This window comes from Capsicum annuum, chromosome 11 (genome assembly GCF_002878395.1).
Source record: "Capsicum annuum cultivar UCD-10X-F1 chromosome 11, UCD10Xv1.1, whole genome shotgun sequence".
Classification (NCBI taxonomy): domain Eukaryota; kingdom Viridiplantae; phylum Streptophyta; class Magnoliopsida; order Solanales; family Solanaceae; genus Capsicum; species Capsicum annuum.
In genome coordinates this window covers 63,098,267-63,170,355 of record NC_061121.1, presented here as the reverse complement: position 1 = coordinate 63,170,355, position 72,089 = coordinate 63,098,267, and the positions used below count along the sequence as shown (strand labels likewise).

Below are 72,089 nucleotides of genomic sequence, written 5' to 3'. Positions count from 1 at the left end.
ATTCAGTCTTACATGCCTGGTGTTCAGCTATCAGTTATTTAGTTAATCAGATAAGGTAGTATTTTATACATTCTTGCTCAACGCCTATGTGAATACTTTCAGTATTCTCAGGTAAAGTGTCGTAATGAGGTAGAGAGTATAGTTGAAAGAGTGTCATAGAAAAGCTCCAGTTGAGAATAAGTTTTCAGTTAGTCCATAAAGCCAGTAATTCAGTGAAGTAGTCAGGCAGACAAGGTGGTATGGTTTGGTTTTCCATCTTTCCATCTAGTCATACTATCCAAAGTCTTATGAATGAAACCATTCAAAGATGGAGCACACAGGTAGTTGCATGTTCAGCTCATTTCATGTATCATGTCTCAGTTTTAGATCTCAGATATTTAGTCATAACTCAGTTTGTACGTGCCTTGTGCATCGCCCCAGTTTGCCTCAGTATCTTAGTCAAGTCAGCATTCTTCAAGGGACATAGTGTCCCAAGGAAGAGATGCACTATAACCCCCAAGCTTTCATGTCCTAAAGCTCCCAGATTATTTCATGTGATGAATCCTGTTTGGAGTAGTGGGTACTCATAAGTTGACCCTCAAGTTCTAATCTCAGTCGTAAGCCACGAACTCAAGGGGCTCAGTTCAGTTCATGTATCACGTTATAGTCTCAGTCCTATTCTCATATTCCCGTTCATGTTTACTCCAAAAATAATCTTGGGTTCACTAGTATTTTTCAGTTTAATTAATAGTTTTTCCTTGAACATACTTTTCCATGTTTAGATTACCTTTATGAATTTGGTATCGGTTATCGTTGCATATTCAGGCATGCATTCATGTGTCGGTTCAGTCATGTATTTATGCATCAGATATGCATGTTCAATTTGGGAAAATTCATCTTATCAAAAATCCAGTCATGCATTTACGAATTAGTTTAGTCATGTACTCATGCATCAGATATGCATGTTCAGTATGAAATTCAGTATGTCAGTAATGTCAGTCAGATAATCATATTTTAGATGTTCATGTTCAGTAAGTAAGTTCAGTCTACCAGTATTCTCAGCTTAATCAGTCTCATTCGAGGACAAATGTTCCCAAGGGGGAGATAATATAAGACCCCAGAAAAATTAATAGCTTAAATCAGTCCTTTAAGCTTGCTAGGGGTCCCAGACTTAGAATATATTAACTAAGTATTCAGACTTAGTGCCGTTTTAGCCTTCGAAAGTTGGCAATCTTATTTTATGACCTTTATGTCATTTAAATGTTGATATTTGAGTTAATTCGTGATCAAAAATGTCAGTAGAGGTTCCCAGACAAGTTTTGGATATTTTGGACCTCGTTTAGACCATGTTTAAGTGCCCAAAATAGTGGGTCGATGTGATCTCGATGCAGCGCGTCGACCATTGCGTCGATAAAATAGTTTTTCCCTAGCTTCAATGCAAATTCCAGTGAACTGATACAGACTCAACGCGGTGTGTTGGCTATCACGTCGATCCCAACGATGTGGCGCATCACCCTATGCGTTAGTACAGATTATAGGCATTAAAAGGCCATATCCTCAGGGTTTATTAGGTCTTTTTCACGCCCTTCAGCCCCCAAAACATGAAATTAAACCCTTTGGAGAGCAATTATATTCATTCTTTCACAAATTTCTCAATAACAAGAACCCTAGGTGTTCAAATTTCAAATCAAGAACTCAAGAACTCACCATTAACTTTCAAAAATTCATCAACTAAGGTATGTGAAGTATTCATCCAAGGGTCCCTTCCACCCTTGGATTTCAAGAAACTATTTTTAAACTTCAAGTTTATGGATTTTATAAATTCCATGTTGGGTTTGATTATGTTCATGTTTATAATAATTAATTGGGATTCTAATCCATCTTTTATACTATGTTCCATGTAAGGTTAATTGAAATGTATGTAATATCATGAGGATCCATGTTAAACCCTTAAAATTGTCAATGGGGATTTGAATTATGATGTCTACTTGTTGTTTAGTGTTATGTGCACATGTATGCTCACAAAGTGTTTGATAAATTGTCCATATAAGTTTAATAATGAAATTATAGCATGCTAACCAGTATTCCCCATTCATGTACAAGTTAATGCATTACAAGTGTTTGAGTAAATGTCTCTATGAACGAACAATAGACTAGTATGCATTGTTATGCTCTACTTTTCATGCTATCAAGTCCTGGGGGTATTTATACCCGATAATTTAGCTTTTAAGCTAGAGCTAGTGTCAGTTACAAAATAATCTAAGTCATGTTATGATGAGTAGTACTCTTCATCAGTTATAAGACTCAGGAAAATTCAGTAGTACTCAGTAATCAGTGTCCGTTCAGTATTTTGTTTAGAACACAGTATTATCTAGTTCAGAACTCAGTAAACTCAGTCAGTTCACAAAATTCAATCAGTAATCAGTTTAGTACTCAAAGAACTCAAAATTAGTGTAGTTCAGTTCAGTTATATTATACGATCAGTAAGAGTTCAGTCCAGCCTAGTACAGTTGAGAATTCAGTCCAGTGTCTATTCAGTTGGGAGTAGAATTCAGCACCTAGTGAATCCGAGGATGGGGGATCACCTATCAGAAGAGGGTATAGTCCTTAGAAGCAATCCTTTCATTCTAGAACTATGTAGCCAGCATAGGTTGAGATATCCCTCTATGAGACTAGGGTTGATATATCTCGTTTGAGTTTTTCTACTAGCGAAGGTTGGCGAAAGAGCTTCCTATCAGAGATGGTTAACTCACAGCTTGTCCTTACCCATGGTACGGTATTAACACCCTTCCAACTAGGGTTGCAGGTTAGACCCTAAATCAGTTAGAGAAGGGGCATGCCGGTTAGATGATTACTTCCCATAGACTCAGTTTCAAATTCAGTCTCAGTATAGAACTCAGTACATTTTTACAGATTCAGGACTATCAGATACAGTCCCTCAGCTCAGTTTAGAACTCAGTACAGTTCCATAGATTTAGGACTGTTAGATACAGTCCTTCAGTTATCAGTAATTCAGTATCAATATACTCAGATATTATTTAATCAGTATTCAAATTTAGTATCCAGTGTTATCATGATTTCAGTTATAGTTATGTATTCATGTATGTACTCTCATTCAGCCATACTCATGATATTCAGTTAGTATTGTTCATGCATATGAACCCATGCATTTCATCCTACCTTACGAAGCATACTAGTATATTCAAAGTACTGACGCATGATTTTCTTTTGCGTTATGATGTCTTATATCATAGGTTCAGACGTATGGGCTTCCGAGCACCCTTAGCAGTTCAGATCTTCAGTAGTCAGAGTTAGTGGTGAGTCCTCATAGTTTGAGGACATGATTATTATTTTAGCATTTCAGTTTATTTCAGCTGTCGGAGTTAGTTGGGGACTTGTCCAATCAACTTCACAGTTCAGACAGTTTAGAGGCATTTCAGACTAGAGTATTTTCAGACAGTTGTTCAGCTTTTAGTATTCATGTTCAGTTTTGGTATTGTGATACCATATTTAGTATTATGTATAGTATTGAACCCTATGGCCAATTTTCTACTTAATTTTTGCATATTTCAGTATTATTGTTATTCAGTTATTACAGCAGGTACCAGTCATGGGTTAGCTTGGGTCCTTTGGGATTATGAGCACCGTGTAGCATTCGGGGTATAGACTTGGGGCATTAGACTATGTAAATTGAGTAGTGAATTCATGACATGTTATCATGTGGTCCCATTCATATACAAGTTTATGCCTCTCAAATGTTTGACAAAATGTCTAAATGAATGAATGGTAGACAAGTAACTAATGTAATGCCTTCAAGAATTTATCATGTTTTACTATTGATGCTATCAATTCTTAGGGATATTCAATGCCCGACAATCTAAATTTTTACTTAGAATTGCAGTAGCTACAGAATAGTCTCAGTATCATCACAAATAATAGTACTCATTCAGTTACAGTACTTAGTGAACTCATTCCAGTCCAGTCAGTCCACACGATCAATAATAATTCAGTAAAATATAGTATAGTCTAGTGATCAGTTCAGTGTCTATTCAGTTGGGAGTAGGATTCAGCACCGATCAAACCCAGGGATGGGGGCATTCTTGCCAGCAGAGAGTTTGACCCTTAGTAGCAGTCCCTATATTATAGAACTATGTAGCCAGAATAGGGTAATTCATCCTCCTACTAGATTAGGGTTGACGCAACTATATATACATTTCATGAGTCTTCCTGCCAGATTCGAGTTGACACAGCATTATTAGTATCCCTTGGCAAGGTGCTAACACCCTTCCAATTGGGATTATTGGTTGGACCCCAACTCAATTTATAATTGGGGTATGTCAATTAGATGTTAACTCTCATAGTTACAGTTTCATTATTAAGTACTCAGTAATCAGTATTCAGTCTTAGTATTCAGTAAAGAACTTAGATAGTTCTACAGAACCATGGCTATCAGTTATCAGTAATTTAGCCATCAAAATTCAGTACTTCAGTATCAGTTTAAACTATTAATTATCAGTATTAAATTATCAGAATTTAAAACTTCAGTTTCAGTCTAATTCAGATAGACACTATATGCAAAAGTATTACATATTTAGTATGTTCAGTAGTTACAGTTTTGCATGTACTCTCATTCAGTTACTTCATGATGTTCAATCAGTCAGTATTATCTCATACATATGAACCCATGTATATCAGCCTGCCTTACTTAGCATACCAGTACATTCCACGTCCTAAAATATACTCTTTCTTTATGTTATGATGTCTCATATCATAGGTTCAGATGCTTAGGGTCCTGATCGTACTTAGCAGCTCAGACTATCAGCAGTAGATACTATGGTGAGTCCTTATATTTTGAGAATAGAGTTTATTTATCTTAGTATTCCAGTCAGCTCAGTAGTCAAAGTTAGTTAGGGACTTATCCCATCAACTTCATATTCAGATAATTAGAGGCTTTGTAGACTAGCACAGATAGATATTCAATTTTTTAGATGTTATTATCAGTACATTTAGTTATTATTTCAGTAATTTGAGAACCTTATGGCATTTTCATTTATACTTTCGCATATGATTTTTAGTATTGTTATTCAATGCTCACAGCAGGTACCAGTCATGGGTTAGCTTGTGATCCTTTGGGGTTGTAAGCACTATGTGACGTCCAGGGTGTAGGCTTGAGGTGTTACATTAAGCAAGTTAATTCCCCATCAGCCATAGACCCCAAATTGGCTACATACATATTTTTTATCCTCATGGATTTGAGAAAAATTCATCCAGATTTTATGCTTGATACGGTACATTCATCAAATGAGAATTTTACTCATTTCCTTTTTCATAGATTTTAGAAACACTTAGAAGACTGTACTTAAGGCCATTTACATAGTACACATCTTTTATTGCATAATGAGGTGATTTTTCTATCCTTCTAACACCTTGGATATACCCCTTTTTACCATTTCCAAATGACATACCTCCCCATTTAAGTGTCTTAAGGGAGAGAAAATAATCACTCCTTCCAGTCATATGCCTTGAGCAACCATTGTCTATAAATAAGTTTTAGTTGCAATCCCCTTTTTCTACCCTCCTTTTGTACTTTATCTTCAGTAGTTTCCATAAGTGAAAAAAGGAATCAGAGGTGATTTTCCTAGCATTTATTTTTAGCTTGAAACCATCCCAATGCTCTTTATCTTTCTCAGTTTTACAGGAGGAGTCTTCCCTTGCAGCCAAAGCCTGCTTCACTATATAGCTAGTTGTATTCTTTCTTCTTGACTTTTCAGGATTCTAATCCTTCTTTTTATACTTTTTTTACCTTCAGTTTTAAGCAATTTTTCATAAACCATTTTGAGCATTGGGCAGTCCCTAATGAAATCTCCAAACTAGCATTTTTGTGACAAACTTTAATTTTGCCATCCCTTTTGCTAAGCTAACCACATTTTTTCATTGCTCTAACAATCCTTGTTTCCGGAAGGGAAATACCAGCGTCTTCCTCACTTGAGTCAGACTCTAAAGTCTTCAATGTTAGGGATCTCTCCTTTTTTGCTTCCTTCTTCTCCACCCCTTGCTCAGTGATAGCATTTGTTTTGCTTTCCCAGTATTTTGGAAAAACTTCCACAATTGTTCTCACTTTTTTGTATAAAGAAACCTTTTCTCCTTTTACCATATAAAGTGAAGCAGCCATGATAACTAAAACACTCTAGGTGTAAACCTTTTAGAGTAAACCCGCTCTGATACCAATTGTTGGAACCTTGAGGGTTTCCCCACACAGTGAGAGACTAGGTCCCTCAAATTCAGTCACAGGCAATAAATTAGTAAAGTACTAAGGAAGGTAAAACTTTATTGAAAATAAAGAAACACACTGATTTAACGTGGAAACCTCCTTACTTCAGGAATGAAAAATCACAGCTTGACCTCACAAGCTCTCCAAAATCCACTATAATCAACTTCTTGATTACAGACTTGATTTAAACCTAACTCTAGTTTCATCCTGCTTGTAATAACTCTACTACAAGCCTAACTTGATAACTCTGTCAAGACTTCGTCAACACTGATTTACTCTAACCAGTATCAAGTTTAGGCAACTCTACCTAAGCACACTCAAAATAAGAAAGTACATTATTCTTATAGAATGAGTAATTCAATTACAAAGCAATATTAAACTCAAGAATATTTTCACTATTAGCAAACAATTACTAAGAACTTGAGCTAAAATTTAGTTTTTTCCTTTTTCTCTTCTTCATTTTTTTTAATTTGCAAACATTGCTTAATACAGAAGAATCCTTTTTCTTTTATATTTGAATGATGATTAGGGTAAAAATTCAATTGGACTAGGTGTCCTAAATAGTAAAAGCTCCACCTGCGTAGTTTGTTACACAAGAGGACAAAATTGCGGAGACGCGTGCTATCTATACCATAGCCTTGAACATCCACGGACCTGGTCCCTTGTAGTCAGCTACTCATCATCAAAACAAGATACAACATATAGTAAATCTCCCCTATGCACACAGTCTAAGGAAGGACTAACCACAAGGGTAGGGTTTATTGAACCCAACCTCATCTTGCATTTTAGCAAAAGAAAGTTTCTACTACTTTAACCCATAACCTGGCACATGGAATGACTTTATAAATTCATTGAAAATGTACAAAATCAAGTTGATTCTCAAACACCAAAACACTACTCCCTTCCCTTCCCCTCCCCCACCAGCACTTCTACTTTTGTTGATTTACTAAAATAAATGTCTCATATTAGTTTATCACTTACTAAATCAGGATAAAATTATTATTTTTTTATTTCATCCCTATAATTAATATTACACATTAAATGTGAATAATTACAATTTCAGTGTACATTCCTACGCCCAATAAATATCATTAATATTGGTAAAGCATAAAATAGTAAACTTCATCATTCAATTTAGGACTTCTTAATCACCCTATAAAATAAAATGTGTCCAACTAAAATGGGATGGAGGAAGTATAAATAATAATTAAAAAAACAAATAATTTTCCCTCACCCTATTAAAGAAATGCAATTTATCTCTTCTAGAACCTTACCACTACCTTGTGGGAGGTAGGAGACTATTTTTGAAAGATCCATGTCTCAAGTGTAGAAATTTCAAGTAAAAAAAGAGGAATACAGAAAATGATAGTCAGTACACTAATACTCCCACTGTGACGAGTTTCAAGAAAGTGTTAGACCACAAAGGTTTATTTTGCACATCCTTACCTTGCATTTCTACAAGAGAGTGATGTTTCTATAGTTTGAACCCAGTGACCTCCAAATTCTTCGAAATATACAAAATTAAGTTGATGTTCAAACACCAAATCACTACTTAATGTCAGTATTCTTTTCAATGTTATCCTTATTATGAAATGACTATAAACATATCAATATTCAAGTATAAGCTTTTAAACTATAATTAATAAGATTATTTTAGTAAAGAAAAATTTTAATAAATATTTTTTAAGATAAAATTTCAAGTCAATGTGATCAAGTAAAACAAAAAAAAAGGAAATATAATTTTAGTCTTGGAGGTCAATTGAATAATTTAAAAATAATAAATTTTTCATATTGCTCTGAAATATTGTAATCATATTTTAGTCTTGGAGAAATACGATTTTAGATTTGAATATTTGTTAAATTTGTTTTTTTTATTTTTCTAAAAAAGAATAAAATAAAACTGTACAACTATTTTCTAATATGTATTGACGTGTAAGGTGTGAGTGGAGTGAGAATTGTGTTGGAGGTGAGTTAATTTCATGGAATGGGTGGAATGGTTTTATTTTTTTTCATTTTCGCTAATTTATTTTTTTTGTCTATTTTTTCTTCTAAATATAAGAATAAAATAAGATTAAATAAATAGTAACTAATTATTTTTAGACTAATAAAAATGATAAAAAAGTTGACCATGTGTAGATAAGAAATAATATTGTGAGTGTGTATAAGTATTGGTGTGTGGCATGTAAGGTGTGAGTAGAGTGAGAAATTTACACGAGGTGAGTCGGGTTCATGTTATGTATGGGTAATTTTGTTTTTGTATTTTTAAAATTCTCTCTTTTGCCTAAGTTTTTTGTTAAATATAAGAACAAAATAAGATTATACAAATATTAACTAATTACTTTTAGACTACAAAAAAGTACATTAAAAATTGGACAAATGAGAAACTGAATTGTGAGTGTGCATAGTGGCGTGTAAGATGTGAATGGAGTGAAAAGCGGTGAATTGGGTTCATGGAATGCATGGGTGTTATTTTTTGTTTAATTTAATTTTTTCTTGTTCTGTCTATTTATTTGTTTAAAATATAAGAATAAAATAGGATTATATAATTATTAACTAATTATTTTTAGACTAATAAAAATATAGAAAATATAATAGTGGAGTGAGAATTGTCTAGGAGGTGAGTTGAGTTCATGGGAAGTGTGAAGTGATTTTGTTTTTAAATTTTTTCTTTGATCTATTTTTAATTTTTGCGTATATATTTTAAAGATAAGATTATAGAAATTTAATTAATTATTTTTAGATTAATAAAAAATATCTGAGTATAGGTAGAAATCGAATTGTCAGTGTGTCTGGTGGAGTGCAAGCTGTGAGTGGATTAAGACTTGCGTGGGAGGTGAGGTGAGTTCATGAGATATGTGGGGTGGTTTTATTTTTATATCCTTGTTTAATTTATTTTTTGTCTACTCTTTTCTTTTGATGATAATACAAATATTAATAAATTATTTTTGGACTAATAAAAGATATTAAAAATGTGTGCATGTGCATATGAGAGATCAAATGGTCCAAGGAAGGACATAACCACAAGGTTAGGATTTATTAAACGCATTCTTACCTTGAATTTATGTAAGTGGGTAATGTTTCTATAACTTGAACCAGTGAGCCTCAAATTCTTCAAAAATATACAAAATTAAGTTGATGTCAAACACCAAAATAGTACATATAATAACTAAAAACAACAAATAATTATGCCTCGCCTTTTTAGAGTGAAGCAATATTTTCCTCTCGAATTTGTTCGCGTGCTTTTTCAAACTTGCTTTCAACTTTTCACCTTTATCGGGTAATCTAGCACCAAAGTAGCTTAATGAACTTTTGATCATATTGATTTTGACCGTTAGTTCTTCAATCGTTAATGATGAAAGTTCATCATTTTGTTCCTCCCTCGTTGTTGCCGCCATGTTGGTGGTTCTTTTGTGTCAACCACCAACTCCACTGGTGGTTCATCATTTACTAGCTTGTTCTAGTCAATAATCAATCATGTCATCATTAATTTATATGGCAGTTGAATATACTAAAGCTCTTGTTATATGTGTAGGTTCAAGGAAGAATCAGACAATAAAAGTTTATTTGTACATTATGCTTTATTGAAAAAATTTCTTTTCAATAAAATAGATGACAAAAACAATGATGATGATGATGATGTAAACGGCACACTTCATTTGATAAGCTATTGCATAACGAAAGTGGAGCAGTAAAGATGGAAAATTGGCAATCAAATAGAAATTTTGGGTGGATTAAAATGTACTGGGATTCTTAAATTTATAAGGAGGAATGTTGTTTTTAGTCTTTCAATTAATGTTATATTACTTTTTTTTTCATTTTGTTACATTTCAGCCTTGTATTGAAGAGATTATTTTAATTTACTTATTTAATTTATGAAATGAAAATAAAAATTATTTGTATTTTTCAATGTTATCCTTATTATAAAATGACTATAAAAGTATTAATAATTAAATTTTAAATTTTAAATTGTAATTAATAAGATTATTTTAGTAAAATAAATATTTAATAAAAATAATTTGGAGAAAGTAACGAGTCAATATGACCAAGTAAAATAAAATAAAGAAAATATAATTTTAGTCTTGGAGGTCAATTGAATAATTTAAAGAGAATGAATTTAGCTCATATTGCTCTTAGAAGTAAGTATAATTGTAATCACATTTTAATCTTGAAGAAATATGATTTTAGTTTGTATTTTTGTTTAACTTGTTTTCTTTATTTTCTAAAATAAAGAAAAAATAAAACTATATGACAATTCTCCAATTAATTCAGACTACTAAAAACATATAAAATATGTGAGTGTGTAGGTGAGAAATCGAACTGTTATTGTATCTATTGACGTGTAAAGTTTGAGCGGTGTGAGAATTCATGTGTTGGAAGTGAGTTGACTTCATGGGATGTGTAGGGTGATTTTATTTTTTGCATTTTTTCTAATTTATTTTGACTAAATAGTAATTAATTATTTTTAGACTAATAAAAATAATAGAAAAGGTGACTGTGTGCAGGTAAAAAATCGAATTGTGAGTGTATAATGAGTGGTGTGTGACATGTAAGGTGTGAGTTGAGTGAGAAATTTACAAAAGGTGAGTTGGGTTCATGGGATGTATGGAGTAATTTTGATTTTTGTATTTCGTTTAATTTTCTTTTTTTTCTTTTGATTTTTTTCTATTTAGGATAAGAATAAAATAATATTATATAAATATTATATAATTACTAGTAGACTACTAAAAAATATATCAAAAGTTGTGTATATGAGATACCAAAGTGGAGTTTGTATAGTGGCGTGTAAGATGTGAGTGAAGTGAGCAGCGGTGAATTGGGTTCATGTAATGCATGGGTGGTTTTTTTTGTTTAATTTATTTTTTCTTGTTTTAGTGTATTTATTTTTTTTTAAATATAAGAATAAAATAATATTATACAAATATTAACTAATTATTTTTAGTCGAATAAAAAATTATAGAAAATGTGTATATGCAGGTGAGAAGTCGAATTGTGAGGGTGCATAGTAGCGTGCAAGCGGTGAGTGGAGTAAGAATTGTGCAGTTCACAAAATGTTTGAGATGGTTTTATTTTTATTATTCTTATTTAATTCATCTTTTTTTTATTTGTCTACTCTTTTCTTTCCAAGATAATAATAAATAAAGACTATATAAATATCAAATAATTACTTTGAGACAAATAAAAATATAAAAAACGTATGCACAGATGAGAGAATGAATTGTCTGTATATGTACCAGCGTGTAAAATGTAAGTAGAGTGAGAATTCTACAAGAGGTTATCACGATCCAAACATTAAGGGTTGTGATGACACTTATCGCGGCTAAGCCTTGACAAGTAAATCATCCAAATTGATATGAAATACGAAATCAACACCAAATCTCAAGGCGAGGCTTCTTGAACGAAGTTGATCCTATATATACAATAGTAGCAGAAGTCTGAATATCAAAATAATATCATAAACCATCCCAAAATCTGATGTCACAGTGTAAGAACAATTTAAATACAGCTCAAAGTCCGAAAAATACAACAGGGAGTACAAGAAACTACAAGTCTATCTTCAAATAAAAAATAAGACATAAACTAGATAGGATGAGGTTGGAGGTAAACTCCAAAAGCATAGAGCGACCACTACTTTGGATGTATCTCAAATCGCCGCATGAACTCCGTTTTCGGATAATGTACTCATACCTAGATCTTCACCAAAAAGACACAGTAAAGGTGTGTGCGATCCACTTATACTCAGTAGATATTATAGGCTGACTGATCAAAGTAGAAAATAAGCTACATAATTACACACTATGAGAATGGCACCTGCAAGCAGAAAATGTCTCAAAAAGTAGCTCAAATGCCTCCACTAATAATTCTAAATATATCACATAAACCAGTCATAAGTATGAAAAGGAAATACAAAATCAATAGACATAAAAGTAAATACAAAAACACAACACTCAATATGCATAATCTATGATATGCAATGACGATGATAATGATGATGATGTGATATGTCTGAGGTTATCGCATAACCTCTGTATACACATACCGAGCATCTGTGCTTCCAATAGGACCCATGGGGGTTTCATAACCCATATATGTAACGCCCTAAATCTGGTACCCAAAATGCTACACAGTGCTCATGACCTCGAAGGACCACAAGCTAACCCATGACTGATATCTGTACCTATATACTATATAATATACTGCATGATTGCGAAAACATGAACTGAAAGGCCATAAGGTTTAATACTGTAACATTACTGATAAAGCTATAACATCTGAATGGGGTATGAAATACCCAAAACAAAACTGAAATAACATGATAGTCTGGAAAGTCTCTAACTGACTGAACTGTCTGAATAAGGAGTTGATGGGACATGTCCCCAACTAGCTCTAACTAATAAATTACTTAATGAGATCATAAATAAATGATCCTATCCTCGAGAGATGAGTATTCACTGCTAACTCTGACTGTTGAGACTAGAATGCTACTGATGCTCTAGAGCTCGTGCTTTTGGACCTATGGTATAAGACACCATTGCATAAATGCGTCAGTACTTTGAATGCACTGGTATACATATGAGGTAGTCTGAATGCATGGGGTTCATATGCATGAACAAAACTGCATAACTGACTAATATGAATGTGAGAATATATACATAAATACGTTGTAACTATATCTGAGATCATGATAACACGAATTTACTGATAACTAACTTGACTGATAACTAAATTCTGATGACTAATATAACTGATGACATGAGTGATTGTATCTGACAGTCCTGAATCTGATGGAACTAGCTGAATTCTGTACTATTCTGAGTTGAATGTATCGGACAGTCCTAAATTTTATAGAACTATCTAAGTTCTAATACTGAGACTGACTGACTGTGTCTGACAGCCCTGATTCTATAACTGAAACTGTGGGAAGTAGTTATCTAACCAACATGCCCCAAATAACGTATTATAGTTGAGTTGGGGTCCAATCTGTAACCCCATACGGAAGGATGTCAATACCGCGCCACCAGTAAGGACAAACTGTAAGTGACCCTCATCTAACAGTGTTCCCAAAAGAGAATGGTGGGGCCCTCATCTAACAGTGCTTATCCACCTCATCAACCCTCATCTGACAGTGTTGATGTCTCAACCTATGCTAGCTACATAGTTCTGAAACCCAAGGATGACTTCTAAGAATCATACCCTCATCTGACAGTATGTGCTCCCATCCTTGGGTTCACTCGGTGCTAATTCCTACTTCTATCTAAATATACACTAATCATGGATTACTGAACTGGACTAGACTGAATTAACTGAGTTCCATCGACTGACGGAATAGTACTGAGATTACTGCATTACTGAGCTTTCCTGAGTCACATAACTGACTGAGTTCTATGGATCATGGCTTGACTGAGGATATCGTGAAAACATGACACGGACTCTAGGCACACAGCTATATTTTTTGGGTACAAGTACCCCCAGGACTCGATGGAAGGAAACTTACAAGGCATGACATTCTTGAATACATAACTAACATCAACAATCCATAATACAATAATTGAAGATATTTCATGGGCATTTGATTATCGTAGCTTGGTACATGAATAAGATAGCATGTATACATAGCATAATTTCATATGGCTAACTCATGAGCAATCCGATAAAAAATTTCAATGCATAAGAATAGCATGGAAGTCATTTTAGATCACAATTAAGCTATAGTGCATAATTTCTATCCTCCTAGGCATTTTATCAAACACCTTGCATGTACTCTTAGGGCAAAGGATAAATCATCAAATTGACACATTATAAATAATTTAATTTATGGATTTCACTCACTTGCTAATGTAGTTTCATGAAAAACACATAAATATTCCAACTTGGGAATCATATAACAAGATAAACATGGTTACAACCAACCACAATATAAATATCATGATTCATAATTTAAAATAGGGTTCTTGAGATTTATGGACGAAAGAAATCCATAAATCAACACAATGCATACCTTAGTTCTTGATTTAGCGAAGATTGATGGAGAGACTTTCCTGAAATTGAATCCCTAATTGAAACCCCAACTTGTTCTTGAGATAAAATTTAGAGAAACTAGTATATTTTGGGTTCCAAATAGCTGAATCTCGTGTTAAAGGGCTTAAATAGTAGTGGAAAATTGACCCTTTTAACCCTGGATGCGTCTTTTAATTTCAGTGAAATTTTTCCTAATTGGACCCCTGGCATGACGTGGCGCTATCGCGTCGTGTCACTAGAATTTGACAACTGAGAAATTGAGGGATGGCATGATGCGGTGCCATCGCGTTGCCACTTCATTTACGACCTAGAAGTTTGGTGCGATGCACCACTATCGTGGACCCCTACTGAAATTTGATAATTGCTATTTTCTCCTGTGGCGTGGCGCGCAACTGACCAATATGGCACTGTTTTATGACAGAAACTTAAAATAGTCATAACTTCTTACCCGGTTATCGTATTTAGGCAAATTTTATATAGATGGAAAGCTTATTGAATTTCCCACATGACAAAGAGTGAAAATCTTGAAAATTCCTTATGAAATAAACATCATTCAATTTAGAAGCTAACACTTGACATTCTTGGGACAAAAAAATTTAGTTAGGAAACTTTGGAGTATTACAATATACAATCTCAATACTTAATTCCAGTCTCAATATCTATATCTCCTCTCCGACTCGTGGGTTAAGGCAAAGAGCTTTGTAAAAGTGTTGCATTTCTGTCAAATTAGCCCTTTTCACAATGATAACAATATCTCACGAAGGTATAAATGATATGAGGATGTAATGCTCACAGCCAAACCACAATGAGGATCTCAAATTCAATCAATATACATGCATGTGAGCTCAAAACTCCACTCAGTATGTCAACCATCCTTGATTCAATATAAGACATGTACCATTAAAGTGAAATATGCAAGTAAGGTATCACAGATATCACATTAACTCCAACTTAAAAAATTTTACCAGGAAGAGAATAGCCAAATGCATACACAAGGCAAACAATATCAGATATGAGCCCCCCTCCCCCCTCCCCCCACACACATATGATGCACATAGTAATTATCATCTCAAATCACCAATAACAACAATATAGGACCCTGCACTAGCACACAACAGTAATACCATTATTTCTATGATTAATATCCATACCCAAAGAATGCTTTTATGTTAATATTAGCCAAGTCTAAAGAAAATTAAGCCATAACCTACCTCGAAGAGACGAAATCCGATCCAAAATCCTTCAACCTGGAGCCTTTCCCACTCGAACGACCTCAGAATTAACTAAAAGATACAAATATATAATTTATGCATCAAAATAAATCCAACGATACCACATTGTCTATTTTTAAATTGGGGAGAAAACAAAACCCCGACACAAGTTTTTGAAAAGAAAGGATAAACTCAAAATTTTTATTCCTAAACACATTAGCCATGATTTAAAGAAGCCATAGAATTAAACCCAAGAGAAAATGGGGTTTAAATTGAAGAAACAAATATTTTAGGCCTTCCGGGCCAATCTTGAAAATAGAAGAATTCATCCAAAAACTCTAAAACCCAAAGCTCAACGTCTCAAAAATGGAAGAAAATTTGAGAAAGGGTATTTTTTATATAGTACCAGTGTTGACCGCTAAAGTGGTCTGACGCATAAGAGGTTGACTGCTAAAGCGGTCCAACAGACAAGAGGTTGACCACTTTTTAGAGGTACCCGCTTGGTATAAAAGGTCCTGCTAAAGTGGTCCCTTATCCGCTAGAGCGGCCAAACCAAATATGTCAGCACCAGCACTTTGCTAAAAATGCAAAGTTATTGATCAAGCTCTTAGGATTCATTTGGAATCCAGTGATGGCAAACAAAATCTGCTACTAGGCAATTCAACGTTTCAAACTCAATGATGACATTAAATTTTTAAAAAAGAGGTTGTTTTCACAAAATTGACATCCCAAAACCCAATTCCATAATTTCTCGAACCAAGGGTCGAAATAGGATCCAAAAATCATAAAATCACACCAACCATGCTACCAATCCAAAATTGGTGTTTCGAATCTACTGGTGTAGTCTGTTTTGCCATATGATACATAGAATAACAAATGTTGACCAATGTCAACTATAAAGGACTTTTAATCCCCCCCCCCCAAACCACAAACTCATATGAATTGCAACGACATGCATTAGGAACCATACCAACTATCCCCACACTTCAAAAATATCACATAGCAACCGTAAGAAGGGGTAAAATAATCAAAACACTTATAAATAAAAAAATTCACAAAATCAAGCCCTTTACAGTATCCACTACTAAGAATCTAGTTCATCCTCAAACTAAAGGCAAGGAAAATACCTGATTAAAAATTGGGGACAGATATTACACTTGTCGGACTCAACCTCCCAAGAAGCCTCATCTATAGGATGGTGTCTCCACTGTACCTTAACCACCGAAATATCTTTGGAACATAATCTTCTAACATCCCTAGCTAGAATAGAGATGGGCTCCTCAGCGAAGGATAACCTTTCATCTAACTGCACTGTATCCCAGCGAATAATATGATGTAACGTCGTAGCATGGAAACATAAAAAAGTGAATGAACAGCAAATAAAATTAGAGGTAATCCTAACTCATAAGATACATCCCCAATAGTACAAATTATCTCAAATGACCCTTATACTTGGGGATGAACTTGCCCATCTTCCCAAACCTCATCACACCCTTCATGGGAAAAACACAAAGGAAGACTCGATCATCATACCAACTTTCAAGGCACGATGTCTATAATCCATATAACACTTCTACCTACTCTGGGGCCCTTGAAGTCTATCCTGAATAACCCAAACCCTATCCAAAGACTCATAAAGCAAGTAGGTACCTCGATGCGTAATCTCAAAAACCTCAAACTAACTAACTGAAGAGCGACAATGCCCACCATATAAGGCCTTAAAGGGCGCCATCTTATTACTAAAATGATAGCTATTATTATACACAAACTCCACCAATGTTGTTGCTCCTACTGACCTTCAAAGTCCATAACATAAGTGCAGAGCATATCCTTCAAAACCTAAATAGTCTGCCCAACTGACCATCAGTCTAGGGGTGAACATTGTGCTTAGATCAACCTGGGTACCTAATTTCTCCTAAAATACCTTCTAGAAGTGAGAAGTCTAGACTAAACCTTTAATTGAGATAATAGACACTAATCTACTATGGAGATGATCTATGTCATGAATAAAGATGTAACATAATCTCTCCAACTGAAGAAAACCTAAATAAGGATAAAATGAGCAGATTTGGTCAATCAATATACGATGACCCAAAGACTATCAAAACCATGAGAAGTATGAGGTAACATAGCCAAGACGTCTATAGTGATCCATTCCCATTTCCACTTGTGAATGGGAAACCCCTGAAGCAAACCTCTAAGCCTCAAATGCTTGGCTTTCACGTGCTAGCAACATAGGCAACGAGCTACAAAGTTTGTTACATCCTTCAACATACCACACCACTAATAATATTGCCTCAAATCATGATATATCTAAGGGAATACGTAGAACAATGAGCCTTTTCCATGATCAATGTCACCCAATCACCCATTCTTAACATACAAACTTGGCTTTTGATCCTCAAAACACCTTATCCCGAATCACTCTCAAACTAACATCATCAAACTGATGAGCCTGAATTAGCTCCATCAACTAAGATCTAGCCTCCACAGATGCCAAAACACACCTAGGTGTTGAAATCTCAAGCCTAACCATCTAGTCAGCCAATGAATGAACCTCCAAGGCTAAAAGCCTCTTCTAGGTCAAAAAATATACCAAACTTACCCTACTAGCTGACTTTTATCTCAAGGCATCCACAACCTCATTAGCCTTGCTCAAATGATAAAGAATAATAAGGTCATATTCCTTAAGAAATTTAAGCCAATGAAAGAATCTCATATTAAGATCTCATTGGGTGAAGAAATACTGAAGGCTATGATGATCCGAGAAGATCTCACAATGGACTCCATACAAATAGTTCCTCCATAACTTTAAAGAAAATACAACTATGAACAACTCTAAATCGTGGGTAGGTTAATTTTTCTCATGAGGCTTTAACTAGCATGAAGCATACGCAATCACATTACTCTTCTACATCAACCTAGCACATAACCCAACACCAAAAGTATCACAGAAGATTGTAAAGCCCACGTCCTCCTTGGGCAAAGTCAAGATAGAAGTATATCAACTAATCTTTAAGCTTTTGAGATCTCTCCTTACAAACATAATACCACTTAGTCAACTTGGTCAATAGGGCCACAATAGATGAAAAACCCTCAATAAAGCGACTATAGTAGCCTACTAAATTAATAAAAATCCAAATCTTAGAAGGAGAATGAAATATCCTGGGACCCTTAAAAAATCTCCTAGAATTTCCATTCTCTAAACCAAATATGACACATAGGTATGAACCATATGTTGGGGTATAAGTGGTATGGTCATGTCGTATGCTAACCAGTGTTAGTTGGTAGGATAGTTTTGGTCACTAGAATGGGTACGATTTAGGTGTATGAGTGTAAGGCTTGGTATGAGTCATACCAGGGACTCGTATGATGTGCAGTGTTTGATCTTCCTGGTATTTCATTCGGCCAGGGATATAGGTTATGGATACGAATCATATGTAGTGGTTACGACCTGGTTGGATTAGTTGTATACTGGATAGTTTTTGATCCAAGGGTTGAGGCTTAGGTACGAGTGGTTGGTACTGATCGTATTGGAAGGGTATGACTTATATGGGTCAGTCGTATCCCCGTGATGGGTTTTTAAGGAATTTAAGTAGGGGTATTCTGGACATTTCTCTACTTACCCTAATTAGGACCCATGACTTTTAATACACTTAAGAGGTTATTTACCCTATTATTCTATTTATTAACACTTAGAAACTATTCCAAAATACTCTATAATTCTCTCAAGAGCTTTTAGGGAAAGAGAGCTTGGGTTTTATCTTGAGGATTACTTTGGTCTTGTCTTGCTGATTTTTTTCCATTAATTCTTTGATATAAGGCATGATTCTCTTCCCTAATTATAATTTCAACTAAAGGAATGGTTTATATGATTAATTTCATGGTTTTACTAATTCATGATTATGGTTTTCAACTATTATTTGGGGATTTTTATATTAAATGTTTGGTTATGGTTTTCTATGGTTTTAATTATGCTTTAATATTCATTAACGGTGGTTTTGGACAATTGGATTGCATGGTAATGGTTTAATGTTCTTTGGACTTTGTTTTGATTATATTATGCCCCCAATGTGTTTGATAAAATGCTTATAAAGGTACATTCATTGTATTGACTTCTTTTAATAGAACTCTTGCTTATTTTTGGCGTATGTAATAAGGTTTTAAATGGTTTAAAAAGGCTAAAGGCTAAATATTTATGCTTGTGGGGAACATAGAAGTTTCCCGAGTAGTTTAATATGGTATATGGAAGAGAATTTGAAAGTCCTCTTAACCTAAATGATTTGGTTATGGATATTACTTGTAATTAAGGGGTGGTATGGCGATACCACTAATATTGGCCTTGGTTAATGAAATGGTAAATAGATTAGTTGGTTATTTGGAAATGGTATTAATTGGGTATTATTGGTGGGGTATGTGGCAAAGCCATGGAAGGTGGCAAACTCGGGGGGACCAAAACTAGAAAATCGTATTTACCGATATAAGGATTGGTCTTAGTGGGTCGTGTGCATAATGTCATACTATTGGAGAATGTACTAGTCATCTCATCGGATACTTCCCTGTTCATGCGGCTAAATGCACTGGGGCCTTTTCAACAGGGAGATATAAACTCATATAGCCTATGGGTGGTTTAGGATGGCCAAGCTATAGAGGCTAGGTAAAGTTATAAATGCATGCTAAACCTAGATCCCCTTTCCTGAAATGGTTATATATACATATATGGTTGTGTACATTGGATGGTTTTACTTAGTTTTATAACTGGCATTATTTTATCCTTATCCTAAGATTCATGCTAGCGGTCACTTGCTAACCCATCTACTGGTGGTTGTATACCCATGCTATGCAGGAACCGACCATTCGACTCTTTCAATATAGTGATTGACTCGGGGACAGTATTTGAACTGAAGTGGTGAGCTTCCATCCTTTTAGAAGGAATCATTTCATGTTATGGATATTATTAGACGTATGGACTTTATTTGGATATTATTTTTAGCCATAGTTAGGGTCATTTCCTAATCAATTTGTTTACTCTTTTGGATAGAGTCTTTGTGGTACTTCTGGGGTTGGTATATAGGCAGGATCGATATTGGTGTTTTCCTTGGCATTGGTATTGGTGTTGGGGATTACACCTTTGGATGATATTGTTGGTTGTTCCATCGTATTATATTTTGGGATTGATTATGATATTATATTTTGGTATTCTCTTTGGTTATGGCCTAGTTTATGACCTTTGGTTTGGCTTGGTATGTTTGGATAATTGATTTGGTACGGGTGGACTCAGTTGGGTTTGTCATGGTTATGACCCTATCCTAGAGTCTTCATGAGGGCATTTATGCTATCTAGTTATATACTTGAAATTCAGCCCATCTAAGCCTGGATATAGGTGGTTAGGTCGGGTAACATAGGGCGGTCCCCAATCTTTGTTGGATGGGATGCCCATTACGACAAGGCCCGGGGGTCGGGTCATGTCAAGGTGGTATCAGAGCCTAGGTTCATGGTAAACTGAGAAGTCTACAAAACCGTATCCAGTAAAGTCTCTTTTAGGGGTATAAAGTGCTCTTCACTCATAAGAGAGAGGCTGCAAGACATTTAGGAATGTTTCACTTTCTAGGTATTCTATCTTCAAGATTGAGTTCTCTATCCTAGAATCTTCTCTACGCCTTGTTTGCTCAACTTTTAGATTATACCTCCTAGATCTGGAACACAAGGAAATTATTTCGCCCTATCTGAGGATAATGCTGAAGTAGTACATCCTAGATCTAGAGTACATCTTTGATCTCATTGTCCTATTCCTAATGGTGCTGAAGTTCCATCTGTTTTGGTTAGTTCTCCTTAGGTCCCTCAGGGTAATATGATAAATGGTGAATTTCATCAGTCTATTCATGTTATTGCCTAACAGGTTGCTGCTCAGGATGAGTGGTGTGCAGCTAGTGATTTGTCTGCTGAGTCTATAAGGGTTGGTTAATTTATGAAGATGGGTCCTTCTAGTTTTACTGGAGTAAAGATAGAGAGGGTCGACAGGGTTTCTTAGATGAGATGGAAAAGATCGTTTGGGTGATGTAGGCTACTAATGTAGAGGGGGTTAACCTTGCATTTTATCATCTCAAGGATGATTCTTATCAGTGGTGACGCTACACTTCTACTAAATTCAAGACTCTCAAGCTAGTACTACAATGACTATACGGAATGCAAGTTTCTACACAAAGCATGTTATTTACACAATTGATAGTTCATGAACACTACTCCAAGACATCCTAACCTCAAGAATTAACTCACCTAAGTGGCAAACTCATGCATATTACTCAATCAAGAACATCATACAAATCACCCATATTCATCAAACATGTGCCCTCACAACAACAAAGTTACCCATAATCACTCACAATAATGCAATTTATAACGTAATGTAATCAAATTACTCTCACTCTCACAAAAAAAATTCACAAGTTACACACAATGAACCATAGTCTTGCCCTTAATATAATGCTTCACTAATAGTTGAATGTAAAGTTTAGGATTAATTAGGACTTTTCCGGGTTGTAAGGTAGGCTAAGGGACGGGTAGGAACTATTTGAGAATAGTGACTAACATCTCTAAACGCTTTAATAAACTAAATTAAACAATTAAAATCATTCTCCAACAATCAAATTACACTATTTTTATCTACCCCATTATTTTATTTTTGTGCCCCATCTCTTTTAAGCATTTTCACAAACACTTGATGGGCATATAGTTTATTACCACAAGAATCAATTTTTCTCTTTTTTCACAATCATGACAATATTTTTAGCATGAATTATACACAACCATCCACCACACATCAATTATACACCAATAACTATTACCTTGGAGCAACAATTTCACCCTTTTTCTTCTTTAATTTTCTCAAACTCCTTACTAATTCAAAATTCTTCTTTTTTTTTCATTTTACGAGTTTTTTGGATCAAATTGTGGTCTATCAAAGAAGGGATTAGTCTACATATGAGGTTATCGAAAAAAATCTAAAGGCTCAATGGGGTGAACTAGGATAATGCACAAGGGTAGGATAACTAGAGGATAAAAACAAGGCAATCAAAGAAATGCCTAAATCATCTCCTAAACTCACACTCTTTATTTTGCTTTGCACACACACCTTGCAAGTTCTAGACATCACAATCAACAAAGGATATGCAAAAAAAAAAACTTACACGCACATGGCACATGCTCAACTAAAATAGGATTATGATAGACTCCCAACCCAACAATAACATGAATTCAAAATTAAGTCAAAAAAATACAAGAGTCACAAATTTGAGCCTAAGAGTATCAAAAATAGCAATTCACTCAATTAACAAGCTTTTACCAACAAACCACTTGCATCATGTAATAAAAAATAGCACCAACAAAAATATCTCATTTATTCCTAACCTAAATTTTTTTGAATTGAGCCAAAAACTGAGAATTTTTCACCCCACACCTAAAAATCTATTTTGCCCCCAAAGCAAATTTAAAGGTAAGAGATAGAAATACTCCCTGAGGCTTCTAGGACTAACTAGTAGCATCTTCACACATAAATGGGATCCATAAGACCCCACACTCAATCTTTGTCATGCTTCAAGCTCAAGATTATGGTACTCAAACTTCCCATTAACCTGTAACTCAACCAAAAATAAAAATTATGTCAAATAAAAACTAAAAATTTAAAAGAAAACATACCTTTAGCGTTTCCTACCAAGAAGAGCCTAATTTAATATCGTGGCACGACCCATATAAACTTTTTCCTCCACCTTGAGGATATAAATTTTACCCCTAACATCGCATCCATCTTTTTTCCTCGCTCATAGGGTGGTGGTACAAAGATTATTGAACCAAGTAATAGAATATGCACGGTAAACCACTCGGCCTTGAAGTGAGGTGTATTTTTATGTTGCTTATCCAGTGTAAAATCAAGAATATAGGATTCTTGTTCCTCATCTTCACACTCTTCCACTATTTTAAATGATTCCACAGAAAAGACATCATCTAAACATAATGTAGAAAAGTATTTCGAATATGGCCCAACAAATCCTACTTCATAATTTACACAATCTACTACACACTCACTTTTAGTCACCTTCTTTATTTCAGTCTCAAGATCAAGATGACAATTGAGTGGCTGGAATTATTGTTTTTGCTCCACGCATTGGCTAATATCCTCCCTATATATTTCTTTGCTTAGCCACTGTAGACTTGGTGGCAGTGGTGTCTCCTTAATAATTTCCACAATATCAGTTTTCGAGTACTCATACTTCTTCAAACTATCTGCATCATATTGTGAAGGTTCCGTCCATGCACTTTCATAAAAATCTGGACAATAAGCCACAAGGTGGAGTCCTCCATAAAAACAACAAGAATTTTCATCACTCACAAACCATCTATCCCAGACTGACATCTCGAGAAGAGTATGAGAAAAATAGAAATAAAGAAAAATAAAAAGAAACAAAACAAAAACTATTTACAACTCAAAAGAGAAAAACTAAAAATAAGATAGTTGCCTAATAACAAGTCCCCGACAATGGTGCCAAAAACTTGACAGCACCTAAGCGCACACACAAGTGTACGTGGTCTTATCAAGTAATATAGTGGCTTCAAGGAAGCCCAAGTATCAATCTCTCAGGGACTTACGTTCGCTGCCTATCTAATTCTTATTCTAACTAATTGAGAAAAAATAAACAAGAAGAGAGTTTGTAATTTTGTAAATTAAAAATAAAATAAATAATGCGTAAAAATAAAATACTTGGAACAATCAATGGAGACAAGCCCAGGGTTAAAGCACTTCGAACAATCATACTATGTTATTGAAATTAATCAGTTAACTTGCTATCTTGGTTGTTGATTCGAAGGGTTAATTGCATGATCAAGGTTTCCCAATCTATAATCTTTTTCCTAATATGGACATTACAACTACATCGTTGAGTGGGGATGTAATAATCCAATTAAGTTAATTAACGCTAACATCCTACGTATGAATCGAGTAAGGCATCTAAGTACATCCTTGCTCTAGACGCTAAGTTTAATTCTTTATTTTATAAAAGAATAAAAACCCAAACTTTGTTTATTCTCGTGTTCTATCTCCCTATTCCCTCTCTCGAGATCAAAAGGTCGACAATATATGTATTTTATGGGTGATCAATTTATAAAATAATGAAATCAAGATTAAACAAACAACCAAATATGATAAGCAAACTTAAAGAATTTAATCCAAAATAATAATAATCATGTTCTTGGCTTTAACCCCTGAAGGAGAATTTTTAGCCACTAATATTCATAATCACGATCTCAATAATTAAATACATGTTGAAAAATTAAAGACCAAGTTGACAAAAATTTCTTCAAGTTGTACCAGCTGTCCAGCTGTATGCATATACTAATATTATATATACTAATGCTAGTTTAAGAAGGCTTGCACGGGTTCCCAACACTTAAAAGGCGTGCCATCATTTGTTGTGTCGGCAGAATTAAATTGTGTTTTGCATTATCGTCGCGGCGCGTCAATTGCGCGTCGCTGTACTGAAATTAAAATGAAAAATTTATGTAAGTGTAAATTTTGTGCCCATCGATGGATGCGTTAACTTCGCGTTAACTCGTTGGAATTTGTTTTCACAATTTTGGCTAAGTATTGAGCGTTCTATTCTTTGTCCATGCCTTTTGTATTATATTTATAATGAATTTTTGGTCTTTAATTCATCAATACATCACCGTATTCATCTCACAAAGCCTCCTACAATACACACACCACATATTCAAGATTAAAACAACACAATATTCTCAACATAAAATAAAAACAATAGATAAGATAAGGCAAATTCGCAATAATCTTTCACTTATTATTCCGACTCTGGACTCAATCAAATTAAATTTCGCACATTACAAACAAGTTATTGCACTCATAATTACACCATTAAAATATTTAAAACATATTAAACACATTAGAATTCAACGAGACCAATTAGACACACACCTAGCCTAAGCTAGTAAAACTAGTTTTTCGGATTGAACTCTAAATTACTCAATTAAGCACAAACTTATTTGAAAAATACTGTCAACATTATAAATGCACACTTGGACACTTAAATGCTTATTTATATCAATATGAACATGTTAAGCACACGAATTGCTCTCAAAGTAAGGCAAAATAAGCTAGAATAATGATACAAAAGTGTATAGAATCACCTCAGATCAACTTCCTTTACATTCTTGGGCTGAACCTATGATAAAAAGGTTGAGAAAGCCATAAAATTCCTAGCTTGAGCTCTTGTTTGCCTTCTAAATTCAAAGAGAGAGGTCAGATTTTCAAGGGGGTGAGAAGATTTATGCTTCCAATTTATTCTTCTTAACTGAGGTCTGCTGGGACTAGATCCTTAAGGATTTTAAGTAGGTTCTTCTTGATGTTCCTCTCCTAAATTTGGATTCAGCAATCGAGGACCTGATTCATCGTCACCTTCGTCATGTACAATTGTATCATCTTATTCTTGAACTTCAATTTTAGTTGTACCATCCCTTTGAATGAGAATGAATTCTTTCATGTCAGAATCTTCACCTTCAGCGGAATCTTTAGCTTACTGATTCATCAAAGACTGCATATACACTTTCTTCCATGCACAGAGTCCTTTTGTTGAAGACTCTACAAGCTTTACTTGTTGAGGAGTAGCCTACAAATACAATTTCATCACTTTTGGAGGCAAATTTGCACCCAAAGGGTCTAAAATAATCAAGTTTAGGTTTTTTGTTGAAAACAAGTTCATATGGAATTTTGTTCAATAGAGATCTGATCAGGCATCTATTTATCACATAACAGGCAGTATTGACAACTTCAACCCAAAAACTTACCACTATCAATCACCATGGTCTTGATAATTTCTATGAGTGTCATGTTCTTCTTTTCAACCATTTTATTTTATCGAGGAGTTCTTGGAGCAGAGAAGTTCTGACTGATGTTATTTTTAGTACATAATTCTTCAAATTTGGAGTGTTCAAACTCAATTTCATGATCAAATCTGAATCCTAGAATCTTGCAGATCAATTTCACTTGAATTGGCCTGTCAAATACCACCAGTACTTCATAAGTTTCATCCTTAGCTCTTAGGAACATGGTCCAAGTAAATTTGGAATAGTCATCAACAATAACAAACACATATTTGACATGTCCACATAGGTCCATGTACAATAATTCAAGGGGGATTGAGGTACTTACCTACTTTTTTCTTAAAGGAAGATCGGTTTGTTTTCCTTTGATGTAAGCATCACAAACCTTGCTATCTGAGAACTATATCTTTGGAACACTACGAACCAGGTTTTTTGTGCTACAAATCAATATTTTCACTTTGAGCACTTAAGCAGGTCAATTCACAATCAGCTACTGAGTCTAAATCATCCACATACATGTTCTTGCACCTTTTAGCTTTGAGTATAACTTTCCCAGACTTTAAATTAGACATAGTGCACCTATCAAACAATAAATTCACTTTATTTCCTTTATCACAGATTTGGGACACACTTAGAAGATTGTATTTTAAACCATTCACATAATAAACATCCTTAATGGCATGATTTACAATTTTTTCTATCTTTCCAACACCATGAATATAGCCTTTTCTTTAGAATTTTCATCTTCCTTACTACCCAAACATCATACACCCCTCTATTGGAATATTTCAGCACTCGCTCACAATGTGCTCAAATTAAGATGAACACTATACAAGTTACAATACTTGAATGATCTCCTCTTTTGTGGAACATCCTGTAGATACTGGGCCATAATAGGGCAATGATCACTCACTCCTTCAGGTAAAAGTTTTGCTTTCATGGGAAGCATTTGATCCAGCCACTCCCCATTTACTAGAGCCCAATTAATATTAGAGAAAATCCTACTATCTTGCTTATCAGTTATCACTCCCAAGTATATTTGCACCTATAATGAGTCATCTCCTCAAATCCACAACTATCAATGCATTATTGGAAGTCACAAACCTCTTCTAGACTAACTGGATTTCCTCCCAACCTATCCTCACTTTTAAGTACTGGGTTGAAATCTCCCAATACGAACCAAGGTTCCTGACACCCTAGAGATATCACCTTTAAATATTTCCATAAATCCACTGTGTCTTCCTTTATGTTAAAGACATTGACAAAGGTCACCATAAACTCAACCTGCATAGGAATATACTTCACCTTACAAGTGACAGATTGATTAGTTTTCACTTGTAATTTTTACATGAAATAAATCAGCTCTCCAACAAACTAGCACTCTCCCATTATAATGACAAGTATGATTACTATGATACTACCACCTTGAAAACACATTATATACCACATTAACTACTTTATTAGACTTTATTCCAGTCTCCAACAGACCATCTAACCCCACCTGTAGCCTATTGCTAAGGAGTTTTACCTCCTTCTACTTGGTGAGGCCATTCAAGCCCCTCATATTTCAACTAAGGAGTTTAACTACGATCCTTAAGGGCTAAGCCCTTTATTGGACCATCTTTAGTGGTTGTAGTATGTTATTTTTCACAATACCGGTACGTAGAATCTGTATCACAGAACAACAACCTCAACTTGAGTTCAAGTATTAACAAGAACACAATGAAGTATTAAACACCCTCAACACAAGATCAAAAAAGACCTTTCCAAGTGGTGTATTTATTTTTTAAAAAATAAAGATGAAACAGAAATGATTAAGGCCAAGTCGTACAAATTCATGGACTTTCCTTAAGGAATAATTCCCCTCACTGTACCCGAGGTTATGGAATCTTCCTCCCAGGATAAAATGGCCTTCAATCCGACTATAATTAAATAACAAAAACCAGTGCACCAGTTCTGAAGCAATGTAACATTTTCAAAGTAGTGCAACTGTTCTGCGTCATTGTTCACGCATCACTGTTCACGTAAAACAGTAGCATCACGTCACTGTTACTATATGTAAATGGAGGATTAAAACTTAGAAATATTTCCTACGTTTTTCATCATTGTTCAGATTTTTTCAAATAAAATTTGTCCAAAAAGTAAGATCTCATCGATCGATCCAAATCCAAATCCAAATTCGAAGCCGAGCCGAGCGAGCGACGACGACGGTGCGAGGCATCTATATTTCCTTGCCTCACTTACCATATGGAGTAAGAGTTTCTCATTATAAACACTCTCAAGTTCTCTTCTTCCACCAATGTGGGAGAAAGAGTAAACTTGCCAAAATTGAGCACACTTTCCATTTTTGGTGTTAACTCAATTTTTTCTCTTCCACTTAATTTCTCTATTTTTCATTCAACACGCTTTCATTACTATGAACCCAACAATCCCCCACATGAATGGGGAATGACTATTTTTTCATAAAACTTTTACGGACAAGTAGATGATCATCAAGCAAAGACTGATTGCATCTGGATAAGTGGGTTTCCCTTTGAACTTTTCGTAGTAAACATGCATCAGATGTACTCGGTCAATCGATAGATTTGATATCTTTGAACCGTCAATATTTAATGTACACTTAGACAACACATGTCATACAACCAGCCTTTTACCATTTTATGGTTCTTACGATTTTGTTTTTTTTAGCTATGAACACGTCCTAGTTTTCATAAGAGCTTAGAGAAGAGGCCTTTACTAACATTCTCTTTGAAGTGGCTTCCACTTCGCCCACATATAGGTGATTTCTAAACGTTTAATCCTATTGATAAAAATATTTGGTCAAATCTGCCAAATTTAGATAATCATTAAAAGACTTTTCGCCTTAAGTATTATCCTTGTTTACTAACCATTGTCTACATCATGAGAATGGGTTGGGCAATTGACAATGTTGAACCTGTCAGACACAACTTTGTTTGATCTCCTTGAACCTAGCTCTTGGGATCTCCAGTCTTCTAGGTAGAGTTACCGCCATGCTGATTTATCCTAGTCCTTAAACCCATTCCCTTGGATGTCCTTTCTACTCCTTCTCTAGATAGGCCTTTTGTAAGTGGATTCGACACATTATCCTTTGCTTTACATAGTCTACAGTGATAAGTCCACTGGAGAGAAGTTCTCTAACGGTATTATATCTTTGTCTTATATGATGAGATTTATCGTTATACATCATGCTCCCTACCCTACCTATTGCCGCTTGGCTATCACAGTATATACATACTGGTGCCACTGGCTTGGCCCAATACGAAATATCTTCCAAGAAATTTTGGAGCCATTATGCTTCTTCACCGGCTTTATCTAATGCGATAAATTCTGATTCCATTGTAGAGCGAGTGATACAAGTCTATTTGGATAATTTCCAAAAAACTGCTCCTCCACTGATAGTAAAAATATATCCACTTATGGATTTTACTTCGTTTGATCTGGTGATCCAATTTGTATCACTATATCCTTCAAGTACCGCAGGATATTTATTATAATGCAAAGCATAGTTTTGAGTGTATTTAAGATACCTCAAAACTCTTTTCATTGCCATCCAGTGAGTTTTGTTGGGATTACTCGTGTACCGACTCAATTTACTAATAGTGCATGCTATGTCTGGTCATGTACAATTCATTATATACACTAAACATACCAATACTCTTGCGTACTCCAATTGCGAGTCACTTTCACCTTCATTCTTTCAAAGTTCAAAGCTCGTATCCAATGGAGTCTTGGCAATACCGAATTCCATACACTTGAACTTGTCAAGTACCTTTTCGATATAATGAGACTGTGATAATGCCAACCCTTGTGGAGTTCTATTGATTCTTATACCTAAGATCACATCTGCAACTCCAAGGTCCTTCATATCAAACTTGCTCTTGAGCATTCATTTTGTGGCATTTATGTTGGAAATGTCTCTACTGATGATCAACATATCATCCACATATAAACATATAATGACTTGGTGATTTAGAGTGCCTTTAATATAAACACATTTATCACATTCATTTATTTTAAATCCGTTTGCCAACATGGTTTGGTCAAATTTTGCATGCCATTGTTTAGGTGCTTGCTTTAGTCCATACAACGACTTAATAAGTCTACACACCTTATTTTTATTTCTTGGAACCACAAAACCCTCAGGTTGTTCTATGTATATTTCTTCCTCCAAATCTCTATTTAGGAATGCAATTTTCACATCCATTTGATGGATTTGAAGATCATATACTGCCGCCAAGGCAATTAAATTCGAATCGATGTTATCCTTGTTACTGGCGAATATGTATCAAAGTAATCAAGGCCTTCCTTCTGTTTGAAGCCTTTTACTATAAGTCTTGCCTTGATTTTTCAATAGTACCATTCGTCTTTATTTTCCATTTGAAGATCCATTTAGAACCTAAAGGTTTATTTCCGGGAGGAAGGTCAATCAATTCCCATGTATGGTTGCTTAAGATTGAATCAATCTCACTATTGACTGCCTCTTTCCAAAAGGATGAGTCTGACGACGACATCGCTTCTTTAAATGTTTGAGGTTCATTTTCTAAGAGAAATGTTACAAAATCCGACCCAAACGAAGTTGACGTTCTTTGACCTGTACTACGTCTTAGATTTTCTTCATTATGTACATTCTCACTTGGTTCATCTCGAGGTCACTTAGATCCTCTACTAGACTGTTCATGTCTCACTTTATACGGGTAAATGTTTTCAAAGAATTCAGCATTATCTGATTCAATTACTGTATTTTCATTTATATCCGGATGTTTGGATTTATGAACCAAAAATCGACATGCTTTACTGCTTTTAGCATATCCTATGAACACGCAGTCCACCGTTTTAGGCCTTATCTTGACCCTTTTAGGTATAGGAACTTGAACCTTTGCTAGACACCCTCACACTTTGAAATATTTCAAGTTAGGTTTCCTTCTTTTCTATTTTTCGTAAGGAATTGATTGTGTCTTACTATGGGGAACTCTGTTGAGTATACGATTAGCCGTAAGTATAGCCTCCCCTAATAAGTTTTGCGGTAAACCAGAACTTAGAAGTAAGGCATTCATCATTTCCTTTAAAGTTTGGTTTTTTCTTTCCGTAATTCCATTAGATTGGGGTGAATATGGGCCGTAGTTTGATGAATTATTCCATTCTCTACACATATTTACGCAAAGGGAGATTCATATTCTCCGCCCCTATCACTTATCATTTTGATCTTTTTGTCTAACTGATTTTCAACTTTAATTTTATATTGCCTAGACGCATCTATTGCTTCATCCTTACTATTTAGCAAATAGACATAATAATATCTAGTGCAATCGTCAATAAAAGTTATGAAATACTTTTTCCCACCACGAGATGGTGTTGACTTCATATCACAAATGTCAATGTGTATTAAGTCTAAGGGATTGGAATTCCTTTCAACGGACTTATAAGGATGCTTTGCATACTTCGATTCCACACACGTTTGATACTTTGATTTATTGCACTCAAAGTTTGGCAAAACTTCTAAGTTAATCAATTTTCGTAACGTTTTGTAATTAACATGGCCTAAAAGTTCATGCCATAAATCATAAGAATCAAGCAAATAAGACGAATTTAAACTTTTATTCATTTCAACAGTCATTACATTCATCTTATAAAGGCCCTCCCTAAGATAGCCTTTTCCTACATACATTTCTCATTTGCTAACTATAATTTTTCCAGAAACGGTTACACATTTGAAGCCGTTCTTATCTAGGAGTGAAACAGAAATAAAGTTCCTACGTAACTCCGAAATATATAGAAAATTGTTCAGTGTCAAGACCTTGCCGGAAGTCATCTTTAAGCAAATTTTTCCTATTCCCTCCACCTTAGCAGTAGCGGAGTTGTCCATGTAGAGCATTTTTTCTACTTGAGCCAGAGCAAATGACGAGAACAACTCTTTGTTTGCGCAAACATGGTGTGTGGTACCAAAATCCATCCACCATTCGCGTGGATTCCCCACCAAGTTTCATTCCGTGAACATAGCCACAAATCATCATATTCTTTGTTGGACTCAATCATATTCGCTTGGTACTTTTTCTTGTCTTTCTTCGGGGCTCGACAATCTGTGGACTTTTAACCAATTTACCCACAATTGAAGCATTTTCCCTTGAACTTTTTCTTGGGTTGATTGCTTCCATGTTCAACTTTTTTCTTTTCTTTGAGTTGTTTTGGCCATCTTCTACGATATGTGCTCCATTCATTGTAGAATTTCCCTTTGACCTTCTTTCGGCAGCTTTATTTTCCTCTTCAATACGAAGTCGAACAATAAGATCTTCAACGGTCATCTCCTTGCGTTTATGCTTTAAGTAGTTTTTGAAGTCTTTTCACAAAAGTGGTAGCTTCTCAACTATCGCTGCTACTTGGAAAGCATCATTCACAATTAAACCTTCTGCTAGGAGATCATGTATGATGACTTGCAACTCCTGTACTTGAGAGACAACAGATTTGCTATCAATCATTTTGAAGTCCAGGAACCGTGCAACAAGGAATTTCTTAATTTCCGCATCCTCCGTTTTATATTTCCGTTCAACTGCCCCCCACAGTTTCTTTGATGACTTGGTTCCACTATAGACATTATAGAGGTCGTCTTGGAGACCACTCAGAATATAGTTCCTGCAAAGGAAATCCAAATGTTTCCAAGTTTCTACAATAATGAAGCGGTCTTTGTCCGAGGTTCCCTCGGGTACCTCGGGAGCGTCTTCGCTAGTGAACTGTTGTAGACATAAAGTGGTGAGGTAAAAGAACATCTTTTGTTACCACCGCTTGAAGTCTATGCCAGAAAATTTTTTGGGCTTCTCTACCGGTGCCATCGTAGGCGGAGCATTTATACGACTTGATGTGGCAATATTATTTGTCTCCACAGACGTTGTCGCATCCATCATTTGACTTTTAGTTGTCATTTTTTCCTGTCACCACAAGACAGAAAACTTAGTAGTTTTCATAATACTATTTATAAAGTTAAATAACTTTAAACTCCTTTTCTTGTTTCTAGTTAACGATAAAGTGTTTATTACTTTGAATCGTCAACCGAGTGAACCTTAACTCGTGATGAAGATTTTATGTCTTCTAATCAGTAGTTAAATTCAAGCAAAGTAGAAACCCTAAGCTTTAATCTCCAAAAACAAGCAATACAGATTCTATAGAGATTATTCCTTAAGATTGTTATTTTCCACAATACGGGTATGTAGAATCTGTATCACAGAACAACAACTTCAACTTGAGTTCAAGTATGAACAAGAACACAATGAAGTATTAAACACCCTCAACACAAGATCAAAAAAGACCTTTCCAAGAGGTGTATTTATTTTTCACAAAATAAAGATGAAACATAAATGATCAAGGCCAAGTTGTCCAAATTCATGGACTTTTCTTAAGGAATAATTCCCCTCACTGTACCCGAGGTTATTGAATCTTCCTCCCAGGATAAAATGGCCTTCAATCCAACTATAGCGGTACCTCAAATATGCGGATTCTTCGAACACACTCACGGTTTGAATGATCACACTTAGAGTATTTTTAAGACAAGAAGAATGTTTTGTAATCTGAAAATTTCTATATTTTCTATCTCTAACCTGTGGATGAAAATCGAGTTATTTCTAGCCAAATGATGCCTCTTTAGAAAGGAGGCAATGGTTCACTCCAAAGGTTGCACCTTTTCTGTAAATTCATGTCTGTTCATCAAAGATTCCATCCTTTCATGAATAGTCATATCTTTCCATGAATCAGTGTATCTTTTGCTGAATGGTTGCATCTGTTTATTCAACCAGTGCATTAGTTCAATAAAATAACAAAAACCAGTGCACCATTTCTGAAGCAATGTAATATTTCCGAAGCAGTGCAACTATTCTACATCACTGTTCACGTAAAACAGTAGCATCGCATCACTGTTACAGCATGTAAATGGAGGATTAAAACTCAGAAATATGTCCAAAAATAAAGATCTCATCGATCGATTTCCAAATCCAAAGCCAAGCGAGCAACGACGACGGGGCGAGGCATCTCTATTTTCTTGCCTCACTTACCATGTGGAGTAACTATTTCTCATTATAAACACTCTCAAGTTCTCTTCTTCCATCAATGTGGGAGAAAGAGTAAACTTGCTAAAATTGAGTACACTTTTCATTTTTGGTGTTAACTCGATTTTTTTTGTCTTCCACTTGATTTATCCATTTTCCATTCAACACACTTTCATTACTATGAACCCAACATAGTAATCTTCTCCAATGCTTGGAAAGTATTATTGATCTACACAGATGTATTTCCATTGGTGCTTTGCTGCACTACAACCTTAAGCCTCTCATGGTTTGGCTTATTCCATCCTCTTTTCTATTTTGTACAACAACTTGCTCAGGAGTTGCATCTTGCTCATTCTTGTTATCATCAATATTTATTACTTCTAGTGCATCCATCTCAGATTTTGTCTTCTTTTGCTTCCCTTTATTTTTCCTACATTCCTCAGAATTGTGGCCATATTTTTGACATATTTCACAAACCGACGGCTTCCAATCATAGGTAACCCTTTTATCTATCACCTGCCCCTTCTCATTTTTAAACTGAACCTTCTCTGGAAACTGAACACCTATCTTCACTTCCACCAATAACTTCACAAAGATCAAGCCTATTTTATTTTATGTGTTCTTATTAGCCATCAGATGTTTTTCCATTAAACTCCCGATCTTGCTCATCCCCTTAGCGCTCCAAATATTTAAACTCCAACCCTAATAGTTTGATCCAAATAGGTATACAACTCTTCCCTTGTGAATGCCATCTTGGTATTCCTTGCCTTAACTATCATGATTTATTATCAAAATAATACATGCTCCCTTTCAACACCTCCTTCTTGCCTTTATCAGAATTGAACCGTACAATCATGATACCATTCTGAAGTATGAAAACTTTGTTAATTTCCCATTTTCGCCACTGCCTCTAGTATAACCATAATGAATTGCATATTTATTATTAAAAAATAAATAAAATAAAAAAATATAATTAAACAAAAATACAAAAAAAAAAGATCCTACACATCTTATGAATCCAATTCACTTTTGTACAACTTTTAGTCCACTCACTTCTTAAACGTTATTACACATACTCATAATTCAACCTCTCACCTATACAGTACACATTTGTTATATATATTATTTATTATTCGTCTAAAAGTAATTAGTCAATATTTATATTATTTTATTTTATTTTATTTTTGAAAGAAAAGAATAGGCAACACAAAATACAAATTGGACAAGAATACAAAAACAAAGCTACCTCATACATTCCATAACCCCAACGCACCTCCTGCACAACTCTCACTATGCTCACACTATGCACGCAGTGCACACACCCACAATTTCATTTTTAGCTATACACAAATATTTTTTATTAGTGTAAAAATAATTAAATAATATTTGTATAATTTTATTTTATTCTTATTATTCAGAGAAAAAATAAAAAATAGAAGTAAATAAATTTAAAAAAATATGAAAAAGCAAAATCACTCCACGCTTCCCCTAAACCCAACACACCTCCTGCACAATTTTCACTCCACTCATATCATATACGCTACTATACATACTCACAATTAATCTCTCAACTGCACCCACACGTTTTTAAAAAATTTATTAGTTTAAAATTAATTAGTTACATTTATACAATTTTGCTTATTCTTATCTTTAAAAGAAAATAGTAGACAAATTAAGAAAACTAAATCAAATAAGAATACAAAATGTAAAACTACCCCAATATTTCATTAACCCAATTCATCTCTTGCACAATTTTCATTACACTCACATTTTGCACGCCGTTTAATTAATAGTATACATTAGATGTGAACAGTTACGATTCCAATATCCATTCTAAAGCCCATTGAATATCATTAATATGAATAAATGGTGAAATAGTAAACTTCATAATTTAATTTATGATTTCTTAATCACTATATAAAATGAAATGTGTCCAACTAAAATAGAATGGAGAGAGTACAAATAATAATGAAACAACCAATAATTATGCCTCACCTTCTCAGAGAGAAGCAATTTTCTCCTCTAAAACACTACCCCTACCTTGTGGGAGATAGGAGGCTATTTATGAAGATCCTCAACTCAAGTGTAGCAGTTCCAAGTATAAAACTAGAAGAAAATAGAAAATGAGGCATACATTAATGCTCCCGCTATGCATGAGGTCCAAGAAAGTGTCAGACCATCACAAGGGTGTACAGTGCGGATCCTTACCTTGCATTTCTACAAGAGGCAGATGTCTCTACAGCTTGAGCCAGTGACGTCCAAATTATTCAAAAATTTATAAAATTAAGTTGATGTTCAAACACCAAAGCACTACATATAATAACTAAAAACAACAGATAATTACATCTCACCTTTCCAAAGTGAAGTAATATTTTCCTCTCAAATTCATTCTCTTACTTTTTCAAACTTGCTTTTAGCTTTTCACATTTATTGGGTAATCTAGCGCCAAAGGAGCATAACAAACTTTTGATCCTTTGGCCGTTAATTCTTCAACTAATAACGCTAAATGTTCCCTGCCGTTGTCGCTATGGTCGGTAGGACTTTAGTGTCAACCACCAACTCTGTTGGTGGCTCATTGTTTATTAGTTTGTTCAAGTCAATAATCAATTGTGCCGTCATTATTTATTTGGTAGCCAAATACACTAAAATTGTTGTTATATGCAGGGGTTCAAGAAAGAATAAAAAATAAAGATTTATTTGTACATTAAAAACATCTATTCAATGAAACAAATGACCAAGACAACAATGATGATGTAAACAGTACATTTCATTTGGTAAGCTATTGATGAATTGAAGGTGTAGTAGTAGAGCTAGCTAATGGGCAGTTAAATATAAATTTTGTGTAGATTAAAATGTACCAGGATTTTTAATTTTATAAGGAGAAATATTATTTGTAGTCCTTCAATTAATTTTTATTACATTTTTCATTTTGCTTATTTGATCCTTGTATTGAAGCGGTTATTTTAATTAACTTATTTAATTTATGAAATCAAAAAAAATATTATTAGTATTTTTTTCAATATTACTTTTTCTATGAAATGACTATAAAAGTATTAATACCCAAGTTTAAATTTTTAATCTATAATTAATAAGATTATTTTAGTAAAATAAATTTTTAATCAATAATTTTTTTAAAGAGAGTTTCAAGTCAATGTGATCAAGTAAAACAAAAATTTTTTTAAAGAGAGTTTTAAGTCAATGTGATCAAGTAAAACAAAATAAAAGAAATATGATTTTAGTACTAGAGGTCAATTGGATAATTAAACAAATGAGTGTAGCTCTTATTGGTCTTGAAGTTAGTATATTTGTAATCACATTTTAGCCTTGGAGAAATGTGATTTAGTTTTAGATTTTTGTTTAATTTGTTTCTTTCTTTTTCTAAAAAAAAAAAAGAATAAAATGAAATTATACGACTATTCTCTAGATAGTCATAGACTAATAAAAATATATAAAATATTTGAGTGTGTGTAGGTGAGAAATCGAAATTTGGTTGTATGTATTGACGTGTAAGGTATGAGTGGAGTGAGAATTATGTTGGAGATGAGTTAAGTATATGAGATGCGTGGGGTGATTTTATTTTTTACATTTTTGCTAATTTATTTTTTTGTCTATTTTCTTCTTTTAAAGATAATAATAAAATAAAATTAAATAAATAGTAACTAATTATTTTTAGACTATTAAAAATACTAGAAAAGGCAACTGTGTGCAGGCAAGGAATAGAATTATATTTGCATAAGTGGTGGTGTGAGGCATGTAAGGTATGAGTGGAGTGAGAAATTTACAGGAAATGAGTTGGATTCATGGAATGTGTGAGGTAGTTTTATTTTTTTGTATTTTCATTTAAATTTCTTTTTCTTTCTTTTGCCTTTTTTCTATTAATTATAAGAATAAAATAAAATTATATAAATATTGACTAATTACTTTTAGACTACTAAAAAGTACATCAAAAGTTATGCAGATGAGAGATCGAATTGTGAGTAAGAATAGTCGCTTGTAAGATGTGAGTAGAGTGTGGAGCAGTGAATTAGATTCATGTAATGTATTGGTGATTGTTTTCTTTTGCTATTTTTTTTGTTTTTGTCTATTTTTTTCTTTTATAGATAAGAATTAAATAAGATTATATAAATATTAACTAATTATTTTTAGGCGAATAAAAAATATAGACAATATGTATATGCAGGTGAAAAATTGAATTGTGAGTAAGTGTAATAACGTGCAAGCCGTGAGTGGAGCGAGAACTGTGTGGAAGGTGAGTTTAGTTCACAAAATGTGTGGCGGTCTTTTTTATTGTATTCTTGTTTAATTTGTTTTATTATTTGTCTACTCTTTTTTTAAAGATAATAACAAAATAATAAGCGTATATAAATATTAACTAATTAAATTTAGACAATAATTAACTTTAGATAAATAAAAATATAGAAAATGTGTGTGTACAGATGAGAGATTGAATTGTGAGAGTGTATTAGCGTGTAAAATATGAGTAAAGTAAAAATTGTGCAGAAGGTGAGTTAGTTCATAGAATTTGGGGTATTTTATTTTTTGTATTTTTTAATTTATTTTTTTGTTTGTCTAGTTTTTCTTCTAATGATAAAAATAAAATAAGATTGTACAAATAATTCTTAATTACTTTAAGACTAATAAAAAATACAGAAAACGTATGTGTGCAAGTGAGAAACTGAACTATGAGTGCATGCAGTGGAGTAAAAATTGTGCGGTAGGTGAGTTGAGTTCACGGGATAAGTGGTATTGTTTTACTTTTTATAATTCTTTTTTTTTTTGGATTTTGTTTATTTATTTCTTTTAAGATAAAAATAAAATAAAATAAAGTAAATATTAACTAAAATTTTAGACTGATAAAAAATATTAAAAAAATATGTTGAGGTGAGAGATAGAATAGTGATAATGTACAGTGACGTATATGATACTTGTGGAGTGAGAATTGTCTAGGAGATGAGTTGGGTTCATGAAAAGTGTGAAGTGATTTTGTTTTTTTGTCTTTTTTTTTTTTTTAATATCTGTCTATCATTTTTAAGATAAGATTATAGAAATATTAATTAATTATTTTTAGATTAATAAAAAAATGTGTGTGTACAGGTAGAAATCAAATTGTGAGAGTGTGTAGTAGTGTGCAAGCTGTGAGCGGAGTAAATATTATGCAGGAGGTGAGTTGTGTTCATGAGATATGTGGGGTGATTTTATTTTATATGCTTGTTTAATTTTCTTTGTCTACTCTTTGCTTTTAAAGATAATAATAAAATAAGATTATATAAATATTAACTAATTACTTTTAGATTAATATAAAATATAAAAATATATGTGTGTGCAGGTGAGAGATTGAAAGGTAAATGCGTGTAGTGGCATGTAAAATGATGTTACTATAGAACACAATTACTGTAATATAGTCTAACCACTACACTGCATTTGGGAAGCTATTGATGAACGAAGGTGAAAAGATGGATAGTTAAATAGAAATTTCGGTGGATTAAAATGGATTATATCACGGTAATTTTGTAAGAAGAAATATTATTTTTAGTCCTATTAATGTTACATTACATTTTCTGTTTTGTTTTATTTGACCATCATATTAAAACAATTGTTTCAATTGATTTATCTAATTTATTGAATTAAAAAAAAATTATTATTATTTTTTAATATTATCCTTCTTATGAAATAACTACAAAAAAATATTAATACACAAATACAATTTTTTCGAACTATAATAATAAGTTTATTTTAATAAAATAAAATCTTAATAAATATCTTTTTAGAGAGAGTGTCAAGTTAATGTGATCAAATAATAAAAAACAAAGGAAATATGATGTTAGTCTTGAAAGTCAACTGAGTAATTAAAGAAAGTGAATTTATCTCATATTGAGCTTGAAGTAAGTAAGTATATTTGGAATCACATTTTAGTTTTGAAGGAACTATGATTTTATTTTTGTATTTTTATTTTTTATTTTTGTCTTTTTTCTTTTAAAAGTAAGAGTAAAAATAAAATCATACAAATATTAACTAATTAGTTTTAGATATATAAACAAAACATAAAAACATGAGTGTGTAGTGAGAAATAGAATTGTGATCGTGCTAGTAACGTGAAAGATGCGAGTGGAGTGAAAATTGTTCTAGAGGTGAGTTAAGTTCATGAAATATGATTGTGATTTATTATTATTTTTTTGTATTTTTGCTAATTTATATTTTATCTATTTTCTTTTAAAGATAACAATAAAATAAGATTAAATAAATAATAATAATTTCTCTAAGACTAATAAAAAAAATAGAAAACGTTCAGTTTACTAGTTTGTTCCTATAAATAATTGACCATGTCGTTATTATTTATTCAGCAGTCGGATGCACTAAGGATTTAGAATAAGCTATGCTTCACTAGTAAAACATTTGTTCAATGAAACAGATAGAAGACAATATGGATTATGATGTAAATTGGTGTAAACGATACACTTCATTAGTTTAAAAATAATTAGTTAATATTTGTAAAATCTTATTTTATTCTCATCATTTAAAAATAAATAAAACAAAGAAGATAATTAAACAAAAACACACAAAAAAAATATCCCACACATGGCATAATTAGCTAGGCTATCTGCCACAGCATTTCCTTCCCTGTACACATGAGAAAATCGAATTTATTTATCCCTTAACAATGAATTCAATTCACTTTTGTACAATTTTCAGTCCTCTCAATTCTTAAATGTTACTATACATACTAACAATTCAACCTCTCATTTGCACATAGACATTTCTTATATTTATTATTCATTTAAAAGTAATTAGTTAATATTTATATAATTTATTTTATTTTTATTTTTGAAATAAAAGAATAGGCGACACAATAGCATAAATTAGACAAGAATACGAAAAGCAAAACTACCTCACACATTTTATAATCCCAACTCACCTTCGGTGCAACCTTACAAAGCTCAAACTTTGTACGCAGTACGCACACCCACAATTTCATTTCTCATCAACACAGAGATATTTTTTATTAGTTTAAAAGTAATTGAATAATATTTGTAAAATATTATTTTATACCTATTATAAAGAGAAAAAATAGACAAAAATAAAAATAGGAAAAAGCCACACTTCCCATGAACCCAACTCACCTCTTGCACAATTCTCACTCTACTCATATCATATACGCCACTATAAAAACTCACAATTTAATCTCTTAACTGCATGCACACGTTTTAAATTTTTTTTATTATTTTAAAATTAATTAGTTAACATTTAGGACCTCACTGTGTGAGAATATATTGGATTGTTGTTGTTGTTGTTGAATTAGTTAACATTTATATAATTTTACTTATTATTATCTTTTAAAGAAAAGAGTAGACAAATTAAGAAAAATAAATCAAAAAATAAAAAATACAAAATGTAAAACTACCCCAATATTTTATGAAACCAATTCACCTCACAATTTTCACCACGCTCACACTTTGCACGCCCTACAATTAATATTATAAATTAAATGTGACAGTAACAATTTCAATGTTCATTCCTAATTCCAATGTATATCATTAATATGGATAAGGATAAAATAGTAAACTTCATCATTCTATTTATGATTTCTTAATCATCATATAAAATAAAATGTGTCCAACTAAAATGAGACAGAGGCAGTGCAAATAATAACTAAACAACTAATAATTATACCTCACCTTATCAAAGAGAAGCAATTTTCTCCTCTAGAACCTTACCACTACCTTGTGGGAGGTAGAAGGCTATTTACGAAAGATGGTCAGCTCAAGTGTAGCAATTCCAAATACAAAAAAAAAAGAAGAAAACAGAAAATGATAGCCAGTACAATAATGCTCCTACTATGCATGGACCCAAGAAAGTGTCAGGCCGCAAATGATTTATTATATAGATTCTTACATTGAATTTCTGCAAGGGGGTGATGTTTCTACAGCTTGAACTAGTGACCTCCAAATTCTTTAAAAATGTACAAAAATTAAGTTGATGTTCAAATACCAAAATACTAAATATGATAACTAAAAACAACAAATAATTATGCATCATGTTTTCAGAGTAAGGAAATATTTTCCTCTCAAATTTGTCCTCGTGCTTTTTCAAACTTGTTTTCAACTTTTCACCTTTATCGGGTAATATAGCGCCAATGGAGCTTAATGAACTTTTGATCCTATTGATTTTGGTTGTTAGTTCTTTGACCATTAACGTTGAAAGTTCATCATTTTGTTCCTCCCCCATCGTTGTCGCCGTGGTCAATGGTGCTTTGGTGTCAACCACCAACTCTGTTGGTGGCTTATTGTTTACTAGCTTGTTCCAGTCAACAATCAACCATGCTATAATTATTTATTTAAAAGCCGAATGCACTAAAGCTCCTATTATATACGCGAGCTCAAGAAAGAATCAAACGATAAAGGTTCATTTCTGCATTTATGCTTCAGTGACAAAGCATCTTTTCAATGAAATAGATGACCAAGACAACGATGATAATGTAAACAGTACACTTCATATGGAAAGCTATTGATGATTAGAAGGTGGAGTAGTAGAGGTGGCAGATGGATAGTTACATAGAAATTTTGGGAGGATTAAAATGTACCAAGATTCTTAATTTTATAAGGAGAAATATTATTTTTAGCCCTTCAATTAATGTTATATGACTTTTTTCGTCTTGATTTATTTGATCCTTGTATTGAAACAGTTCTTTTAATTTACTTACTAAATTTATGAAATTTAAAAATATATTAGTATTTTTTTTCAATCTTATCCTTATTATGAAATGACTATAAAAGTATTAATACTCAAGTTTAAATATTTAAAAATAAATTTTTAATCAATATTTCTTTAAGAGAGTTTCAAGTCAAATGTGTTCAAGTAAAAAAATTAAAGAAAATATGATTTTAGTTCTGGAGATCAATTGAATAATTTAACGAGAATGAGTTTAGCTCGTTTTGCTCTTGAAGTAAGTAAATTTATAATTACATTTTAGCCTTGGAGAGGTATAATTTTAGTTTTGTATTTTTGTTTAATTTGTTTTTGTCTTTTTGAAAATAAAAACGAATAAAATAAAACTATGCCACTATTCTCTAATTGGTTTAGACTAATAAAAATATATTAAATATGTGAGTGTGTGCTGGTAAGAAACCGAATTGTAGTTGTGTGTATTGGAGTATAAGGTGTGAGTTTTGTCACGAACCAAACGGCCATGAGGGGCACCCACACTAATGTGTACATGCATGCTAAGAGACTTAATTTTGACCAACTAGTCATGACATGCAGGGGACAATCCAAGTTCATGTATTGTAACAACGTGGTACCCGATCTTCATGAATAAGTAATATCAATATTCATATTCGTACCGGTGTGGTACCCAATCCTTCATAACCATATTATATATAGTTTATCAAATTCACATTATCTATCAGGATATAATATGATGTACTAAATTTACAAATAAACTTAAAATCATAAGATAATTCCATTAAGTTGTTTTTCACTAATTATTCATACAAGTTTCAACAATTCAAATATCATTAAATTTAAATATGTCCGAAGACCAATCAATAAGCATTCAATTTAGAAGCATACACACAATTAAATCGAGTTTAAACTCCAATAAAATCATAACCTACCTCAATCAAAGAATCCAAATGCAAGCAAATTTGCAAGAGCCTTGCCCTTCCGTAAAGTCTCCGAATAATCAAAATTTATTCCAATATATAATCTACATAATAGTACGAATCTAATAACATTCATTTATAAATTCTTACTCTAAAAATTCTAAATCAAAAATTTAATTTCTCTAATACTCAAAATCAGAAGCAGCAGTGTTCGAAAAAGAAAAGAAGTTAACCTCAAATTCCACGTAAACATAACATTTTTGGGTCAACATTAGTACCAATGATTGACAATCATTACCCCACATATTTAATATATAATCTTTTTTTTGACTATTTATCTAATAATTACCGTAATCGTTACCAATTTTTTTTTGCATAATATTTCATTAAACCTAAAACCACTAATCATTAATAACACTACCAAACACTATTTACTACAAGCACAAAAGGTTGCCTGAAGTTCGTTCTCCGTCTCTTGACGCTGCAACAATTCTTACCCTTTTTTTTTTTTTTCCAGTTTTTACTTTATCATCCAGAAAAGGTTAAATTCTATTAACGGAAAGTCACGTAATATCTAATAGTAAAAATGATTATGATTTTGACCCATTAATCACTAATTAAACTAATTATCTAAAATATCCAAAAGTTTGAATAATGCCACGACCTAATTTCTCAAGTCATGATAGCGCCAATTTTATCCCACTAGTAGGCAAGCCAAGTCATAACTTGAAATAATAGGTAACGGGCTAACAAACAAAAACCAAAAGAGACCACATATAATAATAACAGTAATAAGCGAAAAACAAAACGAAAATGTATAAAGTATATCCAAATGAGAGAATGACAAAGGACCAAGATATACAAATGAATCTCTATGAAGACCTGGTAAGGTCGGTACTAGAGCCACTACTAAAAGATACTCAGAGTACTAGAAAGAATTCAAAATATACACAATATATAGAAGTTGTTTTGAGTACAAAAAACTAAACTGGATTAGATAAAGGAGGATCAGCCTCGAATGACAGCAAGCTCACCCTGCTCCGGATTAGTACTGGAAAGTAGGAATCACGTCAACGCTGGTTTCTAGTACTCGGATCTACATCAGGGTAAAGATGCAGAAGTGTAGGATGAGTACCAAAGCAATAGTTACTCAGTAGGCATCATCAATCGACTGAGCTCAATACAGGAAAAGTATAACGAAAATGTGAGGGTGTAGAGTAAATAAGAATAGAAAGATAAAGAACCATTGATCTATGCAAATACGATAAAGGAATAAGTAAAAGCAATACGGAATGATAAATAATGCAGTAATGAAAAGCAAACCAAACATAACCTAACTAGGCCCCATAAGCTCTCTGGACACACTGAATAAGACAATTAACCCAATCGTGCTTTTATAAGCCAGTGGACACACAAGCGATAACTAAAGAAAATAAACGTAAATAATTTGTAACTGAACCAATACCAAGAAATTATAGTAGTCATCTAGATGTGCACTAGATTTGAACCAGCACCAATGCATAATAAAGAGAGACCAAGCATCGAAATTGAACCGGAAGTGATGGGTAATAACAAGAGGCCATATGACGAATTCAAACTGGAGATAGTGGATAATAATATGAGGCTACATATATTATATACAAAATAATTCATAATTAAATGCCGTACTCGAGCCGAAACTCAGAGGAACCACAACTCTCAAAATAATAGTAATTAGTACCAAAACTCCCAAATCATCATAACTAGATGTCGGACTCGAATCGAAACTCATAGTAATCATACCTATATAAAATTAAAACCTAAATCATATCATACCCAATGTATAAGTGGTACCAAAATTTACGATCAATGATAGAAATAGAGTATATGCTGACCCTAAATCATAATTAAAATACATTTAAATAATCATTCACATATCTTAATTAAAAAGGAACGAATTCAAGGATTCCCAACTTAATTCCACATCCTAAAGTGATAGATATTGTATCATACTAAAAGATAAGGGACCAAAATTTACTCTATATATATATCAAATGATAGGTAAACTACAAGCACCTGTTGAATGTCTTCCGAAGTAGGGAGGCTCACCACTCCAAGTTAATGCACGAACTACTTCGATTACCTAATCACTGCAAAAGAAGAGAAGATGATGCTCTGACTCCTATATCCCGTGGATACATAACGTCCCGAGATATGACCAAGCCTAAACTCTAGCAAAACTAGCATTATAGTACATAATTACCATAAATAAATTCAATCTATAGATAGGGTGTCTAGCCTACCTGGATGCCAAAGCTAAAAGGCACTCTGAGAATGCCAAAGCTAAAAGACACTCTGAGAAGCGTCTGAATAATGTTCTACTAAAATTCAAGCTTGAAAAACTAGATATAGGAAATTAATTTTATTTTGGAGATTAAATAAAACTTCATCAGAGCTCTTCTCTAATTTCCCCCTCTTTTGTATATATAAAAGTATATCCTTAATGAGAGTTTTCCTTATGCTACGGATGGTAAATGGAGCAGTAATGATATTCTGCAAGATATATGAGAAGGAAAACATGAAATGGACAACCATTCTATAATTAACTTAATATTTGTACACATGTCCACTAATTAGAACACCACCAACTAATATATTGTGTTGTACCCACCCTTTAATTCCACGTGGAAGGAAAGTGACACCTTAACACTAATATTATCTAATTATATAAATATATAATTATATATTCAGATAATGTGTAGATTTGTGATAAAAATAAATATAATATTTTAAATATATTATAATTAATAAAAAATTATTTCTAATAAGATCTCTATTAGATAATAATAATATTTTAACATATTTAAATTTATTATCTCCGCTTAAAATATTAATAGACTATAAAAGCTATTATAAAGTAATATAAATGTATCATGACTAAAAAATTTCATTAATATCAAAAAATTTTTAGAAGGATAATAAATTATATTTCTACCAAATGCTAATTTAGATTAAATATTTCACAACATATTTGGTATCACTAAAATTCTCAACCGAATCATCCGAAAACCAAACTGTCAGTCCCAGCCAGTCATAACTAACTTGGGGCGGTATAGAAAAGCTCAAGACACAGAAAATACTTAAAAACCAGAAAAATGACCATGAGGATCATTACAACATCCACTACTAAAAGGACTTTCGTCCGTGAAAGTAAAGGATAAGGAAGTACCTGGAATCTCGAATAGGTAGGGATACTGAGCCTGCATCTCACGCTCGGCCTCCTAGGTATCCTCCTCCATTAGATGGTGATGCTGTTGGACCTTAACTACAAGAATGTCCCTGGAGCGCAACCATCTGATAGCTTTGCCCAAAATGAACATCGGTTCCTCTACAAATGCCAACCTATCGTCCAACTGAATCGAGTCCCACTGAAGTACGTACGACTCATCTAGAATGTTCTTCTGCAACATAGATACACGAAACACTGGGTGGATGGCGGGAAAAATAAGAGGCAATGCCAACACATATGCTACCTCCCCAACTTTCTGTAGGATCTCAAAGGGTCTAATATATCTGGGCTTAAGCTTGCCCCTCCTCCCAAACCTCATCACGCCCTTCATGGGTGATACTCAGAGAAAGACGCTATATCTAACTCTAAACTCCAATAGACAATGTTTGCGGTCAATATAACTCCCCTGTCTACTCTGAGCTACTTGAAGCCTGTCCTAAATCACCCAAACTTAGTCCAATGAATCACTAAACAGATCTGTTCCACGAGGTCTAGCCTCTGAATTCTCAAACCAACAAATAGGAGATCGATATTGTCTACCATACAATGCCTCAAATGGTTTCATCTGAATACTCTAATGAAATTTGTTATTATATGCAAACTCTGCCAAAGGTAGAAATTGGTCCAATTGACCCCTAAAATCCAAAACAAAAGTGCGGAGCATGTCCCCCAAGACCTAAATCATTCGCTCTGAATGTCCATCAGTTTGGGATGAAAGGTTGTGCAAAGGTCAACCTAGGTTCCTAACTCCTCCTGAAACATTCTCCAAAAGCTAGAAATGAACTAAGAGCCTATGTCTAAAATAATGGACATAGGTACCCCATGTAAGCAAACTACCTCCTAAATGAAAACACGGTTTAACCTCTCAACACTGTAGAAACCTCGAATGGGGATAAAATGTACATACTTGGTCAATCAATCCATAAAGACCCAAATTTTATCGAAACCACGGGAAGTGAGAGGCAACCTACGTACAAAATTGATCATAACTCGTTCCTACTTCCACTTAGGAATGGGTAGCTGCTGAAGCAATCCACCAAGTCTATGATGTTTGGCCTTTACCAGCTGACAACAAAGGCATCAAGAAACAATTCCTACTATATCTCTCCGCATACCACTCCACTAGTAATGTTTCCTCAAATCTTTATACATTTTAGTTGTCCTGGGTGGATAGGGTATCTAAAGCTATGAGCATCATAAAGAATCAACTGAATCAAATCCCCAAACCTTGGAACATAAATATGACCATAAAACCTTAAAATACTCTCAAAATCTATGGTAGCCCTCCTAGACTCACCTCTCAACACCTACTCTCGAATGTTACGAAGCCTTCTATCCTCAAACTGACGACCCCGAATATGCTCCAACAAGGTAGATACATCCTCAACACTAGCAATGATCCTTTTAGGGTCAAAAATATCCAAATGAACCATTAAGTTAGCTAAGGACTTAATGTCCAAAGCCAATAGCTGCTGAGAAACTGAAATAAAGGCCAAGATACCCATAATCACTAACTTTCAACTCAAGGCATCTTCTACTACATTTGCCTTACTTGGATAGTACAGAGTATAAATATCATAGTCCTTCAACAACTCAATCCATCTGTACTACCTCAAATTAAGTTTCTTGTGGGTCATAATATACTGAAGACTGTGGTGGTCAGTAAAGATCTCACAGCAAACCCCATATGAATAATGCCTCCAAATCTTAAGCACAAATACTACTATTGCCAACTCTAAGTTATGAGTGGGGTAGTTGCACTCATGCACTTTTAGCTGCCTTAATGTATATGCAATGACACACCTCCGCTGCATCAAAACACACTAAACCAACACCAGACATATCACAATAGAAAATAAAACCCTTACCCTCAACTAGAAGAGTCAGAAGGAGCTGAAGTAAGCAAATCCTTTACCTTCAAAAAGCTCGCCTCACAACTCGCCGACCACTGAAACAAAACCTCCTTCCTTGTTAATCTAGTCATAGGGCCTATAATAGAAGAAAAAACCTCAACAAACTACCTATAGTAACCCACCAACCCAACAAAACCGCGAACCTTAGTAGTTGACGTAGGCATAGCCGAATTAAGAATAACTTCAATCTTTACTGGGTCTACCATAATACCATCTTTGGACATTACATGCCCCAATAAAGCTACAGACTGCCAGAACTCACACTTTGAGAACTTGGCATAAAGTTGATGATCTCTCAAAGTGTGGAACACTGTCCTCAAATATTGATCGTACTTCTCCCTGCTCTTTGAATATACCAAAATGTCATCAATAAATACTATCAAAAAAGAGTCCAAATATGGCTTGGGCATGTGGTTCATCAGATCTATAAAAGTTGTTGGGGGCATGGTCAACCCAAAACACATCACCAGAAACTCATAATGACAGTAACGAGTCTTGAAGGCTATCTTATGGATGTCCACAGCCCTAATTCTTAGTTGATGGTAACCAGACCTCAAATCTATCTTAGAAAACATTGATACACTCAGAAGTTGGTCAAATAAATAATTGATACGAGGCATAGGATATTTATTCTTCATTGTGACCTTGTTTAACTGCCTGTAGTCGATACAGATACATATAAAGTCAGCAATTTTCTTAACAAATTAAACTGGGGCACCTCAAGGCGATACATTTGGTCAGATAAAATCCTTACCCAGAAAATCTTGAAGCTGACTATTCAACTCTTTTAGCTTAGAAATAGCCATATAATATGGATCCCTAGAATAGGTCCGGTGCCTGGCTCAAGGTCAATAATAAACTCTATATCACACTCAAGAAGAAGGCCAGGTAGGTTAGTCAGAAAGACATCAAGGAACTCACGAACAACATGGATAGAGTCAAGTAATAGGCTCTCAGAACTAACATCCCGAGCATACGTAAGAAATGACTCACAACCCTCCACTATCAGTCTGCTATCCTGAATGTAAGTAATAATACCTGTTAACGTACGACTAATAAAACTCTGCCATACAATTGGGGGCACACCAGTCAAGCCTAAGGTAACAGTCTTAGCAGATCACATAGTAAGGAAATAGCCAATCCATGCCTAGAATAACATCAGAATCTATCATATATAGGACAATGAGGTCAATTTAAGTATCAAACTCTTGAATAGTCACCAAACAAGATCTATATACCCAATCCACTACCAAAGAATCACTCATGAGGGTATTTATACTCAATAGAACAAGTAGAGACTTCAGACATAAACCCACCATGATGCAAAATAAGTGGAAATATATGAAAATATGGAATCAGGATCAAACAAAGCAGAAGTTGGTTGATGGCATACAAAAATCGTACTTGTGATCACAATATCTGAAACCCAGCCTCTAATCTACTTGGTACATCATACAAATGACCCTATCCACTATTGGACTGGTTGACTATCCGACCACCTATCCTACATCCCTATAGACTATCTCTAGAACACTGGAAACTAACCCCCACAACCCTATCCACCATCTCTAGCTAGCGGTAGAACTTATTTAATCAGTTGTACAGTCCAAAATAAAGGCTCAATCATCTTATACTAGGGACACTCACGAGAAAAGTGACCAACAAACTTGCAATCATAACATGCTCGTGCACCCTGATCTGCCTAGAAGGTCTGGTGGATCTAGAACTACCACCCTAACTTAATGATCCTGGTAAATACCCTTTTGTGGCCAACTACTAAACTGAATACTAGAACTACTATAACTGGGTTGACCCCTGTCTGATACCTAAAGTGATGCCTGAACTGGCCGACTAGGCTGACCTTGATGCTACGAAGGCTGCTGCTAGGGTACACCTACCATGAAACCCTTGGCCTGTGAACTGCTGTGGCTCTTACTATATCTATGCTGGTATCGAGGTCTTTTATTATTGCCCCTTTGGTCATCACGATCCATCTCATCTATAGGATAAACATGCTTAGCAATATTAGAAAATGACTTTCCTGAAGTCATCAAACTCTGTATAGCCCTGCGAAGCAGTAATCTCAATTCCCTGAAGAAGTATCAAATTCGCTCATATTTCATAGGCAGAATCATAGTGGTATGTCTGGTTAACTCATAAAATCTTACCTCATAATTATCCACATACGTAGAACCCTGTCCCAAGGTAGAATTCTTATCTCAAAGAAGCTTTTGCATCCTGTGAGTCATATACTTCCCCAAGAAATCCTCAGAGAACTGAGTCCAAGTCACTAGTGGAGATCCAGCTAGCCTAGAATTAAGATAACCTCTCCACCACCTCCTTATGTCATGTCTAGGTGATAAGTAACAAAGTCTACTCCACGTGACTCAACCAACCCTAAATTTCGTAACTAATCCTTACAACTAGATAGGAACTCATAAGCATCCTCTCCTAGGGTCACGACAAACCTAGGTGGAGTCAATCTCAAAAAGTAACCCAACATCTTCTGATCCTCTGAAGACATAACTAACTGGGTTACTACCACTTGTAGAACTACTGGTACTAGTGGAACCTCTACCCTAGGAACTGTTGTCGTAGGCTGTGCCCCTAAATCAACACCACCCTATGCTGTTGGCTGAGCTCCCTCAGTCGTTGGACCACCAAGTAACCCTAATAACTATACCAAAGCATCCCGAAGGACTGAAGATGATTAAAATCAGGTGGAGCCTGGACTTTCCCCTAACCCACCTGTTTTGTAGTGGTAAAATATTTATAGCTCTCTCAGTCTCAAGAGCTATGTTAAGATTAGGTGATGGACTGGAATTGGGGTTGCTGCTCTATCCTACCCCCGACTTCTTGGTCGACCTTGAACCTTAACCGAACCTATAGTAATAGTATCAGGGTCTTGATTCCCGGCTCTCGCACCTCGCGTCCTAGCCATCTGCATAAAGAGTGAACCAATAATTATCAAAAGCCAACTTAGACCCAACACACAGAAATAAATTTAGAAATTGAGATTTTTCCCTAAAAATGTTCCGGAGCCTGCCAAAGATAGGATACAGACGTCTTCGTACTGATCTGTAGAACTCTACTAAACATTAGATCCAGTACCAACAGTACCAGTAAATCCTAGGCTCTGATACCAAGCTGTTATGATCCGATTTCTTAAGTTATGATGGCACCTACTTTATCCTACCAGTAGGCAAGTTAAGTCATAGCCCAAAATAATAGTTAACAGGATAACAGACAGAAACCATGGACGACTACATATAATAACAGTAGTAATAATAAGCAAAAAATAAAAACAAAGTGTATACAATATATCCAAATTAAAGAAGGAAAAATGACCAAAATATGCAAATGAATCCCTCCAAAGACCTGGTAAGGTCGGTACTAGGCCACTTTTAAAAGATACCCAGAGTACTAGATAGAACACAAAATATACACAATATTTACAAGCCGCCTCGAGTACAAAAGACTAAACTAGAATAGATAGAGAATGATCAACCTGGGATGACAGCAAGCTCACCCTGCTCCGAATTAGTACTAGAAAGTAGGAGTTACGTCAACACCGATTACTAGTTCTCAGATCTGCATCAAGGTAAGGATGTAGAAGTGTAGTATGTGTACCAAGTAGGCATCATCCACCAACTGAGATCAATACAAGAAAAGTATAATTAAAATGCGAGGGTGTAGTCTAAGTTAACAGTAAATAAGGATAGAAAGATAAACAACTATCAAGCTATGTAAATACAATAAAGAAATATATAAAAGCAATATAAAATGATAAATAATGCAATAATAAAAAGAAAAGCAAGCATAACCTAACTGGGCCCCCATAAGCCTGCCAGGCACAATGACGAAGATAATTAACCCAATCGTGCCCCCATAAGCAAGTGGGACACATAAGAAGTAACTAAAGAAAATAAATGTAAATAATCTGTAACTGAACCAATACCAAAAAATCATAGTAGTCATCCAGATGTGCACCAGATTTGAACCTACACCAATGGGTAGTAACGAGAGGCCAGACGCCGGGATTGAACCAGTAGTGGCGAATAATAACAAGAGGCCATATGCTGAATTCAAACTAGAGATAGTGGATAATAATGAGAGGCCACATATATGATATACAACATAACTCATAATCAGATGTCGAACTCGAAATGAGACTCAGAGGAACCATAACTCTTAGAACAATAATTATCAGTACCATAACTCCCAAATCATCATAACCAGATGGCAGACTCAAATCAAAACTTGTAGTAACCATACCCAACTGTAAAATTAAAACCCAAATCATAACATAACCAATGTCAAAGTGGTACAAAAATTCACAATGATGATAGAAATAGAGTATATGCTATCCCTAAACCATAATTAAAATACATTTACATAACCATTCGCATATCTTAATTAAAAAGGGATAAATTCAAAGTTTTGCAACTTAATTCCACATCCCAAAATGATAGATGCTATATCATACTAAAAGATAAGTGACCAAAATTTACTAAAACTAGTCCTAATCAGATTAATAAGGAGTGATATACATATACATATATATATATATATATATATATATATATATATATATATAGAATATGAAAACTATAAGAACCTGTCCAAAACTAGCATAATGATACACAATTACCAAAAATAAACTTAATCTAAAGATAGGATAAGCCTAGCCTACCTGAATGTCAAATCTAATAGTCTCTTTGAGAAGCCTCTAAATAATGTTTTATTAGAACCCGAGCTTGAATAACTTGATGTAGATAATTAATTTTATTTTGGAGATTAAATAAAATGTCATAAGAGCTCTTCCCTAATTTCCCCTCTTCTTTTTATATATAGAAAGTATATCGTTAATGTGAGTTGGCCTTATGCTACGGATGGTAAATGGAGTAGTAATGATATTCTGCAAGAGATATCAAAAGGAAAACATGAAATGCACAAGCATTCTATAATTAACTTAATATTCCTACACATTTCCACTAATTAGAATATCACTAACTAATATATTGTGTTGTACACTCCCTTTAATCCCGCGTGGAAGGAAAGTGGCACCTTAACACTAATCTTATCTAATTGTATAAATATATACTCGAATATTACATAGGTTATGGTTAAATCTATATATATATATATATATATATATATATATATATATATATATATATATTATAAAGCAGAGGGCGACTCATTATGATTGGCCAAGTGGCAAGCTATTGAGAAGCCACTTGATAATTTTTAGGACAAAATTTAATTGTATGTAATAAAATTTTTGAACTAAAGAATTGAAATATTTGAATTTAAAAATGCATTATCCTTTATTACAACAAATATTTTTATTAGCTTAAAAATAAAATTTCATGATTGAAGAGTTCTAAATAGACTTCTACTCTTTCATAAACTTATCTCTATTATAATTTAGCATATAATATATCTAGATATAATTTATTTAAATATTAAATTAAAGATGAAACTAAATTTCATGGATGAAGAGTTCTAAATAGACTTCTACTCCTTTATAAACTTATCTCTTTTAAACTTTAAATTTATCAAAATATAATTTATTTAAATATTTAATATACTTAGATATATTATATAAATATTAATTTATATAATATATCTAAGTATAATTTATTTAAATATAAAATTTAAATGTTATATAATATATCGAAGTAGTGGTAGTAGTAGTAGTAGGTGGGGGATGGGGGAGGAGGGGAACAATCTAATATCTTTATATTGTAAATAATATAAAAAAAAAACCATGAAACATAGTTTTTTTACTATAATTATATAATTAGTTTTCCATACAGATTTGGTTAGAGGTGGAGATTTCATGGGGATAGAGGTGTGGGGTATGGGGGTGTAGGTGGAGGTGGGTGGGGGTAGGGGTGGGAGATGGAGAAAGGGAAATATTAACAATTTATTTTTTTAAAAAAATTGTGAATAATAAATAGAATATGAAATATTAATTTATTTTTACAATTACATAATTATGCTTTTAAAACAGATTTGATTAGAGGTGTGGGATTGGATGGGTAGCGGGTGCGTGGAGGTGGATGCGTGTGGGTGGGACTTTTTGTTTTTATTTTTTAAAAATTGATGGAGGAGGAGGGGTGTGGAGATAGAGGAGGGGTAGGAGTAGTTTTTTTTTTTTTTTTTTTTTAATTGAGAAATAATATGATAGTTAATTTTTTAAAAAGATAATATGATTTAATATGCTTAAACGAGATATTCAAATAAAAAATGATTAGAACTAGTTTTATTATTATCCGTGCATCGTTCGGGTACGTATACTAGTAAATGTAATATTTTGAATATACCATAATTAACAGAAAATTATTTCTAATAAAACCTCTATTATATAATAACAATACTAATAATAATAATAATAATAATAATAATAATAATAATAATAATAATAATAATCTTTTAACATATATAGAATTAATATCTCTGCTTAAAATATTAATAGACTATAAAAGATATTATAAAGTAATTTAAATATATCATAACTAAAGAATTACATCAATATCAAAAATATTTTAGAAGGGTAATAAATTATATTTCTACCAAATGCTAATTTAGAGTAAATATTTCACAATATATTTGGTATCACTAAAATTCTCAAATTAATCGTTCGAAAATCAAACTGTCAGTCTCAACAAGTCTGAAAAACTTTGGGCGATTATATAAAAGCTCTAGACATCGAAAATACATGAAAACCAGGAAAATGATTGTTATGGTCATTACAAATAAATTTGCGAAATTTGTTTCGAACTCCATAGAAATAAATTAAATATGTAATTAACTAAAATGTACAGTTTGAACCTATTAAAAATATTTAAATGGTAACTCGAGGTCATCTTAACCGAAAAATGACAATGATCGAATTTAACTTTCTTTACCCAATAACCTAACTAATGACTTCAATCACTTTCTTACACCCCAAAAATTGATACTACCCATCCCACGAGTCACAAACATGTATACAAACTATGGAAAGAGCAAAAATTAACAAAGACTAGTAAAATTCATGAAATAAGTAGGAGGGTCATTACATTAAATATCAATTAAACAATCGTTCGTCCTCGAATGGACAAAAAGGAGACAAGAAGGGAAAATAAGAAATTACTTGAATCAGTAAAAAAATGAAAATACTTGCTATTCATGTCCGCTTCAAACTTCCAAGTGGCCTCCCCAATATAACGATTTTTTCACTGGAGTTTCTTATACGCAATCTCTTTATTCCTCAACTTACGGACATCTCTATCAAGAATAGCAACAGGTTTCTCTTCATAGGAGAGGTTTTCATCTAACAAGACCGAATCGCAACGAATTATGTAGTTACCATCACTATGAAACTTCTTTAACATAGAGACATCAAACACGGGTGAACTCCTGACAAATTCAGAGGCAATGTTAATCTATAGGCCACTGGCCTCACATGCCGAAAAATCTTAAATGACCCAATATATCTAGTACTAAGCTTACATCACTTTCCAAAAAACATGACACCCTTCATGGGTGATACCTTAAGCAACACTTTCTCACCCTCTATGAAGTGTGTATCTCTCACTTTCTGATCTGCATACTCCTTTTGCCTGCTTTAAGCAACTATAAGTTTCTCCTAAATGAACCTAACCTTCTCCAATGAATATCTCAACATATCAGTACCTCACAGTCTCACCTTAAAGGCATTAAACCATCCAATAAGAGATCTACACCTCCTCCTATACAAAGCATCAAAGGCATTATATCATTACTCAAATGATAACTATTATTATATGCAAACTTGGCCAAAGGTAAGAACTAATTCCAATGACCTCTAAAATTCATCACACGCACGGATCCTGTCCTCTAATACCTAAATCATTCTCTCAAATTGCCCATCGACTTAAGGGTGAAAATTGTACTTCGGTCCAACCTATTATTTAACTCTTCATGCAACTTATTCCAGAAGATAGAGTTAAATTAAGTACCTCCATCCGAGATAATAGAATTTAAGACCCCATGAAACCAAACAATCTCCTTAAGATAAATCCTGGCCTATTTTTCTACATTATAGATAACTTGAATTGGAATGAAATTTGCAGATTTAGTCAACCTATCCACAATAAACCATATAGAATCATAATTTTCCAAAGTATTAGGAAGACCAACAATGAAATCCATATCTATCCTCCCCCATTTTTTAGTAATGGGCATCTTTTAAAGAGCACCACCAAGCTTCTGATACCCGTACTTTATCTATTAGCAACTCTTACATTTAGCAACTATGTCTCTCTTCGTCCGACTTCATCAGTAATGCTGTCTCAAATCATGGTAATCTTGGTTTCACCAAGATGTATAGAGTACTTCGAACAATAAGCCTCAACTAGAATAATAAGAATCAAATCATCAACAAGGGCCACACAAACTCGCCCCTTAATCTGCAACACACCCTCACTATTAAGAATGGCCTCCTTGGACTCACCCTATAAAACCTTATGATAAATCTTTCTCAACTTAGCATCCTTGAATTATTTAGCCTTGATTTGATCAAGAAGTATGGACCTTACTGTCTATAAATACTTCTCTTTCAGTCACCTCAAGTTACATAAACTTGTTAGCTAGACTCTAAATCTCTGGCCAATGGACGTCTGGTAGCATCCAAGTAAGTCAAGCTACCCATTGTATTTAAATTTTTGCTTAATGTATCATCTACCAAATTAGCCTTTCCCGGATGGTATAAAATGATAATATCATAATCTTTAAGCAACTCCATCCATCTATGTTGAATCAAATTCAAATCCCTCTATGTGAACACATATTGTATATTGTGGTGATTGGTGAACATTTTACAATAACCCCGTACAAGTAATGCCTCCATATCATAAAAGTAAAAACTAAATCAACCAACTCCAAATCATGAGTTGGATAATTTCTTTCATTGGTCTTCAATTGCCTCGATGCTTAAGCAATCACATTCCTCTGTGTAAATACATGTAGTAAATTATAGTGATTGGTGAACACTGTACAATGAACCTTGTACAAGTAATGCCTCTATATCTTAAGAGCAAAAAATAAAGCAGCCGACTCCAAATCACGAGTTGGATAATTTCTCTCATTAGGCTTTAATTGCCTCGATGCATAAGCAATCACATTCCTTTACAATATCATAACAACACCTAAACTAGAACTGTTCCTTCTCATTCTAGTCTCAACTCATCACTCCTTGCCTCTTCTAAGAAACTGTCATTCTCATTCTCTTTCACTTATAAAATAAAGTTGATATGCCCTCATCCAATACCTTGATTCTTTAGCAACCAAAGCCACAAAAAAACTTTGCCTTAGGTCCTCTAAGTTAAAGTTTAGTAATCTGGATAGAATGAGGCAGAAATACATAGCTATGAAAAGAGAAGAAAGGCTTTGAGGGACGTGGTCCTAAGAAGAGAAATGTTGTAAAAAAAGGGGGAAAGAGGCAAGTAAGGAGACCAAAGAAAAAGATAAAGATGTGGGTAGTCAAGGAAGGCACGAAATACTGATGACTTAGAAGATTCGGTCTAAAAGAACCCTTGATCCCAAGATAGGTGAGAAGCCTAGAATGATGAAGTAGGTAGAATATACTAGGCATCAAGGATGGGTATATTTATTTGAAGGAACAACACCTATGATTTATGAAAAGGAGGTAACGGAATTCTATTACACCATAGAATTCTAAAAAAAAATAGGGTAATTTTGAATGCCCAGATACAAAGAAAGCTTATCAATCTAGAGAATGGATACATAAAGGGCAAAACTGAATGTGTGTCTCAATCATCTGAGTTGCTAGTTGATCAAGAAAAGTTGGAAATGAAAATAGAGGAGCTAAATATAAAAGTTGAACTGACAAAGATATTGAATTAGAGCACCTAAAATTGCAGAATTAGAATTTGTCCTCTGAGGGACCAGGCACCACTGATGAACTTGTAGCTAAAAATGCAAAACTCCAGGAAAGAGTGGCTAAGCTGAATGCTGAAGTAAAGGACCATACCAAATAGCTGTTGGATGCTCACATTGCTAAAAATGCAATAATAAAGATGCTTCTTAAGTCCTTTTACCTAATCCTCCCTCTACTTGAACCCTGTTATCTTCATTCCCTCATCAACCTTGTGTCAGTTCCACATCTTGGTTCTCAAAATGGATTTTAAAGACAGTTATTTTTATGGTGATTATTTTAGCTTACTAAACTGGTACTAACTATTATGAATGGATGAATCTTTGCTTTGGTTGTTACAATTGGTCTCTTTATATTGCAGAGCTATTCTTCATGTTAGTGTTGCCCAGTGTCCATGAGTTAACTAATTTGTGCTTAATCTACTCTTAGTTTACTGTTAATACTTTCCAATGATGCCAAAAAGGGGGATACTAAGTTCATGTAGTAGGGACCAGGTACCAAGTTGTAGATGCCTATGATGAATTGAGTTATGGATTTGAATGACATGTTGGTAAGAGGAAGTAAGTGAGGCACTGAGTGTTGAATAAATGAATAAAGAAGGTTATGTTGATAGAGGAAAGTATGAAAATGAACTAAATAAAGGTGCATGATGAAAATGGGAAAAAATCTAAGTTTTTGTTGCAAATGACAATAAGGGAACATGTCCTTGTGTTGCATGATGGAGAAGTATGACGATAGGGGGAACATTCATCTTCAGGTGGTAAGCACTCTGATTAAATATGATGAATGTACATTGATTCTCAAATTATATGGTTTGGATTATCATCATCAAAAAGGGAGAAATTTCTATATGTAGTTTTGATGATGAGAAGCTAAACTACAAGGGACCAGGTCCCTGGATGTGCAACGTACAGTACAATTGGCACACAATATCTGCACAATTTTTTTCTCTTGTATAACAAACTTGCCAGTGCTATTTTATACTAATTTGGACAGCTGGTCCAATGATATTTCAGCCCTAATTATCACTCAGCTATAAAAAAAAGAGAAGCCTATTCGTCAAACGATTTTTGCAAATTCTAAAGAGTGAAAAGAGAAGCAGCAAAAACTCTATTTCAAGATTGCTCAAAGATTGCTCATATTCTTATCTTTGTAATATGCTAAAGAGTGAGTGAGTGTTCTTGAGTATTGAATTGTAAAAGAATTACTCAAGCTATAAGAGTAATGTCTTGTTTTCTCGTTCAGAGAGTTGCTTAGGTAGAGTTACCTAAGTTTGAAACTAATTAGAGCTAGTCAGTAGAGAGGGTCCTTGGTAGAGTTACCGAGATAAGCTTGTAGTAGAGTTACTACTAGCGAAAGGAACCCAGAGTTAGGTTCAGTGAAGGCTATAATCAAGAGTTTAATTATAGTGGATTTGGAGGTTCTTGTGAGGGCAGGCCATGATTTTTCCCTTCCTAGGTTTCCATGTAAAAATTCTTGTATTTGTACTCTTCCTACACTATTTTCTACTTCCTGGTACTTTTGTGTATTTTGTCTGTGATTGACGTTGAGGGACCAGGTCCCTTACTGTGTGGTACAACCCCCACGGGTTCTAACCGCATACAGAAAGAAAATAAATTAAATCAAGGCTATAATTTCCCCCACTCAATTCTATCCATTCTCGGCATAGCCACAGTTCCTGTCTTAGCATGACAATCTACTATAGCATGATACAGAGACAACCAACTCATCCTCAAAATTATATCAAAATCTACCATTTCTAGAATAACCAAATCTTCCGAAGTTTGTATTCTATAAATATAATAGAACAAGAATGATAAACTCTATCAATAACAACAAAATCACCAATTGGGGTAGACACGTGAATAAAAATGTCAAGTAAATCACAAACTATATCTAATTCCACAACAAAATTAGCATATACAAATAAGAAAGTAGAACTAGGATCAAATAATACAATGGTCATCCAATCACAGACAAGAATAGTAACTATAATAACAACGTCTGATGCCTTTGTCTCAGGCCTGCATGGAAAAGCATAGATATGGACCTATCACTAGTCTGAGCATCACCACTATCGAACTGAGAACTACCTCCATAGGGCTAATTACCACCCCAACCTATATAGTGACCACCACAGTCACCCTGTAGATAACCTCTACCATTACCACCACCTCTTACCTACTAGAATAAGAGCTCAAGGAGCCTGCTACTGACCAGATTGATCACACTACCTTAAATTAGTACAATACCTCCTAATATGACTAATTCCACCGTACTCATAATATATATGATCTAAGGTAGGCCATCGAGCTGATGAAGATGAAGTGAGGTAACTACCTAAGTCTAAAGATAAATGGATAGCCCCTGAAGGACCCCTAACAGACACAACATTAATGACTAAATGGGAAGATAAGGGTGTCCTTGTAAACTTAGACCCCTAGAATAAGAACCACTGGAATTGTTCTCTTTGTGGGCCTTCTTTTATACTACCATGGCATAGCTATCTTGACTTACACCTCCACCTTCTTAAAAAAATCAACCATCTCCTGAAAAGACTTAGCTGAAGATATCATCTAAAGAGAAGAAATCTGGAGACCTGTATTCAAACCCTTCACAAAGAGATAAATTCTCTCATCCTTAATTTTCAACAAATAAGGTGAATACTGAATCAATAAATATGTAATACCCTAAATTTTTATGTTCTAAAACTCCTAAAAAATAGCTTATGAGGTTAGCTATCCAATGCATCAAGCCTCGTCTAAATCTGAGCCTATGGCAAGAAGTAGTAGAAATTCTTACTTGAGATCCTAGAAAGACTGCCATGGTTATGGCTCAGGGTAACAAATCATTAACACTCATGATGAGTTATCATGAGTGAGTTGTAACCACTCCAGTGAATCACTTCGCCTTGAGCCCAGTGACTATGATACCTCAACATGATTCATAATCAATGCCTACGGTCATATAAAGAGAATCATAGTCACATTAATATATGTGGATAAGAATCTTCCACAGTGGCTATGAGTCAAGTATATGACTCATAATTAGACTTTACAAGTCTTTGCATGGACTCGTGACATGGCCAGTGTGTGACTCAAGGCCTCAACTTTTAACTATGACTCATAACCAGTCATGACGAGTAGTTAGGTGGCAAGTCATAGTTAAACCAGAATGTGCCAAGAATCCCAGAATTCCAGCCTATGACTCAGACCATGAGTTGTAACTAGTTTTTATGAGTCACAAGCTGAGTCATAATAATTAGGGGTATATTTTCCTTCATGTTTTTCAAAGGTCCTTTATTTCTTGTCCCACTCACTTAAAATCCAAACCCATGTTGTTTCGTCTTTAATAGAGATGGTATAAAATACTCTAAAAGCCCCAAACCATGAAATAATCCTCAATTTCACCAAAGAGAGTCAATAGGGATGGTTTTCTCTCTTCTTTGAGCAATTAGGTTTTCTCAAGAATAAGGTCAATTTCAAGGATTTCCCCAAAGCTTTTACTTTAGGTATGTGGGGTATTCATCAATGGGCTCCTTTCACCCATTAAGCCCAAAAATCCTCTTTTTGGTTAAAGTATGAATTTTACTCTAGTTATGATCATGTTCAATGTAAATTATGAAATTTATCCATGTTTCCTCATTAGTTTTACATTCAAGCCATGTTAATAGTTTTACTTCATGATAATCATGCTCTTACATTCTTGAAGTTCCAAAACCCCATCTCAAATTCTCAAATTATGCTTTAAACTTTACAAACATGATATTTTCCCAAGGTTAACTCATTCCATGTTTACATTCATGAAATTTTATCAGACTATTGAAATGTCTCATGTTTGGGTGTTTGAATTATGACTTTATTTCATTGTTGGCGGGTTATGAACACCCGATACCTATATGTTACTTTTTATACTTTTCAAGTAATGAGTCGGTCAAATCTTGATTTAATTATTATACCTAGAATTATTTTATGTCAAATTATTACTTTTACATGTTCATGATTTCTTTCGATTAGGCATGCACTGTCAGTTTTAAAATACCTCATGTGAGAAATTTAGTTATCAGTGTATGCATCAGTTAGTATTTCAATGTCTTTCAGTTGGGAGTAGGTCTTAGCACCAAGATAGAAGTGTGGGTTCAGCATATCCTACTTCCTAGAAACTACATGGCATCGTAGGTTTAGGAGGTCTCGTTTGAGAGAGTTTTCCTTTGCCTAATATGGGCTCAATTTAGTGATTACTCCAGTTTAGGTTCTACTCTAATGGAAAGAATAGAACATCCCTCCTCAATATGGGTCAGATGTTTGAATCTATGATAGATCACATGATTTATGTCGGTTATATGATAGCTCCAACAGTTTCAGTCAATATATATTTTATCTTAATTCAGGTTTGCTTAACCAAGTAAACAAATTTCAGTATTTATTTAGTTAGTTTTACAGATCATTTTAGCTATTCAGATAACAATTATTCAATTATTCAGATCATGTTAGTATATACTAACTTGGTCTTCCATTTTCAGTTTTATATGTTTATGCATCCATGTTTAGATTTCACATGTATTTAGTAGTCTTTAGCTCATGTACCAGTACATTTAAAGTACTAATCACATACTTTTCTCTGTACTATGTTGTCTTATAATATAGGTTCGAATGTGCAAATCACTGAGCATCCTTAGATAAATTAGCATTCTCCCAGCAGCAGCAGTGGTGAGTCCTTATCCATAGAGAATGATATATTTATTTTAGTTATTTCCAATAGTTACTTTTATGCTAGTCAATCAGAGTTCATTGGGGGCCTGTCCCTCCAATTCCTCATTTTAGAGTCTTTCAGATGTTCAGACAGTCAGTTTATCTGTCAAATATTATCAGTTATATTTCAGACATGTTATTTATAATCAGATCAATATTTTATTTTTTGATCATATTTCATCTGTTTATATTCCGCACATTCTATTTTAGTATCTATTTTATTCAGTGCTCTCTGCAGGTACCAGTACATGGGTTATCTTGGAGTCACTTGTGGCCTTATGCACCGTGTCGCGACCAGGGGGTAGCCTCAGGTTCTGAAAAATATTGGTATCAGTTCCTAAGGTTTTAAAGTATCCTAGGAAGGCTAAAAGCTGTGTTGAGTTGAGTTTTGTACATGGTGTAAAGCGTACCACACTTATGGGCAAGAGGCTACGAGACGTTTTAGGAAAATTTCGTTTCTTTCAATGTTCCTGTCATGTGAATAAGCATGAGCTCTATTGAATTCTTCATTTTCTAACTCATCCTTTATTTTTTTTATAGATAATGCTTCCTAGAAGGAATAGCAGAAGAAGTAACGGGGATCAGGCCGCACCGCCTGTTTAGGAGGATCTCCTAAATAACCATATTTCTCATGCTGAGTTCAGGTCCGCTTTCACAGCCTTAGATACTCTATATATTCCCAAAAAATACTAGCAGGTTGTTGATCCATATAATCCAGTGTCTAATACAATTGCAGCTAGAATCTGAGATTTCACTCGGATAAATATCCCTTTATTTTTTGGATCCAAGTCTGAGGAGGATCTGCAGGAGTTTTTTGATACTGAGCAGAAAGTGATAGATATCATGGGTGTCACTTCTAGTGAGAGTGATGAATTAAGCTGCATATCAGTTGTAGCAGTAGCTTACACCTAGTTCAAGTGGTGAAAGGAAGATAGGGGTGTTGATGCAGGGCCCATTGAGTGAGAAGTTTGCCATAACTTTTTTGGACTAGTTCTTCCCACTAGAGTTGAGAGAAGCTAAGGTTTAAGAGTTTATTAACTTGAAGTAGGGTAGTATGAGTATGAAGGAGTACTCGCTCAAGTTCACTCAGTTGGCGAGGTATGCTCCTACTTTGGTGGCTGAATCTAGGTCCAAGATGAGTAAGTTTGTATCTAGTGTATCTAATTATATGGTCAGTAAGTGTAGGACCTCCATGTTGATTAAGGATATGGACCTTTCTAGGCTTATGGTTCATCCTTAATATATTAAGGAGAAGAATATTAAGGAGAAGGAAAAAGATAATAAGAGCGCAAGAAAAGTTAGCTTCAACTTTTCTCAACTGAAGTCAGAAGGTGGTAACGATTCTTAATTCTGCCAAAATTTTTTAGCTCCAGCCCTATCTTCATCCAATGCGCCAGTTCCTAAATTTAAGCAAGGCAGTAGGAATAGAGCGCCAAGCTTTAAGTCCTAGGGTAGTATAAATAGTGGTCGTACTAATCCGCTATACAGGAAGAGTGCTAGGAATTATCAAGGTGAATGAAGACAAATAGTGATGTATGTTTGGGGGTGGTAAGCTAGGCCATAATATCAAAGAGTGTCCAATGATTGCTCAGAAGGGAAAGGATTCACGCCAACAAGGCCAGTCTAATTTTTTATCTTCTCTAGTAGGCCGTCTTATTCAGGAAGGTGCCACCTCTAGTACTAACAATGGGCAGTGCTAGAATAGATCGTATGATCTTCAGACTTGGTATGATAAAAAAAGTTCTCTTAATGTGATTACGGGTTCGTTGCAAGTTTCTCATCCTCACATATATGCATTGTTAGACCCCAGAGCTTTACTTTTTTATGAGTCCTTATATAGCTGTAGAATTTAGTGTTAGTCCTAAAATTTTAGTAGAGACTTTCTCAGTCTCTACCCTAGTGGTAAGTCTATTATAGCAAGATGAGTATATAGCAATTATCTAAATACAGTATCTCCAAAAGTTACTTTAGTTGATCTTATGGAGATAGAGATAATTTGTTTTGATTTCATTCTCACCATAGACTAGCTCCACTCATACTATGCCTCAGTTAATAGTAGAAATAGAATTATCCAGTTCCAGTTTCCCAATAACCAATTATTGAATGGAAGGGTAGTACTTCAGTGCTTAAGGGTTAGTTTGTTTCCTATCTCAATTCAGGAAATATGATATCCAAGGGATATGTTTACCATCTCATTCGAGTCAAGGACACAAATTCTGAAACTTTAAGATTTGAGTCAGTTCCAGTAGTAAAAAATTTCCTAATGTCTTTCCAAAAGGGAAATAGACTTTGAAATAGGTCTCCTTCCAGATACCTAACCTATCTCTATTTCACCTTATAGAATGGCTCCAGCTGTGCTTAAGGAATTAAAAGAGCAGTTGAAAGATCTCTTAGATAAAGGTTTCATCAGGCCTAGTATTTCCCCGTGGGGTGCTCCGATCCTAATTATGCACAAGTTCCTAGACTACCTTTATTTAAACAAAGTCACAATAAAGAATAAGTATCCTCTCTCCATGATTAATGACTTGTTCGACCAACTTTAGGGTGTAAGTTATTTTTCTAAGATAGGCCTCAAATCTGGCTATCATCATCTTAGAGTTAGAGAATGTGACATTCAATGACAGGTTTCAAAACTCAGTTTGGTCACTTTGAATTCCTAGTCATAACTTTTAGACTAACAAATGCCCCTATAGTTTTCATGGGCTTGATGAACAAGGTGTTCAAGCAGTACTTGGACATGTTTGTCATAGTCTTAATTGATGACATCTTTGTCTATTCTCATAGTGAGAATGGTCATGCAGGCCATCTGAGGGTTACTCTATAGACCCTTAGAGATCATCAGTTATTTGCTAACTTTAGTAAGTGCAAATTTTGGTTGATGTCGGTAGCATTCCTTGGTCATATTATTTCCACTGATGGTATTCAATTTGATCCTTAAAAGACCAAAGCATTAAGAAATTAGCCTAGACCCATCTCTCCATCAGATATTAGGAGTTAGGTTTAGCTGGCTATTATAAATGGTTTTTTGAAGGGATTTCTTCTATTTCTTCTCCCATCTCCCGACTAACCCAGAAGAAAGTCAAATTTCAGTGGTCAAATTCCAGCGAGAAAAGTTTTTAGGAGTTTAAGACTCGACTCACTTTCGCTCTATTCTTAACTTTTCTAGATGGCATAGATGGATTCATAGTGTATTATGATTCTCTAGAGTTGGTCTTGGTTATGTATTAATATATAAAGGTAAGGTCATAGCCTATGCCTATAGATAGCTTAAAACCCATGAAAAGAATTATCCAACGTATGATCTTGAGTTGGCAACCATTGTCTTTACCTTAAAGATTTGGAGGCATTACCTTTATGGAGTTCATCTTATTGTGTTCATGGATCACATAAGTCTATAGTATGTGTTCATGCAGAAAGACCTGAATCTTCGTCAGAGAAGATGGCTTGAGTTGTTTAAAGATTATGATATAAGTGTGTTGTATCGTTCTGACAGGGTCAATGTAGTGGTAGATTCCCTTAGTAGATTGTCTATGGGTATTGTTGCTCATGTTGAGGATGATAAGAAGGAGTTAGTCTGCGAGGTTCATTGGCTTACTAGATTAGGAGTTTGGTTGGTTCATTTGGTTGAAGGTAGTAAATAGGTTCAGAATAGTTCAAAATCTTTGTTGGTTACTGAAGTAAAAAAAGAGCAGGACAGGTATTCTAGTTTAAGTTGAAGGAGGCAATCAAGGATCAGAAGGTAGAGGTTTTCTCCTAAGGGAGAGATAGTGTGCTTCATTGTCAAGGTAGATTGTGTGTTCCTTGTATTGATAGTTTAAGGCAACGTGTATTAGCTGATATGCATGGTGCGCGATACTATATCCAACCAGGAGCCACTATGATGTACCAGGATTTGCAAGAAATTTATTGGTGGAATAGTATGAAGATAGATATTACAGAGTTTATGGCTAAGTGTTCAAATTGTAAGCAGGTTAAGGTTGAGCACCAAAGGCCTAGTGATGCACTTTAGGTTTTAAGCATCCCCACTTGGAAGTGGGAGGTACTGAACATGGATTTTGTGACAAGATTGCCTCGTACGCATTATCAGCATGACTCAATATGGTTCATTACAGATAGAATGACCAAGTCATCTCATTTCTTGCCAGTTTATACTTTGTATTTAGCTAAGGGTTATGCTAGACACAATCTCAGGGATCTAGTGATGTTGCATGGGGTTTCGTTGTCTATAATTTAAGATAGAGGTACTTAATTTACCTCTCATTTTTTAAAGGCTTTTCAGAAGGGCCTTGGTACCTAAGTTCATCTCAGTACAACTTTTCATCCCCTGATAAATAGTTAGGTATAGAGGACCATTCAAACCTTAGAAAACATGCTAAGGGATTTTGTTTTAAGGGTAGCTGGGATGACCACTTACCTTTTATTGAGTTTGCCTACAACAATAATTAACATTCTAGTATTCAGATGACTCTGATTGAAACTCTCTATAGAAAGAGATGTAAATTACTTTTTGGTTTATTTGAGGCAGGAGAGGCTGCAGTAATAGGACCAGATTCATTGTTTGAGGCAATGAATAATGTTCAGTTGATTTGTTAAAGGCTAAAGACAACCCAAAGTCATCAAAAATCTTATGCTGATGTGAGGAGAAGAGACAATGAGTTTGAGGTTAGTGACTTGGTTTATTTTAAAATTTTGCCCATGCATAGAGTGAAGAGCTTGGCTCAAAGGGAAAGCTCAGTCCCCATTATGTTGGCCCATATAGGATTTTAGGTTATTTTGGAAAGGTAGCTTATAAGTTAGAGCAGCCTACAGATTTTGCATTAGTGCATCCGGTGTTTCATGTCTCCTTGCTAAAGAAATGCGTCGGTGATTCAGCTTCTTTGGTTCCTTTGGAAAGTGTGGATGTGAAAGATAGTCTCTTATATAAAGAAGTTCCAGTTGAGATCCTTGATCATCAGGTTCTTCTATTGAGGAATGAGGAAGTTTCCCTGTTTAAAGTTCTTAGGAGAAATCAATCCGTTGATGGAGCTACTTGATGGAGCTACTTAGGAAGCAGAAGTAGATATGCGATCCAAGTATCTTCATCTTTTCCCTATGAATTTAGATCCAGCTTAAGGTAATGGTTTCTCTTAAATTGACTCTCTCACATCTTCTGTCTCAGCTTTATAACCATCCTTTGTCATTGTATGTATTCATATATTGAGTTCAGTCCATGTATCATGTGTCAGACTCAATTATTTTAATAATATTTCAGTTCATATGTATTTAGTAAACAACCTCAATTTCCTTAGTATTATCAGCCTAACCAGTTTCATTCAAGGATGAATGATCCCAAGGGGTAGATATTATAATACCCTGATTTTTTATATTTTAAACCTACCAAGAAATAGACCAAGAGGTTAGCTATCCAATGCATCAAGCCTCATCTCTGTTCAAGGCCATGGCAAGAAGTAGTGGAAATTCTTACTTGAGAGCCTAGAAAGAAGCCATGGTTTTGACTCAGGGTAACAATCTTTACCACTCATAACGAGTCATCACGAGGGAGTCGTAACCACTCTTGTGAATCCCTTAGCCTTGAGCCTAATGACTATGATACCTCAACACGACTCATAATCACTACCTATGAGTTATATGGAGGGACTCATAGTCACATTAGTGCGTATGGTCAAGAACCCTCTCCAGTGGTTACGAGTCTAGCATACGACTTATAACCTGACCTTATGAGCCTTTGTATGGACCCATTACCTAAACATGTGTGACTCAAAGGCTCATTTTCTAACTGCAACTCTATCCTATGAATCGTAATTAATCATGATGAGTAGTTAGGTGGAAAGTTGTAGTCAAACCAGAATGTACCTAGAATCCCAAGCTACGATACTACTCAGACCACGAGTCGTGACCAATCATTATGAGTCACAAGCTGAGTCGTAACAACTGGGGTATGTTTTCCTTTATGTTTTTTCGAAGGGACTTTATGAATTTTCTCACTCTCTTAAAATCCAAACCATGTCATTTTGTCTTCACAAGGGGTGGTATAAAAGACCCTAAAAGCTCCAAATCACGACATAATCCTTAATTTCACCAAAGAGAGTCAAGAGGGACGATTTTCTCTTCTTCTACAAAAAATTTGGGTTTCTTAAGAATAAGATAAAATTCAAGGATTTTTCCAAAGCTTCTACTTTAGGTATCTAGGGTATTCCTCAATGGGTTCCTTTCACCCATTGAGCCCCAAAACCCACTTTTTGGTTCAAGTATGCAATTTACTCTAGTTATGATCAAGTTCAATGTAAATTATGAAATTCATCCATGTTTCCTCATTAGTTTTACATTCATGCCATATTTATAATTTTACTCCATGAGAATCATGCTTTTACATGCTTGAAGTTCCAAAACCCATGTCATGTTCAGTCAATACTATGTCAAATTCTCAAATTGTGCTTTAAACGGTATAAACATGATATTTTTCCAAGGTTAACTCATTCCCATGTTTACATTCATGAAATTTACCAAACTATTGAAATGTCATATGTTAATGTTTTTGAGTTATGACTTTATTACAGTGCTGGCGGGTTATCAACACCCGTTACCTATATGTTTACTTACATTTTTGACTTTTTAAGTAATGAGTCAGTCAACTCATGATTTTATTGCTATAACCAATATTATTTCATGTCAAATTATCAGTTTTACACGTTCATGATTTCTTCAGATTAGGCATGCACTGTCAGTTTTAAAATACCTTAAGTAAGCAATTCAGTTATCAGTGTATGCATCAGTTAGTACTTTAGTGTCATTTAATTAGGATTAGGATTTAGCACCGAGGGAATTTTGGGTTCAGCGCATCCTACTTCCTAGAAACTACGTGCCACTGTAGGTTTAGAGGGCCTCGCTAGAGAGAGATTTCCTTTGCCTGATATGGGCTCAGTTTATAGATCACTCCAGTTTAGGTTCTACTCCAATGGCAAGGATAGAACAACCCTGATCAACATGGGTCAGACATTAGGCTCTATGATAGCTCACATGGTTTATGTTTGTTACATGATAACTCCCACAGTTTCAGTCAGTACTCAGTTTATCTCAGTTCAGGTTTGCTTAGCCAAGTATACATATTTCAGTAGTTATTCAGTCAGTTTTATAGATTATTTTAGTTATTCAAATAACAGCTATTTAGTTATTCATATCATGTCAGTATATACTATACTTGGTCTTGAATTCTTAGTTTTACATGTTTATGCATCCATGTTCAGATTTCACATGTATTTCAGTAGTCTTTACATCACATACCAGTATATTCAAAGTACTAATTGCATACTTTCTTTGCACTATGTTGTCTTATAACATAGCTTTGGAGGCGCAGTTCACTAAGCATCCTTAGATAGATTAGCATTCTCCCAGCAACAATAGTGGTGAGTCCTCATCCATCGAGGATGATATATTTATTTTAGTCATTTATAGTAGTTACTTTTATGTCAGTTAGTCAGAGTTAGTTGGGGGCCGGTCCCACCAACTCCTTATGTTAGAGGCTTTCAGATGTTCAGACTAGATATTCAGACAGTTAGTTTATCTTTTAGATGTTATCAATTATCTTTCAGAGATGTTATTTATATTCATACCAGTATTCCATTTTTTAGACCATATTTCATCACTTTATCTTTCGCACATGCAATTTCAGTATCCATTTTATTCAGTGATCTCATCAAGTAACAGTACATAGGTTAGGTTGGGTTTACTTGTGGCCTTAAGCATTATGTCGCGATCCAGGGGTAACCTCGGTTTGTGACAAAATAAAATTTGGACTCAAGGTCGTAACTGACATACTCTCCTACTTAAAATTAGTGAACTCATCCATTTTTCTATCTCTCAATAAATGAGACACATACTTCTCTATTAAAACTGAGTCTAAGTCAATGAAGGCAAAACTGCAGCCCTACACTTTACATAAGATCTCCACCATATCTTGGAATCTCCTTGAAACTGAAAAGTGACAAATTCCATACCATACCTTTCAACCACACCCATCTTATGAAGTCTCTCATGATAATCAATAATGAACTCATAGGCATCCTTAAACTCGATGCCATGAAAAATCAGAGGCTTCATCTTGATAAATTTGCAAAAAAAATCATGCTTGTCTCTAGTCATCACCGCCCCCTATATGTCTAAAATAAATCCAACTTAGATACCTCTTCCATTCAAAGAGCTACAACAATAGCATATTACA

The 72,089-nt window shown here is 34.2% G+C and overlaps 2 long non-coding RNA genes across 4 annotated transcripts; both read right to left on the bottom strand.

The window, feature by feature from the left end:
* Positions 1 to 25,062: 25,062 nt before the first annotated feature.
* Positions 25,063 to 36,796, bottom strand: LOC107846994. Of its 3 annotated transcripts, none has more exons than XR_001667241.2 (3): positions 36,621 to 36,796; positions 36,408 to 36,518; positions 25,063 to 25,216 (listed from the first exon to the last, which is right to left on the bottom strand). It is a non-coding gene; the product is annotated as an uncharacterized LOC107846994 (long non-coding RNA). The 3 variants fall into 3 exon arrangements; XR_007046659.1 differs by lacking the exon at positions 25,063 to 25,216 and adding an exon at positions 25,551 to 26,147; XR_001667242.2 differs by lacking the exon at positions 25,063 to 25,216 and adding an exon at positions 32,771 to 33,302.
* An 8,070-nt stretch (positions 36,797 to 44,866) lies between these two features.
* LOC107846971 lies at positions 44,867 to 46,541 on the bottom strand. The gene is made up of 3 exons (XR_001667224.2): positions 46,294 to 46,541; positions 46,067 to 46,140; positions 44,867 to 45,107 (listed from the first exon to the last, which is right to left on the bottom strand). It is a non-coding gene; the product is annotated as an uncharacterized LOC107846971 (long non-coding RNA).
* Positions 46,542 to 72,089: the final 25,548 nt, after the last annotated feature.